Source organism: Parus major, chromosome 2 (genome assembly GCF_001522545.3).
Source record: "Parus major isolate Abel chromosome 2, Parus_major1.1, whole genome shotgun sequence".
Classification (NCBI taxonomy): Eukaryota; Metazoa; Chordata; class Aves; order Passeriformes; family Paridae; genus Parus; species Parus major.
This window is the reverse complement of record NC_031769.1, coordinates 43,698,808-43,770,896: the sequence shown is the minus strand read 5'-3', so window position 1 is coordinate 43,770,896 and position 72,089 is coordinate 43,698,808. Positions and strand designations below refer to the sequence as shown.

General features: G+C 42.5%; 1 protein-coding gene across 1 annotated transcript; it reads left to right on the top strand.

Annotated features, from left to right (window-relative positions):
* Positions 1-36,915: 36,915 nt before the first annotated feature.
* Positions 36,916-67,481, top strand: TMC2 (transmembrane channel like 2). The gene is made up of 20 exons (XM_015617627.2): positions 36,916-36,961; positions 37,273-37,320; positions 39,241-39,580; positions 40,319-40,471; positions 42,700-42,790; positions 43,706-43,787; positions 44,074-44,180; positions 46,040-46,138; positions 49,258-49,400; positions 50,845-50,992; positions 51,420-51,608; positions 53,094-53,273; positions 54,089-54,241; positions 55,592-55,720; positions 57,855-57,922; positions 58,380-58,619; positions 60,503-60,628; positions 64,818-64,896; positions 65,988-66,108; positions 67,224-67,481. Exons 1-20 carry the CDS (start codon positions 36,916-36,918, stop codon positions 67,478-67,480), a joined length of 2,799 nt encoding a protein of 932 aa, XP_015473113.1. The 3' UTR covers position 67,481.
* The last annotated feature ends 4,608 nt before the right edge of the window (positions 67,482-72,089 follow it).

Sequence of the window (72,089 nt, the reverse complement as noted above, 5' to 3'; positions counted from 1 at the left end):
GAAAGAAGATGGAACAGCTACTGCCCCATTGTGCTGGAGAGTTCCTGAAACACTCATGCAGCAAAATAGTTCTGCTGCAGGCCAAATAGAAATACAAAGCTTGTAGCACAACTTGGCTGGTGCTTCAGCACAGATGATCACAAGAATAAAAGAATTGAAATGAGGCCTCAGTGAAGACCATGTTTGAAAATATGTTGGAGCTATTTGAATTTGGAGGTACTGGAATTGTGATACAAGAAGAGCCCTTGTCTGACATGTCATCTTGACCCCTACAGAGACTCCAGAAAAAACATGTTTCCACACAGTGTGTCATTGATGTGAAGCTCTCCAGCTGTACTCATTGCACTGTATGGTGTCACTTGATAAGCACAGAAAAGACATTTCAAATATCTCAAGAGCAAACTAGATTTTATTGAGGAAAGGGAAGAAATAAAGGATGTAGAGCCTTGCTGTTTAAATGAGATTCCTTCTGGCAACATTTATTAAAGTATAGTCCTGTACTTTGGAAATGTCTTCATTTTATTGTGAAGAATATTTTGATCCATTGCATCAGAGATAGTGAATTGCAAGACTATTATACTTCAGGGAGTCAAACCCAGACCCAATGAATCCTGTTTTGTAATTTATCACTCAGAGGACTGCAGTTCCTGAGGCATTTTACAACCAGTCCTTTTATTAATTATTTGCATTGCAGCAATGAGGGATCAAGAGAGAATAAAGCGGGACAAACTGACCCAGACATTGTATATTTCAAATTTATAAGAAGAAATAATTCTTGCCCCAAATATCTCAAAGCTCTGCAAACCTATGCAGAGGGTTTCCTGGGAAATTGTGTTAAATAAAAGAAAATATGATTCCTGCAGCAAAATTGTCATTGCAACCCAGATCAATTGGTCCATGCAAAATAAGCAAGGAAGCAGCCCAGTATCTGGCAGGGCTTTTACTTCATGCCCCAGGGGAAGTTCTCCAGCTCAACTCTCCTCTCAGTGCTGCAATTCTGCATTGCACCCAAGAATGCAGAAACCTGTGGTAAATCTGATCCTGTCGGAGAGAATACTGATTGTCCACCCACACGGTGGTTTTGGCCAAGAGTGGAGTGTCATCCATTTAGTCCTGTCACCTGCATCCATCAGTGCAGTGAATTTCTTCCCAGTCCTTTAATCTATATTAAAGAATAAAACCACTCTAACAAGGAGCCAATTCAGCTGAGATAATGATTCCTACATGGCACAGTTTAGTATTTAATAGACATACCACCATCTGTTCTAGCTTTAAACAATAAAACCTGAGACAACGGAACCAGAAGCTGCATTCATTAAAAAAAACCCCAAAACCAAATAAAACAGCCAGAGGCAGAGGAAGGAGGTGAGTGAATACATGCAGTACATGCATAGAAAATGATTGCAGGAGAAACTTTCTCAAGGTACTCTGCAAGAGAGGCCTTATTGCTGCCTTCTGTATTCTGCACAGCATGTATCTATATTTCGTCTTATGTTTTAGAAGCAAACCAGTGGGGGACAGAAGGGAATAGAGAGCTACCCTGAAACAGTGAATCCCCATCAGTGCCAATTTCTTCACAGCAAATGGGGATTTACAGGTCTTTTTCTTATACTGGAGAGATGACTAGACGAAATGCAGTGGGGAAGTCAACATTTTTCTCTCTGGGCTGCAGACAGGTCCGAGCTGGACCTAGGGTTTATTTCCTGCTAAATCCAGGGTCTACATTTTCTACAAGATATGTTGTTGCCAGCATTGCAGCACCAAGGGGCAGTGATGTTTCTGGAACCAAGAACAATACATTGAACAGGTGCAAGACTATGTTCCTTCTCTGCATCTTTTCTAGACACTTCTGCCAGTGAGCTAAAGCAACAATTTGACTATTTTCACCAACCCTCATCCAGAATGTGTCTTGTCAGATAGCTTTAAGTAGATATTGAGTAGTGCTTGAAAAGGTAAAATTACATTTCACGCTATTTTTTCTATGGAAAAATTTAAAGCAGAATAAAAATCAACCAAATATCAATGTTCATGAGTGTGAATAAGAATATGACTGCAAAAAATTCTGTAAGGATATGAAGCAGAAGAACAAAGACTTTGGATCTGATTTTAAGCTTGTGTCATCTCTTTATGTTACTCCAAGGACATGTGTCAAAATCAAGAACATAGCTACCATCAGGAGAGTTGAACCCATGCTATAAAAACACAGCTGGAATCCGTCCCAGCGTCTTGATGTCTCACACATTCAGTGTACTCCTATATAAAAACAAACAAAAAAATCCTGCTCTGAACATAAATCTTTGCCAAGGGTTTCAGAAGAATACCATGAGAGTAACACGAGAAAAAGGATATCAAGATCCCCTCTTGTGTTTACAAGGAGCTGTGAACAATATTTGGTGAAATACCTTGGAAAGAAAAGCAATGAGCCATCTGAACAGCTGCCCTTTTTATGCACTACACCAAGAAATACAGTGCAAATAAATAGCTACTATACAGCCCTCAATACAGTGCAGAGACTTTGTAATAAAGTCTTATTCTACAGTTAAATCAGTCTAGCAATACTGAAAGCCCTGCAGCCAAGCCTGTTTGTATTACTTTAAGAACAGCTGAGTGTCAACCTTCATTTTATTAATAAATCAATCTAAAACAATAGTGAAATTTCAGTTGAAGATTCTCTCGACTTGGCTCTCAAAGAGTCACCTTAAGGATTTTTCTAAATCCCTCTGCACTTTCTCCTGGCAGTCCTCCCTGCCTCCTTGCTTGAAACCTGTTTTAGTGAAGAGTGTCTTGGGTCACCCCACTTGCCTAGAAGAGGTGATCATAAATCATATCCTATGACTACATCACAGAGAAATTTGAAGACCAGAAAAGATGAGTGAATACTTGCCCTGTGCTGTCACTGTAAGATATCTAGTGCAAAGACAGGTGCCCAAATCATATTCTGACAAGATGGTCCAGACATATATTTTACTTGCCTGCCAAACACTTTCTCCAATGAAGCTGTAAATTTTTTTTCACTATGTCTCTTATCTTGAAGCTTTGTCTAAATTCTTTGTTTGGTGTTCTTTGGAAACCTGAAGGGGAAGCCTCCAGCTGGAGTCAGCTTCAGTAAAATATGCTGTGGGACTCTGTAACTGACAGGATTGTGTGGAAACAGCTGAGCAACAAAATTAATTAGGGTATGAGCAATATAATGTAAAAAAACTATGCAAGAGGAGCTAATGTACCAAAACCTACATTTAAGGATGGCAAATTTTGGAAAAATTAATATAAAGTTAGAGCTGTGGCTTTTAAGATGGCAAAAGCTCAGCTGGACAAATTTATTTCACTGTTTCAACATAGTTTTTGTAGACTGAATAACCTTTCCCTGTGAAGAGCTTGTCTAAGACGGATGCCAAGCTAAAACTTGGATAGCACAGTACTGGTTTTGTTTGGACATCTGCTGCTACTGCTCCTATTTACGTGTTTTTGGTGAAGGTTTGACTTGCTTGCAATAAACATGATTGTTACTGAAGGTCTGAAGCATATGCGTCATGTCTGTGGAACTAAGTGGTGAAGACCTTCAAGCTTGTTGGGTATACTTTCAATGAAATCAGCTCTTTCAATTCTGGATACTGCCAAAAATATTATTTCAGTGAAATAATATGTAGTCTTTTCAGGCCTTTTCAGGCACAAAAGAATAATCAGTGTATATAAACTATTTTCATTTGCTTGTTTCCTTTATGCGGTTTTAACAGGACAGATGGAAGACTTGCACTGATTAACCAAGATAAAGCCATTGATATGCTCCTGGAGGGACTTGTTATTCTGTCACGTGGAAAAGAAAATATGCCTCTGAAGCATGTTTCCTTGCCTTGTGTTGTGAAATCATTAATAAATTCTTGCCATTAATACTGACTAGATCAAGACAGTCTGGTATTTAAATAGCCTTAAAATGCCACACTAGATAAATCTTATTCTGGTATTTAAATAATAACATAAATTTAGAAAGAAAATCTCTCCTCTGAGCTGCACTTGACTTGGGACAGTACTGGCAGACGTGTGAGGACTATGAATGGTAGAGGAAAGATATCCCACCCTGTGAATGGGAATGTCTGTGGAACCAGACACTGAAGAACTGCCACCCCACGGCACAGAGAATGAGCAGAGTACATCCAGCATCCCAGTTCAACAACAGGTACCAGCACCAGCTCCTCTGTGCCACAGCTAACACCTAGCAGGACATAGGGAAGCATCAATGCTGACAGAAAGGAGCAGCACCTCCCCCAGGACTATCTAACCTACCCAGGCTGACATGCCTGACACGCACAAAGAGCAGACAAACCCTCTGCCTAACTACTCTTGTCTTAGGCTAAACTGTGAGTAAACATGTGAGGAGTTATCTCATCTGCCTGGGGACATCCACAAAAATTGGCAAGGTTAATAATAACCTTTAATATTTCAAGGGGAGGGAGCCTCTGTGGCTCCCTCTCTGCCCTGGTCAGTGAAGGAAGAGGAGCTCCTTCCCAAAATGGGACCAAGTCCTTCTGTTGACCTTCATGTACAGTTCCAATAAACTTTTAAGGAATGATCCTCTCATGAGGAGAAAACCACTTTTCACAATCTTTAAAAGAAGAAAAGAAAAACAACCTGTGTACTTGATGAAAAACCTTAACTACTCTTCATAAGGGGTCAAGAAAGAATAAATGCAATATATGTAATGCACACTGAGTACAAACAAATTATATCAAATTATGTGCTGAATAATGAATCAAATGCAATGAACCCAGAAGCTTCACTTAACAGTCTGTAGACAGCTGGGGTTGTGTACAGAAGAGAACCTGCATGTGCACCAATGAAAAAGATATGAAAACTTCACCCTCTAGTGGGGCTGTTCTTTTATCTGTGCTCCTGTGCTCGTTTTACCAGGGGTAGACTTAATTTTCTTCACAGCAGCCATTACGAGGCTGTGTGTTGGATCTGTGCTGAACACAGGGTTGATAATGTAGAGACATTTTTGCTGTTGCTGAGCAGGGCTTACACAGAGCCCAGGCCTTTTCTGCTTTCCACACTGCCTGGGAAGTTGGGGGTGCATGGGGGGTTGGGAGGAGACACAGCCAGGACAGGTGACCCAAACTGACCAAAGGGACATTCCAGACCATGGCATCATGCCCAGTGCATAATAAAGTGGGAGGAAAAAGGAGGAAAAGGGGATGTTTGGAGTGATGGCATTTGTCTTCCCAAGTCATCGTTGTGTGTGATGGGGTCCTGCTTTCCTGGAGATGGCTGAACAGCTGCCGGCCCATGGGAAGTGGTGAATCCATCCCTTGTTTTGCTTTGTTTGCATGGACAGCTTTTGCTTTCTCTATTAAACTGACTTGATCTCAGCCCATGAGTTTCCTGGGTTTTGCTCTCCTGATTCTTCCCCCAGTCCTGCTGGTGAGGGAGTAAGTGAGTGGCTGTGTGACACTTGGCTGCTGGCTGGGGTTAAACCATGACACCTTCTAAAATAAAGCTACTCTATCACATATAAAGAAGCCTACCTGTTTGGTTATTTGTGATCAGGCTCATTTCAGCTGCCCATGTTTCTAGGAAATCTCTGGCTCAGTCTGTTGGTTCTGTGTTGCCCTTATTGTATTTTGCTATGACCTCAGTTTGGCTCTCTAATGTCAAGGTAAGACCAATGTGGTCTGTACATTCATCACGCAGACTGATAAATGTATTTCTCAAAAAAGTGTGACTGTATTTGAACTCTGCTGTTGCATAAAAGGGCTAGAGGCTGGTCTGTAATACACTGACTTGCCCTCTGAAGAACCCTCTTCTACTGCCATGACTCTATCAAAGGCCAGAAATGGAAACAAAGACAAGTTCACACAGATACATCAAAGCTGTACATAGATAAACTCAGAGGATACAAACTCTGTCTACAATGTCCTGCAACTGCCTTACAGTACCTGTCACACACTGAGGTAAACTGAGTCACCTGCTCATGGCTCAGTCACTGGAGGGGTGGGTAAACTTATTCCTGATATGCAGAGATTCTCTTTGACTAGTACATAAAATACATAAAACTTCAGTGTCAAATCAAAAATGTATGCATCATGAACTAGAAAAGTTTGTCATTAAGAATGCAATTACTTATTCTAAGCTGATCCTCAGTGAAGGTCAAATAGCTAAAAAACCCCCACAGACACAGAAGCCTTCAAGAAGCAGTGCTAGATTCTGCCAAGTAACGTGGTGTCAGTAGCTGGAATTTCAGAGCATAAATTTGACAAGTGGGAATAAAACTGAGAACTCAGGGCTCAGAGATTCAATAAAGCATTGTATCTGCAGGCAAAAATAAGAAGTGGAGAAGTGTTCATAACAGTAAGTGAACCTGGAAAGCAGAAGTGAAGATAATTTAAAACTAATAACTTCATGATGAATAGCCTGATCAAAAAGTGCAAAGCAGATAAAGACTGGCTCTCCAAGACTGACTTGGAGATATGTCAAAAAGTGATACTTGAACAACTTCCAAAATGCTTTTATGGTCGTAAAAGGCATGGTATCAGGAGAAACAAACAAACCGAAATTAAATCTGTAAACTTGAAAAAATACTCCAGGAACCTGTGAGGAAATATTTGGCAATCTTTGAGGAAAAACAAGAAGTGCAAAGCAAGAGTGATAGAACTTTTCAGCAAAGCATAAGTGAAAGCTAATAAGGGATTTCCTCGATCACAGAATCATTAAGGTTGGAAAAGACCTTAGACCTGAGTCCAACCTTAGATCACCATCTTGTCAACTGGACCACAGCTTTAAGTGCCATATCAGTTGTTTCTCTAACACCTTCAGGGACAGTAGTGGTGTTCCACCTCCTCCTTGGAGAGTCTGTTCCAATGCCTGACCACTCTTCCAGTGAAGAAATTCCTCCTAGTGTCCAACCTGAACCTCCCCCAGCACAGCTTGAGACTATGTCCTCTTGTCATGTCTCTGGCTGCCTGGGAGAAGAGGTTGACCTCCATCTGGCTGCAATCTCTTTTTCAGGTGGTTGTAGAGAGTGATGAAGTCACCCCCAAACCTCATTTTCTCCAGGCTAAACACTCCGAGCTCCCTCAGTTGCTCCTTACAGGATTTATTCTGCAGACCCTTCTCCAGCTCCACTGCCCTCTCTGGACACACTCAGCACCTCAATGTCTTTTTTTTGCTGTGAGGGGCCCAGAAGTGGACACAGCACTTGAGGTGTGGCCTCACCAGTACAGGGGGACAATCACTGCCCTGCTCCTGCTGGCCACACTACCGCTTGACACAGGCCAGGATGCCATGGGCTTTCTTGGCCTCCTGGACACTCCCTGGCTCATGCTCAGCAGCTGTCAACCAGCTGGTCTTTTTCCACTGTTCAGATTTCCTGACACTCTTCCCCCAGCCCATAGTGCTACTTTGGGTTGTTGTGGTTGAAGAGCAGGACCTGGCACCTGCCCTTCATGAGCCTCTTGCAATTTGCTTCAGCCCATTGATCCAGATAATGGAAGGTAATATATGTCTTCACTTGTGTTAAGGAGAGACTGAAACACTTCCTCCCTTGGTAAATGACTTTATAAGACAGACAGCACAAACATCCAGCATTTTGCCGCCTCTTAGTGACTCTACTGGAAGGAGAGAAAACACAATAAAATTTGACACCAGAGAACAGTTAGCAATAAACCTTTAAGAAGACAGAAAAACCTGGAAAGACATGGGAAACTATCTTTTTGTATGAGCTATCCCTACTAAGAGAGCATGGACAAGGAGCTACCATGCAGGGGCACAGACATAGGAGGGAAGCTGCTGGGGAATAGTGATTTGAAACAGTTTTTACTTCTGCAATAGTCACATATAAAATGGGGGCACTGCAGCAAGAGAAAATACTGCTGGCAACAGCTCTGCCAGAAGAGAGGAGTGGATAGTCTCAAGTCAAATACAGCCATATTCTCCCATTCCTGGGGAAGGAAGGATGGAGTGGAGGAGATGAAGCTGCCTGTTGCTAACCCTACCCAAGTGCTCACACAATTTCACCTCAGAGGAGTCTGTGCCCACTCTCTCACAGTGCTGGATTCCCATCACTCTCGCCTCACAGCACTCCAGACAGGAGCTGCTCTCCAGGAGGCAGAAAAACATCTGCTTAAATTGCCAGCGTTTTACTGAGCTTGTAACACAGCAGGCAGGAGTGCAAGGGGAGGTGGCGTTTCAGTCAGAGGATTTGCCGGTTGCTGGGACACGGCTTGGCAGGGAGCACACACGCACCTTGCTGAGGAAGAGATGGGGCAGGAAGGACACATGTCCAGGCACCAGGCTGTCCTGTGCCAGGGGGATGCAGCAAAATCATTGTGGGTGCTACAGTGGGGCACATCTGGCAGATATCAAACACGGACCTGAAATACTCTGAAACTAGGATTTAAGGCTATTTGATCATCTTTTCCAGCAGAAACTTTTGCTTTTGTATGAGTATAAAAATACTCCTAAGAGAAATTGCAACCCAGAGGCATCAATTTTGATCTGAATTTCTCAGTGTTGAAGTGAGCCCAGATTTTGTGTTCATTATAAAATTCTTGCATTTTCTTGTGTTTGCCTCCATAAGTTCAGTGAAACAAATTTCATCTTATGAAGAAAAGCAAATAGGACACAGAACAGAACACTAGAAGTAATTAATAATTTTGTATACCTCCAATTTGCAGGTACCAAACTCTGAAATATCTTAAAAGGTAAATGAATGATTTTAAGAGGCAGTTTTAGTGTGTCCTTTCAAGAAATTAGATTTCTTCACAGGTTTTGAAAATTAGAATCAAAAAATCATTCAAAGTTCTTTAAATTCTCGTTTTTAATGTCATCTCTGTGAAGAATAACCTCAGTTAGCAGGTCTTTGAAACTGCAGTTTCAGCCAAAGCAAAAATTATTTTTTTTTCACACTTCTGGATATTCAGTTACACTGATGTCACAAAAACTCTGTCCTGCAGACAAAAGGACTAGATCCAGGGCTGTAACCCAGGCTCCCACAGATATGTAGACAACTTTCCTGTGACTGAACTGATGACAAACTCTATCTACAGTGATGGAACTGAGGATACCTGAGCCAAACCCACAGATTTTAGGGACCAACAGGTGCCCAAATGATGAAGTTTTTGTCTGAAGACTTCATGCAGCTTTCAGAAACCAGTGTCACTACTTTGAAAACAAAGATTAGACCAGCAGTAGTGGAATAGCAGACTTGGGGCAATTACAAGAGGTTGCTGATCTGGAGTAGTTCTAAAAAGCATTCAAACAGGAATGTAATGCAAGCTGCCTTTGTGCAAAATTTTATTTCAAGGGAACATAATGCTTTTGCTTCATAGCATCCTGCAGTCATACGCCCTTTCAAGCCAAGAGGCATTGGCTTTGTTTTCAGGAGACTCCAGAGGGAAAAAAAGAGGGAAAAAAAGCTTTTAAGCCTTCAATTTCACATTTTCTCCTTTATGCATTGCATTTCATTTTGACACAGCATCACCAATGACAAGGGACTGGCTCTCACTCTTGCTGCATGCCCAGTTCTCTACACAGTGATGACAGTAAATATTCTGGGCTATCCCTCCCTTCCTCCAGCAGCCCAGAACTCTGAGATCAAGAGAAAATCTGTTTCCCAAACAGTGATGAGAAATGCTTTTCAATAAGGTTGCTATCCCTGAAGAAAATCCATCTCTGACAGCATCATGCAGCATTTCAAACAGAATGGGAACTAAAGTTGCTGTCAAGAGTAACCCAAAAATGGCTCTGCCTGAACCAAAATGAGAATGAGAAATGGGGCAGGAGCCAGTCTCTAGACATGGTCAACACACCCCATCCAAATTCCAAACAATCAAATTCCAAGCTCAGCAGCCCTGGATAGCCAGCATCAAGTTGGCCAGTTATCTGTCAGTTTAGGAGCTTAGGGTCGGTTTAATTTGACTTTACAGTTCACACATGGGCATGTCCCCATGACCAGAAGGGCCAGGCATTTGACAAGTGTTAATGTCATCCAAAGAAGAACAGAGGATCTTTCATTAGTTATCAGCAATCCCCCATCCCAATAAAAGTCCTGTGAGTAGTAACCCATGAACAGTTCATGGGTAGAAACCCATGAACTGGTCATGGAAACACTTAAAAAATGCAGCCAGCATATCAGAATTTTCAAATCAGGGGTGAAAATAACAGCCCCTTTTCTCTAAAGGCCTGTGAATTTAGGCTAGGGATATGCAAAACAAGAGATTCCATTGCAATACAGGATTAAATAAATACATGAAGTTCAATGTTCCAAGACAAAACTACAGTGAATGAAAATAGAATCACATCACCAAATTGCCCTAATCTGACAAATTCAACAAGTCATGCAGGCCTCAGTTAATGCTATTGCCTCTCCAAAATTAGCACGATGATATTTCACAACTCCAGAAGCCTCAAGTTAGTCTAACCACTGTTGTTACTGAGCTCCAGGAGCCTTGTCAAAAAAGCTGCGACCTTTTGTTTACTCATCACTATTGACGTGATTGATGTCATCACAGAATTGATCTCATTTCCTGCCCTCAACATGAAATGCTTGGCTCTGTACACCTGGCATGGAAAACAACCAGCTACATGCAGTGCTTCACGATAACTCCAGCTGACATAATTGCCAGGTAGTTAGAGTGACACCTTCTGCCAAGGAACTGGAGCACCTGTGAAGATCAAGTCCTGCTGTTAGGCTGGGCATGACAGTGAAGACTGTGCTTTGTGCACGACTCCCCTCGGAGGTGGGTGTCTGAATGTGAGAGCTGACAGACAGCAGAAGACGTGGGCACTGAGCCAGCAAGAGCTGATGCTCTTTTCAAGTTGGGTTTGGCACCTAATGAAGGGTTTGCAAAAGATCCACTTGAAGGAAGCAGTCTGGGATGGAGAAATCCAGAGCTGTTTCTCTTTAAAGAATCCAACAGAGAGATGGGAGTCTCTTACAAAGGCACGTGTGGAAAAATAAGATCTTCTGGAAATGCAAGTCCACTGGACTGAAAAGCTTGGAGCCTTTGGAATGCTAAAGGATTTCCCTATATCCAAGGGAAAAAGAAGTGCTCTTTGAAGTTTCCACATGAAGCCAGGGAAGAAGCCTGTGAGAAAGCATTCCCAGAGGGAAGGAAGGCAGATCATTTGGCCTGCTAAAACCAAGGATGGGATACGATGGGATAGGATTTAGAGGCTGAAAACATTAAGGAATTCCATCCAAAATCTAAGTTGAGATGGTTTTGTCCTTTTCCAGATAATAATGTTGAAGAGGCAAAGGCAGCAAAGTGACCTCCCTCGCTGGGATTTGGGCAGCAATAAGTGGGAGGAGAGCAAACACAGTTTTGATTTTTTTAAGAAAGAGATGAACAGAACTTTGAGAGCATCCTTGAGGTATAACAATCTGGTCTCACCAGCAAGTGTTCAGAAGAAAGCAGAGAAGAAAAGAGTCATTAAAGATAAAAAAGGGGGTAACATTTAGTATATATTTAGCAATTCCAGTTATGTCAGACTAGATTTTTGTTTTTCTTTGATGGAAAAGACTTATTTTCTAGATGAAAGAAAATGTGGTAAATTGCATTCATTGGAACTTTGTTAAACCTCTAGGGAGTATTATGAGCTAACACAGGAAATTTCAAGTGATTAAAGTGACTGCAACCAGCTGGGCTGGAGAAAGGTTTCATCAGGCCAGAGGAAGATTATAAACAGAATTCATTACTGATCAATCTTTTCAATTTTTTTTCTATTCATATTCATTAGTGTTTTCATTGCTTACTTTGTGCAATCAGCACATTTCTTACTAAGATTTCAAAGTGAGAACTCATAGTTAGTAAAGATGACAATTTGAAAATTGTCTAAGAAAAACTAGAGAACCCTGGAGGGAGAAACAATGGAAATTTAATTATAAAAAGTACTGGATTGTGCACTTAAATGCCATAGTGAATCAGATACTTCTCAGCTGGATGCTGAGAAGAGTAGGGAAGAGGATGCTGGTTTACAATTGCCATCTAAAGCTTGGTTTGTTCTGTTCTAGCTGTAAGACAGGACAGAGTGGACACACAGCTGCCCTCTGTAAAGAGGGGTTGGAAGCACAGAGCTTAGTGTAACAACACACGAGTATAAACTGACCAGGAATAAATGTAACTTGGGGACTAGAGCATTCTGGAATTAAAGCAGCAGCCAAAATTAGTAAAATAAGCCAAATTATGTGGACTACCATATTTTCAAATTTACAGCTTTTACATGATCTATGAATATTCTACAAATCAGCAGCTGTGGGGGCTGCAACCATGCCCAGCTTGGAGTAGAGCACTGTAGTCATCTGCACCCTCTGATTTCCCCTTTGAGTTGTTGGAGTTTTCCTCTGGAATTTACTGTATCTTTGCACAAGTAATCCAAACTGCCTGAAAAACAATACTGCTCTAAAGTGGATATGGATTCATTGATAGTGGGAATTATTCAATGTGGTAGTTTGCAGCAGTAAAGGCTCAGGCCTGTGGCTGTAGAGATCTGTTTTACATGCTAACTCAGTCTGCCAGTGGTTGTCCCCACATCTGTAGGTCAGGAAATGAAAGGAAAGACATAGGAATGGCTGTGCAGGGTGGGGCCAAAGTTGACCCAGCTCATCCCAGAGGGTTTTTGCTATAAGAAGTGCCCAAGGCAGAGTGCAGAAATAGGGCAAGTCCATGGAAATGCTTCACTGCACGCTCTCCTGGGAAGCAGGGACTGAGGCAGTCTGTAAAGGTGATAAGACATGAAAGATTATCACTTTATAGAAGGTGATAATATCCTGCCCTCACTGGAGTCACTGCCTTGTCTATCAACTAAGCTGAAAAAATGCTATTACACACATTCTGTGTGTTAGAAAAGAGCAAATACATTTGTGACTTATAGTCACAGGATGTTGCACCGTGACTTCCCACATAATTTATTTCTCCTGCCCCTGAGGCTTTTTCCTCACAGATGCTGTTAGTAGAAATTAGAGAAACTCGTACCCTAAAACTGTGCTACTACATGGTATATAGTCACTTGAATTTCTCCATATTATTTTTTTGTAAGAAAAATATGAATAAGAGAAAACCAGTAGACTTCCTTGATGGGATACTATCAGCTTTGCCCGACCCCTGATTTTGTTAAAAATGCAAAGGGTATTTTAGATTTCAGACAGCCCTAAATACGTAATTGTATTGGGTTTGAGTAGCAAGGCCTTGGTGGTGGGAGGCTTCTGAATGACTTGTGTGGGAAGCCACTAGAAGTTTCTCAATGCCCAGTAGAGCCAGTGGCAGATGTCTGAAAGATGGACATGCCACTGCCCTTATCTCAACCCACAAGACTTTTGGTATGTTTTCTCTCCCCTGTCCAGTGGAGGAGGGGAGCAATAGAGTAGATCTGATGTGCACCTGGCATCCAGCCACAGTCAACCCACCACAAAGACAAATTCACATAGTTCTGCATTAAGGTCCCATGCAGATATGAAGGAATGAGCCCTTTGCACCCTGAGCGTATTTCTTTTTCACACTGTAGGACTGCAGTGGAGCAAACTACTGCAGACCATTCTGAAAACACATAATTCTATTTCCATAGTGATAAATGCTGCACTATGCAAATCTGAAGCATATATCCAGTGCTATTATTCTATCAGGTATGTTGGTGTTGTTCTGTAATAAAGGGGGTTATTTGAAGTGCTGGCTTCCCAGGCCAACACACCCCCAGTATCCTTGACTGTCCTGCCTGGTTCACTTGTTGTTATCTTTGCTCCATTCCCTGAAGAAATTTAGATGGCAATTTCTCTAATTCACAGCAATGAAGTGGCAAGCTCAGTAGCAGCTTCTGTCAGTAGCAGGGATAGAAATCATATTGATTTAGACACAGATTTTAGATTTATAACACAGCTTTCCAGCGTGCAGGCAGCAGGAATGCAGCATGTAAGAGGAAAATCAAAGCTGATGGCCCCCAGGAATGATGCCTGCTCCAGCAACTGGCTCTTTGCCAACCATCAAGACAAAGCAGAGGGGAGATCTTCAGTAAAATAAAGTATAAGGGAAGCTGCAAAAGTGTATTAGAGCAAGCCAGGCCCATATTCATCATGTACACAGTAAACAGGCTCAATAACAGGAATTTCTATGAATTTCAAGTAGGTGCAAAGGTTCATCAGTGAATGACTGGAGTAACAGGGTTCATCCATCAAAGCCTCAATTACTCCCAGTTATCTGGGAGGGGGTATGGCTTAAATACAGACCAGCTTCACATCAGCTTTATGCCTTCTGTGTCAGAGGGTTTGTTTTTCTGGCAAACTTGACATCTCCTGTAACATCAGAAAAAGATGCTCTCCAAATAGTGTAGATGGGGGACATGTCAGTGAGGCTGTTCTGTGGCCTGAGTCAAGGTCAGCACATCAGGAAGACCTGAGGACGCTCAGAGGAAGCTGGAAACAAGCACATGTCCATAAAAAAAAAAACCCAACAAACAAAGAAATAAACAAGCCAAACAAAAAAAACCCAAAACCAATACAAAAAATAAAAAAACAACAATAAAACAAAAAAAGAAAACTACTCTTGATGGAAAACTAAATAAATAAATCTGAAAAATATCTGAATATATCTGAATATTCCTAGATGTGCTTTCAGAATTGGAGGGGGGGAGGGAGGGAGGAATTTTTAAATCTCTCTATCCTGTCCCTTCTAGTTTTGCAACACAGGGAGACATCTCTATCCATGTTGTTGAGGGATCCCTGTACTCTGGAGGAGAATAAGTACAATAAAACAGCTTAGTACACAGTTGTGAGACAGGATCAGACTGAGTCTGCTAAAGTCCCTTCAGTGGGATGTTTATCCTTGTCCTGTTCCTCAGAAAGAGAACAGCAAGATCTCCAGGAGATACTCAGCCCAGGTAGACACAGGGAACTGGAAGAAGGTGGAGATCTGCCTTTAAAGAACTCCATCTTCTTCCAGACTGGTGGTGGTGTATTTTCTAAAATGACAAAAATTATCGTGACTCATGATTTTCATGGCTGGTACATCCTAATTACAGATGCCTGTTCATTTTGTATGCTCATTATACTGAATTACATCTTAGATGGAAAGTTACCATTTAATTTGCAAAAAAAAAAACCCAAAAAAACCCAAACAAAACCCCAAATTTTTTATTTTTATTTTTAAAAATCAATTCGTTTTCCACATGTTTGAAACCCCTCAATGGTCCCTTTCTGGAAATTAAAGTAATTGTTGAAAAACAGTCTAAATCACTAAGAGCAACTGGAGATATTTCAGCTTGCAGCCCTGCTAGATGAAGGTAGATAATGAATGTGAACACCTGACTATGAAACCAGATGTTGGAAGGGTCACCAGAGTTCTGCCCCTACAAGAAAGAAAGTGCAGGCAGAATACATTTCCCTTCAGTGAGACTGGGATGATGAATCAGCAGGAATATCCATCTTCCTTATTAAATAATCCCACTAATAAAGATAGTAAGCTAAAAACCCCCAAAATATAACCCCACCATAAAAGGGCTTCTGCTTCTAGTCACTCATCTAGAAAAAACAGATTTTTAGAGTAGTTTTGCCAGCCCAAATAAAATAGACAATTTAAAGTCATTGCTGACTTCATAAGGCTTCTAAAGATTCTCCTGATACAGATTTTCACCAGCTCAGGTATTGTTGGCTCATGCCATGTGAAAGCTTATCTCACAGAGTTCCATCAGCCTTCAGCAGGCTGTGCAGCAGAGGAGGCCAGAGCTGTCTCTGAGACACATTAATTACTTAAAACTATGACTAAAAAAGCCAGCTTGAATTTAAACTCCAATTTGCAGGCTTTGCCATTTTGTGAACTGTGTGAATTCCCCCCAACCCTGACAAATAATTGGAGAGCAGTATATGTGATACTATACCAAATATCTCTATCACCTGCACAGTCTAAGGCCATTTTTATGGCCTTAATGTTTTGAAGATAACAAACAAACAATTTGTCAAATGTACAAAGCTTATGTTTGAGCCTAACAAATTTCACAAGTTGGAAACTAACCCTCGATAGATTCACTGCCAGCCTCGTACAATTGTAGATGCCATATAAACAGTCAGACCAATCTGCAGTAAATTTGTAGAGTAAAGACCATGACTAAGACACTGAGCAGCAGCTCATACAAGGTGTGTATGCATGCCCAGGGAAAGCCTTGGGAAAACAACCAGTTGTAAAATGTGTGATGATCCCATATGCTGCCATTTCCAGTGGTCTTCCTATCATAACACCTGCATCTGCACTGATACAATGATCAAATCATGTCTGCTTGGGACTCCAAGCCTTGATATCTGCCTTCCTCAAACTCCCTGTGGACAAAATAATATAGAAACAATAAAATCCATTCTCACTTTGAAAAAAAAAATATGTTGAGAGTGTAAATGACCCCTGTGTGATATTGCCATCTGACAAAAAACAAAACCAAACAAAACAACCAGTATAAACAAGTTGATTATGATGGGAAGGGAAAGAAATCACTTTTTTTTTCTGAGTATTTTGGTGTTTGTTCTCAGGTTGTTGATATATTTTGTAAACTGCAGAGATTAAATAGATCCCTGGGGTTCCCAGGTGTGAAAGATCAGCACTACTGAAAGTAGCTGAGGGAGGGAATGTTCACTAACTGTATCCTGTCATCATTAAATCATTTTGCTGAATACATCAAAATGCTAAACACAAATATTTACATATAAATCAATTCATCTATCTATTCATGTTGCTAGCACAAATATGCAAAACATATGCAGAAATTTAACAGGTCCCTCCAAGGGCTTTTCCCCCCCAAAAAAAATAATAAAAAAGGAAATTCACAATGAGAAAAAGCTACCTCATAACCTGAGCTGTCACACCAGCAGCTTGAGTTTGTAAACAAGCAAACCCAGCAGTTCAGAGCAGCATGAATCACCTCTGCTCATCTCAGTGGGGCATTAGTGTTGTTCCCAGTAACGAGCCTCTAACGCAGTAACACCGGGAATTATTTCACTGCTGCCCAAAGCGTGCAATGGGTGGGAGCAAAAAAGAAACCTGCATGATGTGCTTGGAGCAATACCTTATTTTGGCACCATGGTGATGGAGAAGTGCCAGCTCCAGGCACATGAAGGAGCCACGTCCACAGCTCTGGGGAGTTGTGCCAGGGAAGAGCCTGGCTCAGCTATTCCCAAACAGAATTTCCTTTCTCTATAGGGAGGGATTCAGAACTTCAGAATTGTAGGTAATTATCATAACCACCTGGCTCAAACTCAGAAACCCCTACAATATTTACATTGTGGTCTGTCTACACAGTCTTTACTGCTGCCAGCAATCTTGACCAGTTCTGGTAACCTTGCTGGAATTTTGGTTACCATTCCTTGCAGCACAGACTTTTCTCCCCTCAAATAAAGGCAAGGGTTACAGAATTAGGCCTTGAGCATGGCAGGATAAAGGGTCCATCTATTTAAATTAAGGTATGGCATTAATTCATCCCCACACAGGGTCCAAGGCGGGCAGGAAACAACACAGAGCAGCCACAGAGATTTTGTTTTCTTGCAGAACCCATCATGTCCCCTCTTGTAAAACCTACATGACAAAAGGGGACCAAACTCCAAACACAGAGTGAAGGTTTTAGGCAATTATTGATTTTGCTATTCAAGTAGAAAGAGCAGTTCCCATGGCAACGAGCCCATCACTCCCTACCTATGGCATCGCTTCCTCTCATAATTCAAGCTCTTTATTTAAAGAAATATGTATGTTCACAGAGCTGCCCCTCAGAGACTGATTTCCTTTCATTTCACCCTGGAATAAGTGATGAACCACTCTGTGTCTGGCTGCTTGAAACCACACTGCCAGCTCTTCCCACATTCCACAGTTCCCACAGGGAGAGCAATGGTTACAGCCTGGGGGTGACCACCCAGAGGAGCTGGGGCTGATGCTGCTCCAAAACACTTCCAGGTGAGCTGTGTCAGGGAGCATCCCCTTGTGCTGCTGAGTGGGTGCACAGTGAAACCCTGCTCCTTTTGCATCAACACCAAGCAAGGACAGAGGTGCAGCCCAAATTTCTCTTAGTTGAGTCACAGTGAACCTGGCATTGGTGGGAAGAAGATTTACCTTCACTGTATTTCTTCAACAAAATAAAACAAGTAAATAAGTTAATTAATTAAAAGAGATATCACATCGTGACAGAAAATTATGGCAATTCTGATTAGGAAAAGTCAAGCACTTTTGATGCTTTCATCATTTAAAATAATGCACCAGCAGGACAGGCTGGCTCCTTGGGAGGTGCAAATCAGCACAGCTACCTGCAGTTTTAAAAGCAGTCAGGTGGCACAGGCTGATGAGCAGGCTCCACGTCACAGAAAGAGAAACACTCAGAAAGAGGGGACACAGCAGGCCATCTTGGGGTGGTTGGCACGGCAGCACTTGGGGAAAGCAGGTCACACCACAACCCCATGGCTCATAGCAGGGCTTTATGTTCATAACATGGCCCTCTCTGTGCTGGGAAATGGGAGGAAAAGGTCCCACATGCATCTGTGGGCAGCACCATGGCTGGGCATGCTGCCCCATGCAGCCACCAGGGAAAGCATTTGGGCTCAAACAAGAAATGTGAGAAGCAGCAGTGGCACTGTTTCACCTGGAAAGTTAAAGGCAAAGTCTAGTCCAGATGAAAGATTTGCTTTCTAAAAATTAGCCATTGAAAGAGAGGAAGTGGAGATTGACAGGTTTGAGAAAAGCTGTGGCCGGGATGAAAAAGCAGCTCACTTTGCTTCTGATTACACATGGGAGGAAAACACTGACAGACCCAGAAACTTGTGAGCAGGGTCTTTCAGGTGAAGTCCAATCTCCTGGCAAAATTTTATGAAACTTAAGCTATTCCCAAACTCTTTTCTCACACATACCCAGGGCCCTTAACTGCATAACTGAGCATCCTGGCTAGAGCTACCAGTGCCTATGTGAGCAGGATGCTGGCCCTGGCTGCATTTCCAGATTGTGGTACCTAAGAGATTTGCAGCAAGATGCCTTGGTGGCTTTGCAGAGGAAGATCAAGCCCAGCCACTCACCTGAGCTACAGACAGTGGGGTGGCATTGCAAGAGGTGCCAGGAGCCTGGACAGGGGGACCCCAAAACAGGCACAGAGGAAAGAGGTGATCACCCGTTTTGGAAGGTGATAGGGGAAATCATGCAGAGAATTACAGTGAGAATTACAGTGAGCCAGACAAGTCTTGGCTTGGAAGAAGCAAAGGCGTTAGATCTGAAAAAACAGTGGCTAGACTGAGCAGAAGAATAAATACTAAAAACAACAGCTGAAGGATATAGATCAACTGGAATAGCTGGAAGTGAAAAGGTACAAGAACATCAGATGTATTATAGTGCAGATCCTCTAGAAATACAACAAAGATTGATGAGACATTAATGGATTTTAAAAAAAAAATTAAAAAGTCCCCAAGAGATGATGGATACAAGAAAAGATGATGTAAGGAATTTTTTTTTGCTTTTCTATGCTAGTGTCCAGGTCTGTAAAATTCCACTCAATGCAAGGGAACATCTATTTCACAGATACAACTGGTTCAAGAGCATTAGCAAGCATGAAGTAAACCAAAGGGTGATAGAGGGTAGGACTTGTACTTTATCAGCCCAGTAATTCAGCAAACAAAGAAAAAACTGGTTTTCCACTACTAATTTTCATTTTAGTCAGTTAATACAGCTGAAAATACAGTCCTAGGATATGATAGAATGATTAAAAATAAGACAGGAAAGAAAGTCACTGATGTCTTATATCATACACTGCTTATCTAATGCCACTGATTAATAGCAAAACTGCTTGTTTACCCTCAAGGCATAGAAGCTTAAGATTCTTGCTATTTTGCTTCCTTTCCTCTTTCCAATTTTCCACTGATTTTCATGGTATTGAAGGCACTGTATCACATCTAAGGATCAGCCTATAGAGAGGCATTAAAAACGGATGAGGGAATTATTTCCTTTTTTACAGCGGGATGCTTTTATAGGAATTATCAAATCTTCTTCAGTATTCGTTTTTGCACCTGCATAGAATGGCTGATGAGGAATCAGAAAGAAATTCTCTGGGAGTAACTGTGGGCATCAAGGTATTCCATACAGAGCCCCATGGCAGCACAGCCAGCTGTTGCCTACTGTAATGGAAAGGGAGCTGTGCAAGACAGATATCCATCTACATGAGAATTGCCATCAATTTGATGCAGACAGTGTAGGAATAACAGAAGGCTTCTCCCTGCAAATATGATTGCTGCACTATTCACAGCAGAAAAAGCTGTGGCATGAGGGTTTGTCTTTTTTACTTCATTGCTGAGCAAGCCTGGGATAGAAAAGAAAAGATGACCTTGACATCTCTTACAAAGGCACATAAACAATAATAAGCCTCTTCTTGATGTCCATTGCCTTATTCATGCCTTTATAGTGCAGAATTGAGAAAGACTTCTTTACGTATAAAGATGAGTAAATACATCTGTTTCACAATCACAGCCATTAGGATAGAAAGAAAAGGATTAAAAAGTAGACTTTCCTGATATTTAATCTTAGGAGAATGGATGGCTCTTTTTCTGTCCACGTTGCATTATTCCATGAATTAGTCATGATGGTTCAATTATGTTCAAATATGTAAAGCACAACCTTCTAAGTAGACTAATTTACGAGCTTGCTTCATAGCCTCTGCTTCAATTTACCACTTAGTCCTAGATTAAAGGACAATTTACCTTGGTGAGGTGGCATGGAGGATGTGACAGCAGTAATATTTGACTCTCTCCTCCTGTGAGAGCAGGGTGCTCCTTTCGTGTGTCATGGGATCAGAAAACTTGACTGCTTTTTCCATAGCACAGGTCAAAAAGAACACAATTGTCTCCTGTGTTGTCAGAGAATGAGAGAGACATGGCAGGGGGTTAAAATTTGCAAGTTTTCATCTTCTGCAAAGCTGCTCTGAGTTTAACCCATTGTTGAACAGCAGCCCCAAGCATCAGTACCCTGTGGGGCTGTTACAATTCATGTGGTGGGCAGTTTGGTCACCTAGAGGTACCCACCTGAACCAGGTCATGGTTTTAGCAAAAGCACTGCAGGGTTTATGTTCAAAGGTAAACCCAAGGCTAAATGCACAGGCACTTGCAAGGACCAGGGAACTGTGGAGCCATAAAGTGCTCTTGTGCTGGAGCTTCCCCAGGATGTTTCAGTGCCTCAAAGCCCAGCTCAGGCTGCCACAGCCACAGAACCTTCCCTGCACTGCACCTTGTGCAGGGGGGGACTCCCATGCTCCTTTCCATCACAAAGCACCCGACTTGAAGGGGCCAGCAAAGTTGTGAAGAAGGTGGGAAATAATGCACTTAAAAAGACAGCAAAGGCATGTCTGGGACAGGAAAGAAGGAACACCCCAAGCTGAAATAAGCTGCAAACATTTCTATAAGTACCAATGAAGGAGGCTGTAAAACAGGATGCTTCTGGATGTATTTAACAGGATGCTGCTTCTGCACACATTTGAAATATGTTTTTGTTAATTGGCAAAAGCTCAGAAAATAATAATTTTTGAACTATCAATTAGTACCTTAAATCTTTTGATGAATGCAGTTCAATTTAGAACTTTATCTGCACCTGATTTAGTAAGAATCCACTTGGACTTACAAAGAAAAACACACATACATTTACAGATGAACCCAAACCATCAGGTAATTGAAATAAATATATTCATGACAACAAGATTCATCCCAAGTAAAGTCTAAAAAGAAGGTGGAAGTTTTTTCTACAATGATTGATGGAATAAGGTGGCTTGAAATGTGCTGGATCTTAGCTGTGCAAAGTCTTTAGCTTTTCAGGAAAGAAATACTTTAATCCAGCTAAAAATCTAGGCATTCACTAATAAGTAAAATGAAATTACTTGACCCATGTGACAGGGAAATCCAGATTGAAGGTTCATGATTATTTGCCCAGCATTTTACTGGATTGATGCCTGTCTTGCTGATAGTCAGGATTAGTACCTCTGCCAGAAAAAATCCTTCACGAATGGGAGGTCCTCAGGCTCTAGCTGCAGTGGAAAACCCCCTAAATAGGGCTACAATAGGATTTTAGATTTCTTAGCACCTTCCCATTCACAGACATTAATTTACAGCATCACAATTGTAAAAACTTGTTCCCCCTTAATCATCTGGGAGCTACCTAAAATCAGGATTTCTACCGTTCCCACAGGCACTACTTCTAAAAGCCTTCCTTTGATAGGTTTATGCAGGTTTCTACAGAAACATAAAATTCTTTTTCAGTCCATATGTAAGTCTTCCTTTTGGAGTAGGAAGCCAGATAGAAACTGATTAATAGATATTAACTATTTCAAAGACAAGTAATGAAAATGAAGCCAGGTGTCTGTACTGTGAATGCCCCAATAAATGAACTTTTAACCATTGATCAGAAAATAAGACACCTTCTGAGACCTTCCCTAAGGCAGAGGTCAGACTACAAGGAGCAACACAGAAATTCCAAGACTGAAGAGCAGTTTCTGACACAAACTGCGAAAGCAAGAGGATGATGGGGATGGACACGCCCCTCTGGGCTCTTTGGTTCCTTTGGGATATTTGATACTGCACTTCAGAACTAAGCAATAGATTGCCACAAAGGTGCAGAAGTACAGCCCAAGACAAATTAACAGATGTTCTCTCCTTTTTCTGAGTCCCTTGGGGCAGGCAACTTTGGATTTAACTGCTGAAAACACACTTAACCATGATCTGTTGCCAGATGTTTTAGAATTGAGTGGGATTCTCGGGAAAGGGTTCCCACGGAGGACAATCAGCACACAGCTTTGTGAGTGATGTGCCAGTCAGCAGGGTAGCAGCCTCCTCCTGGGATACACAAATTGAAGGTGGTGGGGCAGGAAGGAGGAGGCTTCTGCTAACTTCAATCAAGAACGTTGATTAAAAAGGGAAAAAAAACAAATCAACACAATAAGTAAAAGCATTGCTTCCTTTACATTGCAAAACACACGACAACAGCACAGAGGGGCGGTAAGAGGAACAAAAAAAATCATCTACAACTGGAAGTCAGGAGGCCAGCCAAAAACATGGTTTGTGTTTGCAGAGCTTCTTTAAATCCACGAGTCTTCCCATATTTTAAATCCGCAGGGATTTTCCCTTCCCAGGGAGCTAATTAAACTACACAGCATGTTTTGTTAGCTAACAAGGAGCTTAGATCCTTTATGGGACTATGAAAAACACCAAGAAAGTCAAGCCATCACAAGCAATCACTGCACACAGAGCACAGATGTTGCCAGTGCTGTGTAATGCCAAACACGCCAGCATTTCTCAAACACTTTTCAGGCTTTCAGAGTTGTCTTTTTTCCACTATTTCCCGGTTTCTATCCATTTCCACCTGATGCTGACTTTTTAATTTTCCACCCAGATGACCAGTTACAGACATAGCCAATATTGCTCCACACACGAGGGATGTTGCCACTTCAGGAGTAATTACGCAAAAACCAAGAGAAATAATTATGGATGTCATCTGCTTAAATGCAGGTAGAACCAGAGGAGGTGGGTCTGAAGTTTGGGAGTAAGAAAAATTCAGAGGGACTTCTGTCTGCCTCCTTCACTTGGAGAAAATGATGCAGTCTTGTTCCAGCAGCATCACGTGCCCGGTCCCTTGAGCTGGGCGAGCTCCCTGCAGACCATCACTCTCCAACGCCAGGAGATAACACTTAATTCACACTATTGTTTTCCTTGGCAATTTTGTCCCTCTGCATGGTCAGTGTTGCATTTCAAAATCTGCACCACTTGCTTTGCTGTGCATGACCTTGGATGTTTCATCACAAGCAGCCCACATCTTGGCCCTGAGCTCAGCGTCCAGACAAAGACCAGGATACAGGCAGTGCCCATGGGAAATCTGTGTGTTACAGAAGAGCAGCCTGAAATCTTTCCTCTATGTCCCTGCAGCCATGGGGCAGATCCTGCCCTCGTGAACCTCAGCCTGAACCGATGGCAGCAGTGGAGGCTTCACAGAGATGTTTAGATCAGACTATGCAGTCTGTATGGCTGAGATAAGGGTGAAGTGGGATTTTTAAGAAATCTAGTCTTTCCAAGGTGTAGTGAAGGACCAATATACATGGAACAGAAAAATAGCTGGTGGCTGAAAGAAGTCTTGGCTTAGGTTAATTTTGTTTCTCAGAAATCTTGTCTCTCATTTTGACCATTCTCTCTAATTAGAGATCAGAGGGCCTGGACATTAAGAGTGGTAGTAATTTTTCAAACACTGGGGAAGAGAAAGAAAGAAAACCAGCATGCAGAAGGAGTCTTTTCAATAATTTCATCTTTTCTTTTTCTAACCCTCAAGTTCCACATAGAAACTTCTTCTGAGAAAGAGATGTGCCTGCATTAAATGCGCTGAACTATGATCAGAGGTTTGTTTTTTCTCTATTGAGAATAAGGAAGTGCCTCACAAGCCATTCTAGACAGCATGTATTTTGAAATACTGGATACTGTAATTATTTCTATCCCATTTTAAGAATAACACATCAATAGTCAAGCAGCAAATACTCCCTCCACAGTAAACTGAAGGAAGAGCCAGATAGCTTGTTTAAAATTCAACACATCAGCCAGAAAAAAGTGCAGCCAGAGAAAAAACCTTGTGTGCATTTCTGCTGTCTTGAAAGAAGACAGAAGTCAGACACAGGCCACATCAGAGGTGACAGCAGTGACCCAGAGTGAATTCTGCCCAGCCAGCTTGCAGAATCCCACATCCTCACTGCCATGGCCCAGCCTGCCTGCACCTCATCCTGTACCCACAGTGCAGTTAAGGCAGCAAACAAATACATCATCAGCTTTCCTTTCTCCTGCCAATGAAGGGAATTCCCTGCTTCACATGGTGCTGGGAAATTCATTTATTGATACTTGTAAGTGTACAAGTACTGCAGCAGTGCTTAGAAAGAGAACTAACACCTCCACTTTTCCAGACCATGTCCAGAGCTGATTCTTTTTGTGTTACCCCATATTTAAATTCCATGGGAATGGGAAGCTTGACCATAGCTTTCCCTAATGCTGACAAAATGGCCTAGCTGAACTATGGACTTGAACATATGACAGTGATTCATTAATGACATCTAAAAACACTAACTGCACTCAAACCAGCATTTACTCTAGCCCTGCTTTGGCCAGCACTTCTAAACTAGACATGTCTGGGGAAGTGCACAGCTAACAGAGGCAGCAGGGGTGTCTTTGGATACAGATCTGGCCAGGCTTCTAACACTGAGTGATAATGATCTTCTGCTCTTCAGTACAGCAAGATGATTTCTACTTTCTGAACCTCTAGGCATCACTAAGGTCCTCATCCTTACATATGAATCACAACCTTATTCCCACATGAATGAAATATCTATATATATATATGTATACACACACACACAGACACACATATATATGTATATATTCACAGAGCAAGGAATCTGCAAGAACTCAGAAGAATAACCTTTCTGTTTTGCAGTTCTGAGATTCTTGAGAAGAATTTCCAAAGCATTTCACATCACAGCAAGTTGGTTGAACATGTACCAGAACTCATGATAAGAAGCTCAGGAAGAAATAAATTCAGATAAAAAGACAATGTGTCCCACCACTATGAAACCCAAAATTTAAAATGCCCAGAGGTTTCTGGCCAGCCCACAGGACATCCTTGCATCCCTAGTACTGTACATGTCCCTGTTAATGTTCATACTTCACACTGCAGATTTCTGAGCGCTTTGTGCTCACTGTTCACTGCAGCACTCCCTGTGATGATGCACTTTCCCTGACTGCTTTCACTCCAGCATAACATTTTAATTGAGAGCAAATGAACAAAACAATACTCCAGAATATCCTTATTTCCTCCAGGTAGTACTGAGAAGTCAATAGGTGCCCCAGCATATTCTTGCCTGTACTCCAATACAGCAGCATGATGCATGGGCTTTTGTAGCATGGGGATTGTAAATTGTAATTGGTTATTGATGGATTTGCTCATGATCAAAAAGTGCCATTGACTGCTAGGGGGTGGTTCTTCATCTTCAATGACCTAGCATATACTAGCCTTTTTCTGCTTCAGAAATACATCAAAATTCTGGCTTGTGTTAGGCAATGTAAGAATATACATATATGCCATTTGCCTTCTATTAAAACATGATGGCTTACAAATTCCTAAAGTCAAGATTCCTATTTCCTCAAGGCAATCTTCTCTTCATCCTGCCCTGCATCTTTCAAAAAACTGACATTTAGAAACAGATTATTTTCAAAATTTCCTTTCACAGATCATCTACAAGAGCTTGTTCTGATTTCACACAGGATCCCTATAGTGTATTTCAACTTCTGCTACCAATTTCCACACTTGCAATTTTTGTTTGTGAAATCACATTGGTAAAACCATGCACAAACAATGCTTGTGTGCCTCAAAACTGAGAGATGTATAAAAAAAATAAAAAAATCCAGCAAGTTAAACTTGTAAGAAACTCAGAGAGTGAAGAAGAGCAGCCTGAATTCCATCCTGACAGCTGCTGGTGGTGATAAACCCAGCAAGGAATTTTGCTATGTGAAGAAAAGATTGGATTTTATCAGCAGGGACCCGGGAGGGCCCTTTTGACAGGCAGACCAAGATGCTTTTTAAGGTGTGAATCTATTCAAGCAACTTTGGAGAGGCCTGAAAATTTGAAAACAAATATCTTCCTTTTATCTGGCAAATATCACAGTTTATCTTCCTTTTATCTTGTCTGAAAACTTACTCGTCTGTTAATGATACCCTAATTTTCCTTTAAAAATGCCTTGGCTGTTTGACTTCTATAGATTGATCACTACATAAGTCTGCTGCTGTAATCATTCTCTCTCCTCTGCATTTATAGCCTTGCATCCATTAGATTTGCATATATATATATTCAAATAGGCACTTGAATCTCTGAGTTTCTTGACAGAGCAATCTAATTTTTATAATTTATATATTTTATTATAATAGCAACATCTCATTCCCAGTAAATTACCAAGTTGTTTTCAGTGAGTGCAGCAACACAACACTATTTCTCTGAGAAAGCAGTAAGAATCCTCCCAATGTAACAAAACCCACTTGAGACAGCATCAATTTGCAGCATCTGGGAGAGGCAGGGGTCCAAAGTGAAACCCCAGTGAAGTGGTACACTGCCATCAATGATAAGCATTTCTCAGATCCATACATCATAGTCAATATCATCTTCATTATAGCAGAATAAATTGGCTCAAATAAGCACACAGAATTAGGTTTTGCTTCATCTAGGTCTGTCTTGGTTGAAAAGGCAGTAGCTTGCCCTCCTGGGTCACTAAGCTGTGGAAATCATCAAATATCTCTTGTGCCCAAGGACAGAGAGGCTGTTGCTCCTCTGCCCCTGCACTCAGCCCACCCAGGATACAGTCAGGAGTGACAACATGCCCCAGGCATTGGCATTTTTAGTTCACTCTACCATAACATCTCCTTTTGGTCAGCACTGTTCTCACAGAAGATGCTGCCCCTCAAAAAAGGTTCTGGGAGCCAGTGGAGCTCCTGGCCCCAAGATGATGCTTCCACATCCACTTTTCCAGATGCCTCTATGGCCACGGTCAGATACTGATAATATTGTGTTTCCAAATGAAATTTTTGCTCTACCTGGTTTGCATTCTCACCCCTGGTAACTCAGCAGGGAAATGTCTTAATCATGGTTTTAGGAATTGAATTTTAATAAAAACAGGAATTAGGTCCTACTTGGAAATCTCTAGCAGGAGGAACAGATGTTTGCATCACAAAGGTGAGATACAAAACCTGCAAGTAAATGTGGGTAAAAGACAAATCTGGGAATTAGAAGACCAAAGTTGAAGACCTTCATTAATGTTCTGGAATTCACAGTTTAACACCCTTCAGGCTCAGTTCCCTATAGCAAAACAAGAATTAAGCTAGATTTTTCCTGGAGCAAATTTTACTGATATTTTTCTATAGAAATACAAAATATATGAGCAGCAGTATTCTGGTAATTTTAAATGCCACACACTGAAAATTATTTCAGCATAACTTAACAGGATAAAGATTCGAGTCTTAGGCAAACCCCAGAAGGACTGTGAGTTTTGCGGGTCAAAAATGAAGGCCTGTAACATCTTTTTCATATTCATAAAGGCATGAGGTTTAGACAAAACTCTTCAAATTCCTATAAAGCCAAGAAAACAAACAGTCTGGTGTTCTGGGGAAACAGGAATACGTTTCAGGCTGGAAGCAGCTGGTGTAATCAGGATTTCTCTCTGTCACTCAGACAGAACCCTAGCATCCTTTTTGCAAGGAAAAGGAGGGATTAAGAACTCTAGCCCAAAGTAAAGGTTTAGATTAAACAATCTAGATTAGCAGCCTTCCCTATGCCCTACAGGGCAGTTCCCATTAGCTCACAAGTGCATGATATTTTAAAGTAAGATCATTCAGGCTGAAAGGACACCTCAGGATATCCCAAGTTCAACCCCTTGCTCAAAAAGGAGCTCAGACTAGGTTTCTTAGGACTTTGTCCATTTGGTCTTGATAGATAGTTTGATCTCTCTCTTCAATGGCTAGAGCAAGTTAATACAGATTTTGACAAGAGTCCTGCAGTCATAGCAAGCAGCCACAAACCAGAAGGCAGGTTATTAAGGGAAAAGCATGGCTGTGTAGTGACACTGTAAATGAGCACTTGCTAGCAAATTGCCTCAGCAGCAGGCCAATGCAGTAAAAGCAAAAACAAAAACCAAAATCCAATCTGCACTCCACACAAGGGATTCATAGTTTAATCAAAAGGGTTTTGTCTTGTTTAAATAACCTATCTTTCAAATCCACTCATTTGCATCTTCATGGCAATGTAGTTCACCTGATCTCAATCTCACTCAAGGGTGACTTAACAAATAAAATAATAAAAGTCTCTGATCAGAGAAGCACCAAAAAAACTGAGCCAGTGACTATGTACTTGATAAAATTTAAAGCATCAGGCTAAATTTCCCTTTGTTACGCTACCACAGGAGCCAAGTTTAGCAGCAGTGGATCAGCAGTAACATTTAGGCTGATCTGCCCAGGGAACAACAAAATATTTCTTAGGAGTTTGCCAGAAAATCTTTTCTCAGCCTGTTTCATCTTTCAGAAGATCATGAACTGCCCCAAATGGTAACACAGACCAAGATGATGGAAAAAGTTGCTTGTACACACCTGCATTCAATATTTATTTTAAAGCGTCACAAAAAAACCAGTTTCATTGTGAGTCTGGAAGCCTCGGCCACACCAGCTCAGTTTTAGTTTTAACATTTGACTTATACAACTCAAAACCTGAATCCTCCAGAAGGTAAAGGCAATGTATATATTTGTAAGCTCAAAAGAATATGAACAGGAAGCCATGACCATACAGTAGGAGAGGCATGCAGATGTGTTTTAGATTATACATTATATTAATTACTATATACACTTTATTAATGATAGCCATGAAGTTTCAGTGCATAAACACACTCAAAAACACACGATCACAAATATATAGGACCACACACATTATTAATAATAGTAACAAATTACCCTCTTCTTACTTCTCTAAACAAAGGGAGCTAATCTGAGCATAATCTGCTACACACTCCAAGATAGCAAAGCACAGTCCTTAATCATTACATTTTTCTTAGTCACTATTTAATAATACACATTTTTAATAATAAGTATGGAAATAGTTAACATTTAAAAATCTTGTAACTTGTTGGTGATTGCTACTTATTAGAAATTTACGTTGTTCATGAGACCAAACAACAAGTGTTTCTACTGAATTTAAGAAATATTTTTCTATGAATGAGAATCAAGATATTTCTAAAGACATTCCAGCCTGTTGCCTTAAGATTTGATACTCAAAATGTATATTTAAAATGTACATTTAAATGTACTTTAAAAAGTACATTTAAAAATGAGACATCATAAAAGCAAATTGGAATAATTCAGAGAGACAGCCCAGAATTTTTCTTTAACAAGGGCTTCAGGTACCTCTAAAAAAGATTTTCCAGCATCACTAGAATTACACCAGAAATCAGAAGGGTGTCATTCTGGCCTTGTGTGCCATCAGAGACTCGGACTGGCCAAGTTTGTGAAACCATGCCTAACATAAAATATTTACATGGCAGGGCTGTATTCAGGTGAATTACTTAGCTTTTTACAGACTTGCACAGCCTTACCCCCATATCTAAATGCTTTTCTATGACTGTGCTGAATTACTGACCTCAGATCCCAGGCTCAGCCCTCCTTTGTAGGCTTGCTGAGCTCAGCTGTGATGGATGCCTCGTCAAAACACCCTGCTGGGAAATAACAAGTTTATTTTTTTCCAGCCCCGCCCCCAGTAGTTTGGGGCTCTTCTTAAAGATAGTTGTGATAAATATTTTGAAAACTCTTTGGGCTAATAGTCCTAAGAGACTTTTCTGATCTGCTTTTGTTAACAAAGTGGGAATTCCAACACCACCTCTGTTCTGTTAACTACAGGAAACACAAATTCATAAAAACGGAGAAAAAAAGAAAACAGATCCTTCAATAGCAAGATATTTAGTAATAGTAGTTAAAAGTAAAAAACTAAGAAAAAAGTTAGAATAGATAGAATATAAAAAGTCTTCTATTAAGGACTTACACAATATGAAATTAATATTACAAATGGCCTGGCATGTCAGTCATGTGGGATAAATGAAAGTTCAAGCCCCCAGATCTCTCTTGCTTTCTTTACTTCTTTTCTGCTTTTTGGGGCTGTAGCTCCAATTCTGCCTGAGAGAGCAGAAGACAGCCAGTTCCGATTTTAATCACGATGAGGCTGATGTAGGAAATCCTTTGGCTGTTAGTACGCTAGGAAAAAGAAGAAATACCATTTTCACACGGGGATAGCCCCCATTCGTTTATCAAGCGTCCTGCCTCTGCCAGAAGAGGTGGAAAACCAGCTGAAACGGGGGATTTGCCGTGCAAAGGGGCTGCCACAAGAGGGAGGTCCCATTGCGCCCAGCTGGGCTCGCTCACCTCAGCTGCTTGGAGCATCACCCAGCCGGCCGGGAGAGCCACCCGCTCCTCTTCCTCCTGCTTTTCTCCAGCCCATCCCCCTGAAATGCGCTCCCTTCCCTTGAGACCTCACCTCGCCTCTCCCTGCCTGTGCAGAAGCCGTCCGTGGGCTGAAACTCGTCTTGGCTGCACATCCCTCCCGGGTGGGAATACACCGGGAATACACCGGGAGCATGTTGCAGGCAAGCAATGCTGCTTTCACAGGGGCAGGGGAAGGATGCACTTCTTGTGGGCAATATCTGCTCATCACAACTGTTCATCGCTGTGGCACAGAGGGAAAGGAGGATGCAGGTTACTGTAGCATGATGTAAATGTACTAAAAGAATCCCTTGGAATGCCAAATCATTGCAGTCCTCTTCCTCAAACTAACCGGTCCTCGTTTCGCTCAGCTAGCTCTCATGTTATATGACTTCTGTCCTCCACCATGATGCTGCAATTTATTATTTTTAAAAAACTGATCTGGAAAATCTAATAAAAATAAATTAATAAAACACGTTTCATTAATATGGCTTTGCATTTTCAACAATGGCACAAAAGCTTATGGGTTTGGACCTTTTTATCCAGGACAAATCAACCATGTATAGGGCCTTGATATCATTTGAACAGAGATACTGGTTCTGACTTCCAGTCACCCTGTTACCTCTTCTTTTCTGACACAAGCAGTATTCTTCACAGGGACCATCTGACTCTGAAAGAGCATTATGTGGAGACCCCTCAAGATCCTGTGCATCTCTGAGCGTACAGTCCAGCAGAAGTCCTAGGGCTTCTGCACCACAAACCCGTGGCTGGTGTCAAATCCTCATGAAAATCACAAAAGCTTTAAGAGTTTGTAGCAGCAGAGGGTCTGGCAAATGAAAGCAGAGCTTCTCTGGGAGGCTTTAGGAAGAGGTTAAAGCACATAAAATCCTCTGGTGCAAGATCCATGAGCAGATTGTCAGGCAGCTTTCCCTCTGATTTCTAAATAAAAGAAAAAGAAACAAGTTGCTTTTCAGGCAAAGAGGTTCTAGGAAAAATGAGATTTTTTTTCCCCACAGAAATCCTCTCAGACCCAGAACAAAAGAAAGGGAAATCCAGCAGCAGCAACCCTTCTGTGTCTGGAGGGACTGGACAGGAGTTAACAAAAATGCTCAACTCCTGTGAAGGGTGTTCTTCTCCTGATCTCACACAGTGACCTTCATTTACGCCCTTTCAGGGACCTCCTTCAAAGCTGAGGGGACCATGCTGAAATTTTCCTCCAGAAGAGCAGGAGTTTAAGGCAGAAAAGGAGCCCAGCAAAATTGTTCCTCAAAAAAAACCCTCCTACCTCAGAATCTGTGCAAAAAACATGCTCTTTTCTGGTTTTGCATATATGTTCTCTAAACCACACATCTTTTCATATAAATCCTATATGACATTTTGGATTTTATTTACTCTGCATTAATGGAGTAATTGCTTGGCAAAAATGTTGTGTTGCCTCCATTCCCTAAAAGGAGTGTGGGAGATGGATGGGGGGCGTCTATTTGTGTTTGTGTTTGGAAGTGATCTCTCACTTTTAAAAGTCTCTCTCAGATACATTGTTAAAGGTGGCTCCAGCAATTCACATGTTTTAGGTCCTCATCAAAATATCCACACACAGGTCAGGTATTATTATTATTATTATTACTACTCAAAAACCCTCTCAAGTAAAGATTACTTATAGATGAGATGAATGTTGAATAAATGTAATCCATGGATTAATTAGCTAAAGCCCTATGTTAATCAGAAAGCAAGAAAGGAAGAAACACTAGCTCATTAAGCATTTACAAGTATGTTGTATGTGCTTCCAGGATTCAGTTACCCTCTCTCCATAACACAACTGTTTTTTATTTAACACTTGGATGTGTGTGAGACACCCAATGTCCTCGTATGCTAAAACTCAAAACTGTCAAATTATATAGTGTTAGTCATCGCCAATCTGAGGAGAAAAATAATAAACTACACAGTAAAAAATATTTGCGCTACAGCTCCATAAATTGCATACACATAATATTTACATAAGTAATAGCTAGATTTGTGGCTGTGCATTACTTATTCACACCTTGTGCGGAATAACTCAAGAGGTAAAAGACTCATCCATTAATCTCCTCCCCCCAATCTATAATCCTAAGAAATCCTAAGCCCTGCAAGACACTTGATCCTCTTAGGAAAATCAGGCTCATGAGCTGAGGATGGTGGTGTGCTTGGTGCTGTAGCATTGCTGATGAGCTCCCCATCGTACGGCTGTGCAAGCTCTGGTGGGCCCTGCACAGGTCTGCAGTCAGATGGACACACACAGACATGGAAAGTCCTCATGTGCCACCTCTCTGGCAGCCCAGGAGGCACCTTGCTGCTCTCCCAGGCCTGCCGTGCTGACATCTCATTGCAATTTTTGTGTGTATTTCTCCCTTAATGGAGCACCTTCTACCATCAAAGACGGGTGTCAAAAGGACGTCAAGCTCACTTTTCTTACTTCACACACAGCATTTTGTATAATATCCCACCATAAGGTTTTTTCTCCATGGATGATTCCATGTTGCAATATCTTTTTTTCCTTTAAACTTTTTTTGGGTATTTGTTGGTTTTTGTTTTTTTTTACCAATGCTATTCAGTGTCCACAAACTACAAGCAGACTATCACACAGCCCAGAGGTATGGCAAGACCTCCACCAGCCTGATTCTGGCGGGGGAATTACAGATCTCTCTGCACTTACCACAAAACAGGGCAAGCAAGCCTGGCAAGACAATTTAAGCATTTTGCACTTTTTCTTGGACTCATCTTACATGACACCACTTTGTTGCACTGAATCCCACTCTTCTCCTCCCCAGGCTCTGCTGCCCAGCCTTCCTCTGTATCACAACCTCTAGCACTGCCTGGTCCACCCCAAAAGTGACAGTGGCTCCGCAAGTCTGCCACATGCTGCCCTAAGGACATGTTCCTCAAAGAATCAAGATTCCAAGGTTTCTCATCATGCTTGTGTGGCTGCACATCACAGCCTCAGGGGGACCATCATTTCCAGAGGAGTCAGACAGCATCAGATGGAGGAGGTTATTCATTTCTCTTGAGACTCTAAGGCAAAGGGAGCAGCATGTCATATGCAAAGGGTCTGTTGCACCAGAGGCTGAGTTGGAAAGCTAATGTAGGGATTTCTCCTTAGGGGTAAGTTCTTGGGCAGACACTTTAATAACTCTCCATTAGGAAGTAATTGCCAGGCATTATGCAACTCCCCTCTCCATGGGAGGGAGTCCAGTGAAGTCAGAAGTGTGAAAGATAAAGGTCCCTACCTACTCAAGAGTGAAATGCTGCCACCCAGCCATTAACAATACAGTTTTATCATGGCCAGTCCTACCACCTTAGGCCATGTAGGTACAGGGGAGCAAAGCAACAGCCAAGAAGAGCTTATTGTAAATACGTTGATCCATACTGAGGTGTTGCTTCATGGGAATGATGTAAAACAGCCCCCTTTCCTGCTCTGTCCCATACACTGGCACCCCTCAGCTGTCACCCCCACTGTGAGGGGAGAGCAGTGTCTTATCCCCCCATGTGGCCAGGGGTGCCCAGGGCCTGTGTGACTGCCTGGAAACTCCACACCCTGCCCCCACTGCTGCAAAAATCAAAGAGCAGGTGTTTCATCTGAGGGCAGAAGACAGGTATTACCTGGCCACAGATTTTGGTAGTAAAATGAACTTGCAGTCCCCATCACTTTTCAAAATCACGTACTTGGTAGCTCTGGGCATGCCAAGTGGCACAAGCAGCTTTGGAGCCTGCGGCTGTCCCAGCTCCAGTGCAGATCATGAGTGAATCACCAACTCTCTGGTGGAGTAGAAACCAGGACACTCAACTCTGCCAATGAGATGCTCACTTAAACAGACCTTGAACATACAAAAAGCATCTGAGCGTGCCTTGGTGGGAAAGAAGGGGTAAGGCCCATGAAAGGACAAGGGGTAATTGATTTAAACTAAAAGAGGGTCAATTTAGATTAGGTACAAAGAAGTCTTTTGGCAATGAGGATGGTAAAACAGTGGCATGAGCTGCCTAGAGAGGTGGTGGATATCTCATTCCCAGAAACATTCAAGGTCAGTTTGGACAGAGCTATGAGCAACCTGGTCTACATGCAGATGTGGCTGCTCAGTGCAGTGGAGCTGGAACAGATGGCCTTTAGAGGTCAGTTCTTGCCCAAAGCATTCTGTGATTCCATGAGGCAGAAGCAGTGCTATCACTGAGAACAGTACTGGGAGGGGAGAAGGGTGGGGTGTGATGAGCATCCACAACCCTTTTGCCTCCTGCCACATGATTCTTCAGAAACTTGGTCTTCATTTAACTAGAAGGTTTCTAGATCCTCTATTTGGGAAAGAGATGCTTGGGACTGAGGAGACTGAAATATCTTGTAGAAGATCTGTTCCAGCAGCCTCCAGCAGCTGGAATTTCTCCTTTTCTTTTCCTGGAGCAGTATTAATGCAATGACCTAGCGATCATATTGGAAACAAACTGCATCAACATATAGAGTTACAGGTGAAACTCATTCGCTGGGAGTACCTTCAAAAGGCATTATCATTGTCTTCAGACCCAGTCAAGCCCACCAGTGTGGGGAACACACAGTGAAAATGCCCTGTGCAATGAACTTGTAGGGCTAGAGCTGTTAATAATGCATGGGCATATACCATACATTATGTATTAAGCTCAGGAGAGCTGAGCTAAAGTCAAACATAGATCAAACAATCCATGGGATTGGACTTAAAGTACTTGAAAGATGCCCCTGGACCCAAATTCAATGGGAAAAAGTAGCAGAGAGAGGTTCAGGCTGGCATCTCCTCAGTCACTACACCTGATCCAAAGCAGTAGTCATCAGCACGTGTCAATGGTGGCAACAGCCTCAAGCTGATCTCCAGAACAGCCCTCTCTTTTGGGAGGGAAGGAAGGAATTTATGTTAATCTTCGTAAAAAAGTCTTTATGCCAGGTCCCTGAGGGACAGCTGTGCAAGCCAGGGGTCTGCAGTATGTTTCATAGATGGTGTCAGGGTAAGCTTTCCTTTTGGGAAGCCAAGAGAAAGCCTGCACCAGGAATGAAGCCTTGGGTGCTCTCTGCAGGAGCTACAGCTGAGGCAGATGGTGCAGGTTTTGCTCTGGACATCACTCAGACAAACCTATTCTTGGCCCACTGAAAACTGCAAGCTGCAGAATGCAATACAATACTTTGTGGTTCTAAAGGACCTTCCAAATGAGGGTCTCGCATTAATTAATTAAGCCTCAGAGCACCTAGAAGGAAAATCTATCCTATTTTACCAGCAAGTGCAATGAGTATGCAAAGGTCACACAGAATAGAGGAGCAAAGGAAAGAGAGATCCTGGTATCCTGACTCCTGACTCCTTGCTGCATCTATTAGCTCATGAGTCCCCTCCAAGGGACACGCATGGAGGACAAAAGGTGACCCACAGCTGTGTCCCAAGGGGCGCTGGCTGAGAGATTTAATAAGATGCAGGAGAATGACTAACGGGGTTACACAGATTGTCAAAGGTCAGTAAAGAATATGGCATTAAGAAAATTGATCCTTTGAAAGCCTCCAGCCACATGCTTATGTCAGAACCAGACGTGACTTGTGTCTGTGTTTCATACGACACCACCAAGTACCCACCAAAGGGCTTTCCTTCATGTTTAAATAATGAAATGCAATGTAATGCCAACAGGTGCTTTTTTCACAGGGAGAAGGGAGAAGAAGGGAAAGTGTTTGGGTCGGCTGAGGCAGAGCCCAGGTTTTCCCTGCCTCTCTCACCCCTCCCTGTCCTCATGGCTCATGAGCAAGAGGTCACTGAAGGCTGGACGTGCCCACCTGCCTGCAATGCCAAGGAGACAAGCACATGGGCACTGGCAGAGGGAGTAACCCGCGTATGACTGGGGCGTGTGTGCAGCGTAGCAGCCATGGTGTCTGGGCAGTAGACGGGAGGCTGCCATGGGGAAGAAAAAGAAAAGTGCTCTACAGGTCATCCTGGAAGATGGTTGGTATCACTGTGAAATCATTCCACTTCACATGCTGCCAAACTTGGCTAAACCTCTCGGGGCTTCCTCAGCACACCATTTGGCATCACCCAAAGATCATACAATTTTAGTTTGCTTGAGAAGGGGACTGCTGTCTGTCTGCCAGACTAAAGTAAATATTAAGAGCATCGCTGTAGGGAAAGAATATAATGTACAATCAATAAGGGATATGCTGCCAAGCTCAGCTGGAACTTAAAGGTCAGCTGTGTAAAGCATCACATGTGTAAATTCCAGTAACAAATGCAATTATTCTTTGTTCTTTGTTTTGCAGCTGGAATAGAGTTTGATGGAGCAGTGGAAACTGACACAGAGAGTGAAGGTAATGTAGAGATTAAGAAATGTGGTCTTGTTTGAAATACAAGAGGTGATGCCTTTTCTTTTTCTCTCTGACTTATGACTTGCTCTACAACACGAACCCTTTCATGAGCTACTTGCAAGCAAGCAGATTTTTCCCTTGAGGTTTGACTTTTAACTTGCAATATGTAAACACCGTTCTTAAGCAGTCCATCCTCTTTTATCCATGTTCCCAGAGCTGGAGGCTATCAGAGCCCACATTCCTAGGGAGTCAGCCCCCAGTAAATCAGGTGCTGCAGTAAAGCACAACCCTGTGCAGGGCAGGGGCTGCTTTGCACTAAGCTGAAGTCGTGCTTGCCCTCCCTGTAATGCTTGCTTAGACCATAATACTCTGAGATCTTCATTAATCATGGTCACAAGAAGATGAAATGGACTGAAGGGAGACTTATGACTGTGAGGGAAATCAGGAAAAGCATGTGATGGGACTAAACCCACCTTAAACTCTGCATGTATAGTATATCTAAGGTGAGAGAGAGAAGAGGTAAGATCATAACAGCGCTGGATAGGTGATACAAGTGTAGCTGTTACTGCAACAACAGTTCACAACTGTGTCTGTATCACTCACAGAATACGAGAAAGTAGACAGCAAACTACTGGTACTTTTCTTTTTTTTTTTTTTTAAAATCATATCAACCTTTTCCATATAGGCAAAAGAGGCAGTAAGATAAAGATAACTAATTAATGCTTCATATTTAACCTAATACTTGAGAGGTTGCAAATAAAAAAACCCCAAACCCTAGATTTTTGGCTGTCCAAAATGAACATTTTCCCAAAGAGAGCGGTGGTCCTTTGATCTAGATGATTGACCAAAATTCAGTTTAGATGGACCATTACAGCATAATGGCTCCTGAGATATTAGTTGGAAGCTCCTTCTCATTCTCAGTGTCAAATGTGACAACAACCACTGCCTACTAATTTTTTACCGCTACAAACCAGGAACTATTTGCTTGTCATTAATTTCTAGATTTTCACCAAACCAAAAATGTAAATACTTGAATTCTTTTTTGCTTCTATTTTTCTCACTATTTTGGCTCCTCATTTTATACTCATATGCTTCTATCACAATTTCCTTCTTCCATTACAATACCTCCAACTCTTTGTTTTCATCAGCCAGAAATTTTGGAAAATAAGAAGCCAGAATACTCTGGAAAACTTACTGTTAATTTTAATAGACTTGATAGAGAAAGAGATGGAGAGACTTGGGGGTTTTTGATAATTTTTCCCCCTTTCCATAAAATTCTTCAATTAAATCATGCTCCACTTCAATCCTTTAAGCTTTTCTGACTTCTGGAAAGAGAAGGCTTTTAGTTTGCAATGCCAGTAAGAATGAAATGTGCCTCAGAGACTATCTGGTCTTTTTCTTCCCTGAATATACACCATCCAGTATAAAAGAAAACTCAGAGAAAGAAAAACCAAATACTGCCTGTGCTGTGCCTTTTCTCTCTATAAATAGAAGAACTCCATTCCCAGCCTTGAAAAGTAAACATCTTTCAAGGACATCACATCAACAAGCAAACTACACATTGTGTAACAGACTGCAATTTCTGTTTCCTTTGTTCTGCTGTGTTTACAGGTCAGGGAGATATCTGTCTGTGCTGCCTGATGGATGGGCTTTTGCATTTGTAACTAATTTCCAATTTTCTTATGGTCACATATAAGTCACTGGTGTGCTAAATCGCACTGTCTTAAATGGGAGTTGCACAACCAAAGAGTTACACCTGGTTCTTGGGCAGGGCATAACACAAGGCCCATCGAGATCAACAGGCACCTGCTTTTTGAATTTGCCAGGGTTTGCATCAGGTGTCCTGGCTGCCCATGTTCTTCTGATTAATCTTTATTCTGCTGGCAAGAATTTCCTAATGTAATTGTTTTTTATCGCTTGCAGAAGATGAAGTAAAAGACAAGAAAACTAACAAACAACCCCTCAGGGAAACTGGCAGAACAAGCAGACTTCAAAGCAAAAGGCAAGAGAAAGACAAAGAAGAAAAAGAAGACAAAGAAGAAGATGAGAGCAAAGAGGAAGACAATGGCAGCCAGCAAAACAGAGCTTCTAGAAGAAAAAATTACCAAAGGAAAAATAGAGATGGAAAAAAGGCAAGAGAGGAAGAAAGCCAGAAGAAAGACAGAGGCAAAACGGCTCCTACCAAAGATCAAAAGGATTCAGAAAACAAAGAAAAGAAAACAACCAAGAGAGGGAAGGAGGGGAAGAAAGACAGGAAAAACAGGTAATTAAACAATCCCTGACTATGGCCCCCTTGTTCAGACTGGCAGCAATATTGACATGCCAGTGGCATATGGATCAGAATGGCAAAACCAATAGACTGCAAATAAGTTCCTGCTCTCCTAAAAGAGACACAGTAGAAAACAGCATAAAATGCCACAAAACCAAAAAACTGTTTCCAAGTCAGTATAATTTCTCAGCCAGGATCAGGTCTATGCATTTAGTGGAGTCTTAGCACCTATACCCAGGGGTAGAAAAGCACCCCTAAAGAAGGTACCTTGAGAAATTTGGGCTTGGAGACCTTTTTTCGGTTGGTCTATGGAAACATTCCAGTTAAAGTGGATCCATTGTGTTTTCAAGTCTCTTCCTCTTCCAAATCTTCCTTGTTCCAACCTTTGACTTCTCCCCCTTTCTCCCATTTTGTTATGAAGACATGAACACCATTTCTCCAGAGCCAGCTGTAGCTCTGGTAGCTGTAGGCTATAGCTGAAATGTGGCCCAAAACATGACATGGAGTGAACTGCAGTGGGGCACATTTGCCTCCTCACTATCCTGTCTGGAAACAGCCCTGCCCTGAGCGCCATGGGCACTGGCATCGCACTGAGCCAGGGGATGCTGAGGCACTGTGCCCACATCAGAGTGGAATCCCCACGCCCAGCAGCAGTCTGCCTACCCCAAACAAGGCCTTCCCTCTCTTATCCCAGTGAGTTTCTCTGTGTTCTTTATTTTGTGTGTCTTCCAGTACTTCTTCGGCTTCCTCCAACTCATCTGATGAGGAGTCACTGTCAGAGGAGGAGCTTGCTATGCTGAAGGAGCAGGTGGAGCAAAAGAAAAAACTGATTTCCACCATGAGGAACAAACCCTGGAGGATGGTGAAGAAGCTGTCGGTGCTCAGGTACCCATAAAAATGGGAACCCCCCACCCCTGTAGTCTCTGCTGACTGTTGCCAGATGCACTCTGTCTTTCCTTGAAATTACATATTTGCTGCTGCTGTAGCATCATAGTACCAGAAAAAGTGACCAGCAGAACCTGGCCAGCCTGTCTCAGTTCAAATGATCAGAGTTAAAATGTGCAATCTGATTTTCAGCCTCTGTAACCAAAGAACAGACAAAGTGCAAATCTGTTCAACTGATACCCATAGCCAGGTCATTCTACCCTCGTGTTTAAAACCAAATGCCTCACTACAGTCAGGCTACTTGTTAAAGCAAACTCTGTACCCTGGCTTGCTTATTCATGTCTTTTGTCAGACAGAAATCAGAGCAGCACACTACCATGTTAGTGCACAGTCCTGAGATGGGGCTGATTGGAAAAAATGCTGTATTTTGAGAGGATTATGGAGCAAAGATAAATCTGCCACCCAGCCCCTGATGAAGGTGGGAACAACTCAGGCAGCAGCAGAGACCCCTTAGTGCTGGGCAAAGGGGGACAGGGGACAGAGCAGACCAGGCAAATCAAAACACATGGGTTGATAGGGAATGGCTCATAACAAACCATTCCCTTGTCAGGGCAATGATTCAACTCCCAGCTCTACTGCTTAAGGAACCTCTGAAACCCCTTTCTACCAGGAAAGATTTCAAAATAGCATTGCAAAGCACACATACATTTTCCTTTTAACTAAAAACCAAGCTATGTTAAACCATGACACAGCCCCACAGGGAGTGGTGATGCCCCTGCTCTGTGTTTGCTGAGAGGCTGCTCAGAGATGCAGGGGCTGTGCTGTGAAAGCTGACAGTCACCATGTGTCTCTGCTTCTCTCTTTTATGTCCTGAAGGCCAAGACCTGTTCCATCTTCCAATAAAATCAGGAATTGTGAACTCTGCCAATTACTTCTGAAAATCTGGATAAAGGTCTATAACAGGGAACTGTGTTAAAGTAGCTTTTCCACCTCAGATGTACTATGAGCCTGAGGTCATAACAAATAAATTCTTATGGCCCTAAAATTCCAAATTTTTGTAAGAAAAGAAAAAAGAGCAAAGCAGAGTTATTTCTGATGCATTTTTCCACTGTGGTGTAGGATCCTGACTAAAATTCTACTTAGGATTATGTTTGACAATGTACTTCCATACTGCCATCTTATTTCTGAGCTACAGCAATCAACACTACCTACTAAATAATCTAAACAAAACTGCTGTATTGCTTGTACAGGGGTCTCCAGAAAGGCTCTCAGCACACTGCACATTCATTAGAGATTTTTGGTTGCATAAACTCAACACTGAGAGAAGAAATTATTAGCCTCATTGCAGAGATGAGAGGTGTAAAACACAAAGAGAGCAAAACAATATGTTCAAGACTTAGAAATCTTACTTTAGGTTTGCAAATGAAGTCACAGGTGATTTTCCCAAGGTTACAGTCTTGTTACCTAGCCAACTATTTACTCCAAGTGGAAGTCCATCTTTTACACAGGCTTGGGATGGCAAAAAACCTCACAGCTCCTGAAATTTAATCTCTTCTCATTGGCAATGCCAATATATGCAATATTATTTTATTCACAAGCTGAGCATACTCAGCATAACAGCATCTACCTAGACTATTTTCTCTGTATTTCTCTTAGATATCCTAGTGTAAAACTAATTTCATTTTGCAGCTTGATTTTACTCCTGACTACATGAATGAGGGCATACACTCATTCCTCTGGTACTGAGATTATCCCCTTGGGCCATTTGCACATCTCTCTTATTTTTCCTGGGAGGTGTTCATAAAAGAAAACTCTGCACCCTCTTGGAGTTTATTTCACTAGGCAATGTTATTTTCTTCCTGACCAATGCATCAAGAGAGAGAAATTATAACAGGCATGCAGAGAGCTTGCAGTGAGAGGAACAGGCAGACTAAGTTTTTGCCCAGGGAGAAGTGTGACACAAGATTTGGGGCACTTAACAATACTTTAAGCTAATATAAAACATCTCTACATGAATGTGAGTGCTGTGGGGACCCAATAGCTAGTCTTGGGTGGGTGTCTGAGCTCGACATGGCACAGGAACTAACCAGCAGAGAGAAGCTGGGGGGAGACACCAAGTCCCCACCTTCCTACAAAGCACAGTTGCTTATCCCACTGGTGCAGGCAGGGGTGAAAAGCTAAAAACGCCTTTGCTGTTATAATAAACTTCTTGTTTATTTTACAATTAGGGAAGCACAAGATTTTGTAGAGAAGTTTGAAGGAGCTCTGGGAAAAGGAAAGGGCAAGAAGTTGTATGCATATAAGATGATGATGGCTAAGGTAAGTGCTACAGTGATGCCAGGGAAAGACTCGGATACTCAGTTATGTATTCAGAACATTTTTAGATTTACTGACCTCCATTTATATCTATGTGAAAGAGGCACAAGGAAGTCAAAATAAAGCTTTTTTCCCCACTTTCAAAAAAACACTAGCTGGCTTCAAATCTATGACAATCGTAGAAAGAACAGGGGGAAATGTACCCTAACCTGGACCTCATTGTGACCTTTCCTGAAGCAAGGGAGGGTTCACAGGAACAGGGAAAACCATGGCTTTCTGGCTGCAATCTCCAAAACCTTGATATGTGAGAAAAGATATCCCTAAAGGGGAAAGAGGCCCTGCCAAATTCTTGTACTATCCCTACTCCTGTAAAATTTCACCTTCTCCAGTGATGAGGAGATAACAGGGAGAACGATGGCTGTGTTTTGAGACTGAAGTTGGTAGCCAAGTTGCATGTTGTCATGGAGATTATATTGAGAAGTGCAAAACAGAGCCAGACTAGAGATTATAAAATCAATGGGAGTTTAGCTGCTGGCCTGAGGAGGCAAGATTCAAGCTCAGTGTTTTATCAAATAAAATTTTGTTTTAAATAGAGTTGGTTCTGAACAAATTCTTTCAATCCAGAGCCAGATCTGAATTTTCTACCCCTATATAATCTGATCAATCCATAGCACAGCTGCAGCTGTCCAAATGCCTGGAAAGGTTAAAACTCTTAAAACTCAAATCATAAATGTGAACACTTGGGAGTGGGGGGGATTTTTGGTTGAAGGGAGTTTCTGAAATAGTCCAAAACATAATACCCAGACCAGAGCTCCTGCTTTGGACCATGCTACCAAACTCTGATATTAGAAAGCCCTGCTTCAGAGCAGGCCCCCCTCTTCACACCTCTCTGCTCACTGCAATATTGTCTTGTTTCAGAAATGGGTGAAATTTAAGAGAGACTTTGAAAATTTTAAAACTCAGTGCATACCCTGGGAGATGAAGATAAAGGAAGTGGAGAGTAAGTTGAAATTGTTGTGTGGTGGCGGTGGGACATTTTCTAAAAGAGCTTTGTCCTCATACAAACAATGTTCCAGCTTCCTGGTCCACAGTCTCCACTCGGCCTGGGCATCAGTGCCAAAAAGGAGCACACATCCCTGGCAGCTCCAGGTGCTGCTCTGTCCAGCAGTTGTGGGGACTGTTGGGAGGCTCATAGGAAATGTGCTGGGGAGACCTGAGGGCAGAGGGTTGCTGAGGACAGTTTAACCCTCCTAAACTCCTGACCATGAAATGTCTTCTTCTTTAAGGTCACTTTGGCTCCTCTGTTGCCTCCTACTTCATATTTCTGCGGTGGATGTATGGAGTAAACCTTGTCCTTTTTGCATTAATATTTGGGCTGGTTATAATTCCAGAGGTGAGTGCTTAATTCTCCTCTCAAATATCTTGCCCTTTGCTTGACACAAACCTGACATTGACAGGACAAATGCCTTATAACTGACATTGTTTTAGAAAAATGAAATGCCTGAGGACAATTATTTACAAAGACTTACTGACACAGGATCAGAAGTCAGATTGATGCCAGGAGACATAAAATGCTATCAAAGATCCTGCCCATCCAGCAGCTGAAACAGAGGCTCAACAATCTATCTAATTCAAAGCTAATTTTACATTTTGACTAAAGTGTAGAATGTGTCATTCCAATCCTAGGCACAAAATCTTGTCTGCAAGAGCAATAAGAAATGGATTGTGCTCTGAAAATAATGAAATACCCTCACTTTTTGGCCATGGGGCAACAGCCATGGCACAGCCCTCAGGGAATGGACAATTTCCCAGCACTTTGCTAACTAACACTTGCTTGGGAAATAACCCCTTTTTGTACTCCCAATTCATATGATTCACAAGCAATTGTTTTATTTTAGGTTTTTTTAATATCTCATTCTTCTTGGAGAATTAGAAGAATCTCATAGCCAACTTTATATGACCGTTTATTGAAGAATTTTTTAATGTAGCCATTACAGCTCTGGCTAAATTACTCAGTGCAGTATTTAAAGGCTGTGCAATCCACAGACAGTGGCATCTGTTCTGTTCAATGCAGATTTTTATGGAGCAAAAATGCACTGCAGAATGTCTCCTGAGGACCGTGTTTTTATTCTCCTTAATGTGCTTGCTCACACTATGGAAAGGGAAAGCTCAGTTTCCTCCCAGGACGAGGAGACATAACCATTAGCACTGAACAATACAAATGTGTTTGGTTAGGAACTATGCATATGGCAGGAGCTTTCGTCTCTGAAGTGTGCACACTCTTACTCACTGCCTACTGAGCTGTTACGATACGGAGGGTTGCTGGGCAATAAACATTTAATCATAAATTATTTTGAGTGTAATTAGATAGCCCTAAAAAATTAGTGATAGATGATATGCTAGAACCTTTCTAGGCTATGAATGCTAATGAGATATTTTGGTATAGGCACCAGTCAGCTTGTAAATATAATAATTCTCCATAGCCCTTGGCATTCTCTGTCTGGACTTCTACTGCTGCTCCAGCTGCAAGATCTGCTTTGCATGGTGCCATCAGGACAGGCTGTGCCATGAAGATTATTCTTTGCATCTTTTAGTATTTTTTTTTTTTTTTTCAAAACCTAATTGCCCTTTACCTCACCTTGAGAACATCTTTTGATTCAGGACTGAAAAATACAAATTATATTGCAAGCTTGACCCAGTGCTCTTGACTTCTCTCAGAGGAGGAGCTCTGCATAAATAGATGAAGCTAATCTCTTTACTGCATTAGACCCATGAAATTCAAGCAAAGAACTCCTTGCTAAAGTAAGGACATTTCAACTGCAGCTGTTCATTGAAAGATACAGTTTCTCAAAAAAATATTTCCTGTGCAATGTGTGTGCCATGGGAAAGGGAAGTCCTCTGGTTATTTGTGTGAAATTAATACTAAATATTAACAAGAAATTTAATTCTGTATATTAATATTAATATATAATATATTAATATATATAATTTATTAATATATATTAATAAATATACTTCATGCTAAATATTAATACGTATAAGTAATACTAAATAATTATAAATTAAGTAATGCTAGGAAGTTTTTAAAGACTGCTGCTCTAGCATTAAGAAATAAAATATATATCAAAATCAACAGAAAAGGAAAACCAGCCAAAAGCATTAAGTTTTTTCTCATTAAAAAAAAAACCAAACTGTTAAAATCTCTTTGGTGTTTTATAGTATATATGCATCACTGCTATTAATGCTCTCCAGGTCCTGATGGGAATGCCATATGGGAGTTTGCCAAGGAAAACTGTACCCCGAGCTGAACAAGAAACAGCTATGGATTTTTCTGTTCTTTGGGATTTTGAGGTAAGCACACAAGTGTTAATCATAAATGATCAGTTGAATTCCTTTTCAAACCCCTCAGAAGTTCGTGGTGCTACAAGGATTAATTTCTTCCAAGATAAACCAGCAGAGCATGGATTCCTTCCAGGAGAAGTCTGGAAAGCCTTTTGTTGAAACAAAATCTTTATGGATGCTGAGACTTCTGGCCAGAACAGCATGTCCACATGCAGACACCTGGATATGGATTTGAACCCCTTCCATTATACCAGTGTGCTGCCTGGTGTACATCACATGTGTATGTAGACACAAAAGCCATTTTGCTTCCAACTGGAAAGGCAGCAAGCACCCAGGTAAAAGGCTGGAGCTGCTCCAAACCAGGCAGCCAGACAGAGACTTCAAGCTGCAGACCCCCTTCACAGGCAGGGAGCACCTTTCCAGACCACTGAAAGTGACTGGGATGGGGATTGCTCCCCATGTGCCTGCCCTCCCTGTTCCCCTGAAATATTTACATGAGACTGAAGTGGGAACCAAAGTTTAGGACTTGCACACAAAGGAAAATCCCAAGTTTTCAGCCATCTCTGGGTGCTTGCCTGCCATAGCAATTCACCTCCCACCCCAGTTACTTTGAAGATTTAAGGCATTAAGTATTTTTGGGTGGCAACCAAAGACAAGGTATATGTGCAGGGGGTGAAGGCTTTTGGATGTAACTTGTGCCTTGGAAAACCCCTTTGCAATTTCCTTAGCTAAAAAAAGAAAAAAGACTAAACCAACCAAAAAGCTATTTTATTCCAGACCAGATTATTTAAACTAAGTTATTAATAAGGCTTTAATACTGGTGTCCAGAAACCTACCAGGGCCAGGCCTCCTTTTACCCCACATAGTCCGCTGAGGATGCTTTCTACTCTTCCTCTCCCAGCTCTTTCCCACACTTCCAGAATCTAGAATTCAGACATGAATTAAGGACATTTTTAATAGCAGTGTAAGGAATGAAAAGCTCATTTGAGCGGTGTACTGTAAAAATACAAGAAGTAGCATTTAAATTCGTTAAGCCAGGAGATAAAAAAACCAACAAAATAAAACTCCAAAATGAACAAACAAAAAAATCTGAGGGAGTGTTGATTAAATGCAGGTACTGATTTTCCCTGGGAGACCATAAGTAATAGAGCAATCAGTAAGGAAACTTTTCTCTGGATGAGGCTGTGTGCTTCCAGGAAATGCCTACTCCCATGACCTGCCAGTCTCCTGCCTCTGGCTTGGTGCACGCATCTACATTCCCCTGGTGTCACTGAGGTGTTGGTCCTCTGAGCCCCTCTGCTGTACAGGGTACATCCAGTACCCATCCCCTTCCTGTCTGACATCAGGGAGTGATCATTCAAGCTCAAGAAGCACCTCCAGCTACCAGGCTCCACTGTACACCAACACCCTCTGCAGCCAGGAGATGTCAAATGAAGCCCTGTGCAGAGGTTTGCCCTTAGCAAATGAAGAGAAGCTTACTCCATCCAGCATGCTCCATGGGAGAGGTGCAGAGGGAAATATCTATCAGAGTAGGCATAAATGAAGAGTCAATACCATTACCCTGAGAAATACCTTTCAGGAGAGAGGAGCTGGGGAAATGCATGCTTTGGCAGCAAGGAGGTCACATCACGGATTTCTAGAGGAGTAGAAAGGCATAAATCTCACTTGGACACCAGACACCATGTCTCACAAATGGAGCTTAAAGAACATACTGGATGATGTGAGCAGAGAAACTCATTTTTCAGTCCTTGGCATCTGATGAATCAACAAGACAAAGGTTTGGAATTACAACCTGAGAAGCAAACTTGGCTAGCTCCTTCCAGGGACAGTATATTTTACAAGGCTTTCTTCCACCACACTTCCCCAGCAGACACTGTGTGTGACAGGCTACGAGCCCCAGGCAGCCGTGCTGTGGTGTGCCAGCCCCAGGTTTGCTGCACTGGTAGAAACACACACAGAATGGTCCTGGACCTGTGGCACAGCGCTTTGTGTAGGGAAAAAATGCAGCTTCCGTGGCACCCCAGAGTACCAAAGCTTTTTATTAAGTTAGGAATAAAAAGCCTAGAGTTTTGGGGGAGCTTAGTTTAATTAATCAAGTGACGGTGGTCAAATACTGGAAGAAAGGCCCAGAAATGTCATGGAAGCTCCGTCCTTGGGGATTTTCAGTGCTCAGCTGGATATAGCCTCGAGCCACAACACTTCCTTTTGCAATTGGCTCTGCTTTGAGCAGGGGGCTTGGCTAGACTGCTTCCAGAAGCCCCTTTACATGCAAACCCTTCAATGTCTCTAGAAAAGATCATTACACAGGCTCGGATATGAGCTTCAGATTATGTCTTTCCAAAGGCTTGATCAGAGGGGAGCTTGCTCAGCTGTCATGGCCAGACTAAGTAAGTACACTTCACTTAAGAGATGAAAAACAAGGGGCAAAAAATCGAGAAGCACAATGTGCAGTGATACACATAAACTTGGATGAGATATGACAGGAAAACAGGGAGAGATTGCGAATGTGGATTAGGTGATCTGCACGCTCCTTGAATGCCTAACAGATTGCACAGCAAAAAATAGATCTACTTGAGACAACATGGTTGATATTGTGTCTGAGCTCTGCTTTACACAGGCAAGTAATGCTTTGATTTCTCTCTTTAGTTATATTTGCTCTGCAGGTGGCAGCCTGTAAATGGAACTAAATCTGCAAGGCACTGAGCATCAGCTGCCTCCTACCTGAAAGTAAAAGTTTCATATCATGGTGGGAAGAACCTTTGCTACAGCTTTTCTACAATATCTGAGTGTTTCACTATTGGCTTAGAGAAGCAGGTGGGCTACAGCCACAAAGAGCAATAAGGATTTTTTTCTGGGAAGGATGAAAGCGTGATGGATCAAAACTATATTTTAGCTTTAAGCCACCGTCCTCTGACATGTTCTCCCTCATCTTCCCTCTCTTAGGAAGATAAACTCTTAAGAAGATGGCTCTCAAAGGTGCTAGGGCAGCAAACAGACAAGAATAAGGCCCTAAAAACTTTTCCATGATGATTTTCCTTGTTTTAAATCTTCAGTTTTCTCTAGAAACTCCTTTACTGCAGAAGAATATCTGCACAGCTTACACAGGATTGCTTTTGCTTTACCTCCAGGGCTACATCAAATACTCAGCACTCTTTTATGGCTACTACAACAACCAGAGGACAATTGGTTGGTTGAAATACAGGCTGCCAATGGCATATTTCATGGTTGGGATCAGCGTATTCGGCTACAGCCTGATGGTTGTTATAAGATCGTAAGTGCAGCTGACATCCCCCCCCTGGCATAGCTGACATTGCAAAATCCACCAGATGTGTCTCACAGCTGGGCTCCCCCTCCATGGGCACCCAGACTTGGTCCAGTTCCCCATGGTTGGGGAAATGTGGGGAAATGAGTGCCTGCTGTTTTCATGCACTTGGCCTCCCCATCCACCCCACTGGCTCTGGTGGGACCTGGGCACTCCACTGCTTCATCCCTGTACTCATGTGCACTATTCTGAACCCTTCCTACTCCAGCTTCTCCTTCCTACTCCTTCTTCCTCCTCTACAGATCTCTTTAACCCTTCCTCCAACATTACTACAGGGCCATCAAGCAGCTAGATTTTGTACATGAAGGAGGATTTTACTTGTGGTAAATTTCAAAGGTTCCTCTTGCATCCTTTCATTGCAAAATCAACATTCTTGAACACCAGCATGGGTCCCACAGATGATGGAAGGGTTGCAGAAAAGAGACAAATTCTGCCAGACTGTATTTGTTGATTCCCTAAATGAATCACTGTAGTTTAAAAGCACCTCTTGTGCACTGTCCCCAAACACCAGTGAGGCTCCCACAGCATCTTCAGGGCACTCAGGATGCAGCCAAAGCACTTGTCAGTCCTTTGTGGTCTCTGCACAGTTGAAAATAAAAAAATAAGCCCCTCTATCTCTGCCTGAAGGACACACCGTGAAAAGGTGCCTTCTTTGGAAGAAAGAATAAGCCCATGGATTTGTACTGCTTGCTGAAACAGGCCATATTGCTGCACAGCAGAAAGAGCCTCTTGAGCCCTTGGCTGGAGTGGGACATGGGGATTTGCTGTACATTTGCCATGAAATTGCAGCATCTCTTGTCTTGCCTTCCTCGAGGGACTAGTGCTAGGAATTCAAGGGGGCCTTACAGAAGGATTTCAGGGATCAAGTAATAGAGAGGAAACAGCAGAAGCCATATCTACTCCTATGCTGATTAACAAGAATAATCCTTTTTCTCTCTCTGCATGACTTGCTGCAAGCTCTTTGGCTCCAGCACTGTGCAGCAAGACAAGTCTCACTAAAATTTTGTGCTGCAGTGGGCGGATTGGACAGGACATGGGGGTTTTGACTTAATTTAACTAACTAAAGGTAGCCATACCATATACTGCAACCTAGGACCCAGAAGCACCATCAATAGACTTTCTTCATCAGCTGGATGAAGCAATCCTTAACCTCCTTAATCACCTATGCTATCACAGTTTTAATCTGTTTCACTATTTTTAATAGAAGACCTGTGTGGCCCTAACAGTTACAGTTCAGTTCTCTTTAGACCTAAAGTCCAGTGGCACATTTTAGTCATTTCCAAACCCCAAGAATGCTCCACTCCATCTTACCCAAGCTTTGCAGAGCTGAAGGATATGTGGTGGCTCTGTGGAACAGCTTTCTGACCTTGTCACTGCACACATCCTTACACAGGATGGCACGCAATGCCAACGAAAGCACAGCAGACGGGGATGATAACAACTTCATTTTCAGCTGGAAAATGTTCACCAGCTGGGACTACCTCATTGGCAATCCAGAGACAGCAGACAACAAGTTTGCATCCATCACCACCAGCTTCAAGGTAAACCTGTCCTCTGCCTGCCCCTGGAGATGCTCCCAGCACCTTAAATGGCAGAGATTTAAGGGGAAATCTGGATACCCACTCAGCATCTCCCCATCATGAACAGGGCATGGTGCTGATCCAAGGCAGCTCCAGCCTCTGTGACCTGCTTCCCCTAACTCTCTTTTTTTGGCATTTAAAAGAATTTGTATTAATTTAGAGTGCAGCTCCCCTGGGATAGGTCAGGCTCTTTGCCATGTGATGTCTTTCAGCCAAACCAGGATGCCTCTATGAAGCTTAGTTTTAATTTAACCAAAACTAACAAGTTGGATACAGCCAGAATAGTAGAATATTGCATCTCATAGGCTGAAAAGCCTTATGGTGTGTTTTATGCTTGGTGCTGCAAGACATCCATTCCAATTTCTTGAGCACCCCTGCTTTTTTTCAGGAGTCGATTGTAGATGAGCAAGAAAGCAACAAGGATGAGAATATCCACCTGAGGAGGTTCCTGCGAGTTTTGGCCAATGTCCTCATCATATGCTGCTTGTGTGGGAGTGGCTACCTCATTTATTTTGTGGTGAAACGCTCCCAGACATTTTCCAAAATGCAAAATGTTGGGTGGTATGAAAGAAATGAGGTAAGGAAATTTTTTCTTCCAGTTATCTGCTGGGATAATTCACTTTGGACGTCAGCAAATTAATTGTCATAGGTTGAGGACAGAATCCAAGGCAGGGGGATTCCCTACCAGGGCCCAGGAGTCCTATTCAGTACCTTTGCATTTGTTGTAGCTGCCATGAACACTGATCTCACTGAAAGTTTTCTAGGGAAAAATAACAACTCCTGCAGAGAAGGGAAAATGCTCTTATAATAAATCACTAGAAAAGTCAATGGCTTTTCAGCACTTTCAACACCAATCACCATCATAAGAATCAAGATGCATTATAACACTTACAAACTCTGTTGCACTAGAAAGCTCTCTGGGTGATAGAAATGTCCATAATCAGGCATAACTCTAAAATCAAACCATTTTCATTCACCCTGAATAATAGGAATAAAATTTTAGAACCTGCAAAAAAATTTAAATTGTCAAAGTTTTCCTGTGTCTGATTTTCAAATGAGAAGCTCTTCACACACAGCAAAAAATATTTCAACCTATGGAAAGGTTTGATTTCAGCATCTACTACATTTCATGTATTTATATATCAAAGCCAAATTAAAGTCAAAGCCATGCATTTTCAAAATTTCATTCAGAAAACTTTAGAAACACAGCACTTGCTTACAAAATGCTTTGATTTATCTCTACTGACTTTTTTCCCAAAGAAAAAAATCTAATTAAAAAAAACCAAAAGGTTTAATGTCTGACCCTTTTCCTGGTGATAATGTGAGATCTGAATAAATATAGTGCTGAGTACTGTTGGAAAAGAAAAGCAGAAAGAGAATTCAGAGATTGCCTGCACCTGTATAGATACTGGCCATGGGCCTGTAGGAATATAAAAAAATTTAAAGCCTGTAAGTCATGCCTGAGCTAACCTTGACTGGCCAATGACCTCATTGACCACAGTACAACTAAGTATCTGGCATGATAAAGAGGAACAAAGATATCACTGGGTCATATTTTCTTGAGCTGCAAAACTGAGATCTTGATGTGTTTCCATTCAAGTCTGTAAATACCTTCTGCAAAAGCAAAGGTGCTGAACGTGGAAAATAAACATTAGCATTGATTAATTATCTTTATGCACACAAGCCAAGTCTTACGCTCCCTCTGAAACTAAAATAAAAACCTTGGAGCTGATGCAAGCAGTACTGCAAGGTACTTGAGGAACCTGAATATTCATGAGTCTGGACTGACAGGGAGCAAATTCTTTGGAGCTCATCCCTTTGAGATAAGAGCAAAAGTGCTCCTGCAAGAGCTAGTCATGCAACCCAGCCCTGAAGTCTGACACTGTGCTGCCTGAACGCTAACTAAGCAAAGCCAGAAGCTGAGTTTGCTTTGACTCCCTCCCCTTTATAAATCCTTCAGAAATACACAACCAGTTGCCGCTCTGCAGCTCCCGCTCTGCTCAAAGTAAGATAGTCACTGCTGTTACTATTAGCAGTTATCTCTTTTTTCCTCATGTGGCAGGTTGAAATTGTGATGTCCTTGCTGGGCATGTTTTGCCCTCCGCTGTTTGAAACCATCGCTGCACTAGAAAATTACCATCCCCGCATTGGGCTGAAATGGCAGCTGGGGCGGATCTTCGCACTCTTCCTGGGGAACCTCTACACGTTTTTGTTGGCCTTGATGGATGATGTCAATGAAAAAGTAAGAGTAGAGCCAAAAAGCCAGAGTCAAATAGCATTTCCCAGAGTTGAGGGTGAACACAGCCTATCCCCACAGCCAGCAGGGCAACCAGCCCCTTTGCAGCGGGTGCTTGCTCTGTCCCCAGTGCGCTTGAGCAGTGCCCCAGGGAGACTCACCAAGCAGATTCTCTGGCTTCTCGCTACAGCCCTGAAAAGAGCATAGTTATTGTCTTCCTATAACCACAGCATGTTAGGCTAATTCTATTTTTTTCTCCATCTGACACTGTTTGCAATTTCTATTACTGCAGACCCTGAGGATACAGTTTATAATCCTCTTCCCCTGCCTCCCCTCTTTAACATTATCCTGGTAGCGTGTTGTGGGCAGATAACTGCAGGAAAGGATAAACGTCTAACTTATCCACAGAAAAAAAATTACTCTGTTTTAAACTGAGAAGAATTAGAGGAATCTAGGTGCTTTGCTCTGCCCTGAAAAATTATGAATAATGCGAAGGAGGAGGACTGGGTGGAGGCCACATCTGCATACAGGAGTCTTGAAGGAGGTCTGACTCCTCCATGTACAGGGAACACGTTGCTTGCTCCCAAAAACTCACAGGGTCCTGACCCGCTTTCAGCTGCTGCTCCCCTGCTCCTGGCAAAAGAGGATTTTCTGTGCTATTGCCTGCACTGTAACTCTGTTGTGGACAAATGTTTATACAAGGGGTGGTAACTTGTAAGGAGGAGGGAGGAACTCAGTGCCTTGGATTTCTTCATACACCTCTATGTTTTCTATTTTCTGATGGTTTTGTCGGGGGGGTGGGGGGGGTCTCCTCATTGCAGCTGGCAGAAGAGGATGTGGTAAAAAACATCACGCACTGGACACTGCTTGGTCACCACAACTCGTCTGCAGGGAATGCCAGCACTGTCACCCCACCTCCCCTTGACCCTGCAGATGTGCCCAGGGGACCCTGCTGGGAGACAACTGTTGGCATCGTAAGAAATTCATTATGTAGCAAGTCTCTGTGTTGGTTTGGCATGGTCCATTTTTGTTTTCCTCACTGATGTCTTCAACATTTCCAGGCCTGAAATTTCCCTCACTCTCATACAGCATCACCAAGGCAATACAAGCCCTTTGCCATGTTTCTCAAGCCATGGTGGTGAAGTCCTCAGCTGGAAGCAGCCAGGGCATGCACAGCTCTGAGGCAGTGGCTGTGAAGGGCACGAAAGGCCAGGCAGTCTGCAGCCACGCCTGCACCATGCTCTTGTTCAGATCACAGCTGTGCCTTTGAAGCAAACCTCTCTTCTCCATTCAATGTTGCACTTGTTCCAGAGAGGCTTAGGTGCAGGCATGAGGGCATGCCTCAAAGGAACTCCTGGCATGTCCCAATCTATAATGCAGCATGAGGCCATGGGATGGAAGCAGAATTAGGCAAAAGCAACTCCCTTGAAAAGCAGGCAGGATGGCCTTCAGGCCCCCAGTTTCACCACACAAATCCTCTCTGAAACATTTACATTGCACTAAGAATATCTGCAGCCAGACTATATACAACTTAAAAACTAAAAGCAGATGTTTACTGGCTGACAGAGATAGTTAGGGCTTGCCAAACTACAAGGCTATGCATTACTATGCACACTCAAGGCATCTTCAAAAGCCAGGTGGTTCTCAGTCATGTGGGGAAAAAAACAGCCACTGTCACCTCTCAGAAGGAGCTGATCCTTGGTGCAGCTGAGCTGCCATACAACAGACCTTTGGTTTTTATCCCTCATACTTTAAAAACCTTTCTCGTAAGGTGACAAGGTTCTTGTAACCTTTCCTTTTGAATCTTTGAGCCACTGGTTATTTCCACCCTCTGAGTCTTCCTTCTGCCTGCAATTTTTTCTTCCTTGTCTCTGCACATGTTCTTTCTCTACACTTACACACAGCTCCTGTTTACAACTGAACTATTTTCTTAGGAATCCACATAAAAGTTACGGAGCTGAGCCGTACCAGAGCTACGCAGAACCGGAACAACTGAGGGCATTCATATATTTTATACCAGCACTGCTGCAGCATTAGCATTCTGCTCCCACTTTCTGTGCTGCCACAGCATGCAGTACAGTCAATAATGCCAGCAGCAGCAGCTATCAGGTCTAACAGCTATAACAGAGCTCGTAGCTCCCAAGCACAGAGGTAATGCTTAGGCACTGCACAGTGCTTGAAAACAGGCAGGGAGTTCGATCATGGCATGCTTTTGTGAAGATTACTGTCATATAAAGACAAATGGCTTAATAAAAAATACAGTCCTGAATGTGCTACTGAAATTATAGGAGTTAAATGGGGTTTTCTCCTTCTTTTTAATGCAGGAGTTTGTGAGGCTCACTGTGTCTGATATCCTGGTGACCTACATAACCATTTTGGTGGGAGATTTCATCCGAGCTTGCTTTGTCAGATTTGTGAATTACTGTTGGTGCTGGGACCTAGAGGCTGGATTTGTAAGTATCTTGTAACCAAGTCAGTACCTTATAGCCAAGAAGATAAAAGCAATTTAGGGCCATTTGGTCAAACTACAAATGAATTTGTGTTGAATGATTCCAGTGGCGGTCTGTTCTTGCTGGATAATTGGTATCCATAGTCTGTGCATCACTTTTCTGGGTCAATCAGCTCCATCCCAGTAAGAGATCTACAAAAATGCAGTTCTCCTCCCCATCTCGGAACTTTAAAACATGAAGCTGATTTTAAAAAGAAATAATCCCGTGTTCATTCAGTTGGTATAACCGCAAAACCTTGGGCCCTTCTATATCCCTTTTCAAAGCCCCAGACCTTTCAGTTCATTGCCCACCCTGGAGGCAGGAACCTGCTTTTCTCACCACAGTGTCTTCTGATTGCTCCTGGAAGCTGGAACTTCTTCTGCTGCAGTGGAACAAGGAGCATTTCCTTCCCCTCTCATGTGTGTGTAACACACAGCAGCACTGGACTCTTCCATATTCATAAAGGTTACATTACCAAAGCAGTCAGCACTGGAGCTTCACAAAACACAAAATAAAACAATGCAGGAGTGGAGGGAAGTCCATTGATTCACTTGAAAGGAAATAAAACCAAATGGATTCAGCCAGAGATGAAAACACCTTACAAGATTACGAGCACCTCAGCGCAGCCCCTGCCTTGGGAGGGTTCACAGGAGTGGTTTGGAGAAGAGCAAAGAGGAGGGCTTTTGTCAAGGAAGAGCAGGTGGAACACAACAGACATTTTGCTGCTTGTGGAGCTCTTTGTGTTTCTTCTGAGGGAGACACTGGACCTTCCCCAGGGTGGCTAGGGAGGTCCAAGCACCATGAAATTGCTTCAATTGCTTGTGTAAAGATGGTTTGCTGACAGCCATCTAACCCAGCCTAACCAGGGACATCAGTACAATTTTATATATATCTGCATTTTTCAAATGCAGATAGCGAATAAGCTTCTTGTTTAACCCAGCCTTCTCAAATAGGAATGCTCAAGGCAGAGGACAGCAGACACTGAAAGTTGTCTTTATTTTCATCTGAAAAAGAAGCCAATAGTAACTTCTAGCTAAAGATTTAAAGTAGAAATGTACCAGAATCAAAAGAACAAACAGTGTTTGCACCCATCCCTTCCCAAAGCAGTGCACAGTCAGCTAAGCAAGACTCTGACTAGGCTCCCCTTGAGTTTTCAACATAAAGCACAAACATCTTAGACTTCAACTTTATGAATTGCTGACAATATTAAGTAAATGCAAACGGTATGAAAAACAGACATACCACATAGGGTATTCCAAAGATATAGGAGCGTCACTTACCATTTCTTAGAATTCAGTTTTCTGCATTGCAGTTAAAAAAAAAAAGTAGGGTTTTTTTCAAGAAAACATAACATGAAAATCTTTACACTAAGTTTTGTCTGCCAAAAATCACCTGAGTTCTGTGCACACAAAATTAGATGTCTATAGAAGAAATAGCTTCATCACAGACAAATCTAACAAAATAAGAATTTATAAATCAACAAATACTGCCAGTAGATGAGATCAGATCAGACTGTTCTGGACCTGCCACCATTAGTATCCACATCAGATAGCTAAAATACAGCTTTATATGGAGCAATAGATCAGCTAGCACAGAGTAAAATGTCACCTAATATCCATCAGGTCATATATTCCCTCATATTTCTCCCCCTTTGCCCTGTGTTTCTGTTCTTCAGCAGCTTGGACCCAGGGACACGGACATAATCCAGCACAGCATTTGTCTTCCAGCTCATAATTATCACTGCTTCAAGATTCAATATTTTGCCAGGGTAGAACTGCAAGTCCCTAGCCAGGCACCAGCTGGAGTTTAAACGTAATCCCGTGCCATGCTCACAGCTGGTGTCATATTAGGGAGAGAGAAACACAGAGCAGCTCTAAGCACCTCCATACATCTTTCCAGTTTTCAGGAAGCCAAGAGAGAAGCAGCAGCTCCAGTTCTGCATTCCCCACACTGCTGCTGGTCATTCAAGCAGTGTGCATGCAGCAGGAACCCTCCCAGGAATCCCTGCTTGCCAGCTCTAAATAAGCATCATGCACCCAGCAGAAAACAACAGCAGGTACCTCTAGCAACAACACACTTTTCTTTCTTTCCCATCCAGCCGTCCTATGCAGAGTTTGACATTAGCGGCAACGTTTTGGGTTTGGTTTTCAACCAGGGAATGATTTGGTAAGATATTTCCTTTTTTTAAAAATTTTTTCACATTATTTGGAAAAGCTCTTAGTGGAGTTAGAAAGCTTCCAAGACAGTTAGATAAACCTCTGGGTTCTGTCTTTCCTGACTGGTTTGCTTTCTGTGCTTAACTATAAAAGTGGGTCTCTCTCTCTCCTGGTTATATTCACCTCACATTTTCCAAGCCATCTCCAAGAAATTTTTGTCACAACCTGAAAAACTTTCTTTGCAATCCGTGAGATGTCTGAGGCCTTGCTGGTCCTCAGTGAGGGGGGCCATACCATGGGTGCAGGTGGCTTCTCCTGCGGGAGCTGAGGGGTAGCACCTAGCAGCCTGCTCATACTTGGTTTGTGACCAAACTTGTCACCACACAAACACCTCCTTTTGTGTTCTTGAAAAGAGCAAACCTTCCAAGTCTGTCAAAAAACAGTGCCTGTCCTCTTTTCCTTTTCAGGATGGGATCCTTCTATGCGCCAGGGCTCGTGGGTATAAACGTGCTGCGCTTATTAACCTCCATGTATTTTCAGTGCTGGGCTGTTATGAGTAGCAATGTCCCTCATGCAAGAGTCTTCAAAGCATCCAAGTCTAACAATTTTTACATGGGATTGCTGCTGCTGATCCTCTTCCTCAGCCTCCTGCCTGTGGCTTACACCATCATGTCCCTGCCTCCCTCCTTTGACTGTGGACCTTTCAGGTACTAACAAGACACCAAAAAGGATATTTTTTGTTCTCTGGTACACGAGAACAAAATTTTCATTTTGTTTTGAGAACAAAATTTTCGTATTTTCATGAAGTTAGAAGGACTGGACCCCAGCAGAGATGGTAAAGTGTTTAAATCCTTAGCAATGTGAGGCAAAGGGTCACGTCCAGCTATGGGGTGTAAACAGTCAGCTGGCAGCACTGGACCTGCTCCTGTCTGCTGCTCTCCTCTGCTACTTGATTCCCAGTGCTTTCCCAACACACACTGAAGAAAGCACCAGAGAACAGCAGGGGTGGGACAGCAAAGTGCATCCACCAGTAAAAAAAAGCCAAAAAAACTTAACTGAAGGATCCTAAAGGCTCTTTGGAACATTGAGGAAACAAAATTAATCCAAAGGATGTATTTTACATGTTGACTTTAGCTGGCAAATAGCAGGAAATGCATAGGGGTGAGCCTATAAAATTGCTGGGTTTTGTTTTTGGTTGGGTTTTTTTGTTAGTTTGTTTTTGTTTTGGGGTGTGTGTTTGTTTTTTTGGTTTTTGGGGGGGTTGTTGTTTGTTTTTTTGTTGTTGATATTTTTTGGGGTGGTTTCTTTTCCTTGGTGTTTGGGGTATTTTTTTTTATGTAGCGGGGCTTTTTTTCTCTTTTAATTAGGACAGAATCAGCACTGCACAAAGCATTCAGTGGACTGGATTAAGATGCCAATAAAGTCTAATTTGATTGAATAACGCCATTTCCTGGGCCTGCTGAATCTGACTCAGCAAGGAGCCAGCTTGGAACAAATTGTTCTTGTAGATGCACTGTTTTGGGTTATCTGCTTGCTGACGGAGAATGACATCAGAAAGCTAAAAGACTCGGGGGAAAGGCAAGAGACCAAAATACCCTCAGCTCTATAACAAGGACAGGTGTCAACGAGTAATGTCAGAAGATCTGACAAGTAACTTGTTGCACGCACACTATCATTTGGAGATGACTAATCTGCAATGTGAAAGAGTTATTTCAATTCCCAATCAACCCTTCAAAAGCCACTCAGCCTGATTCAGACCCTTGGCAGCTCAACTGAAAGCTCAGCTCTCCTGAGCTCCTGGCAGTTGATGAGGTTGGGATACTGTTTATCTAAGTTTTTTTATTGACTCTCATCATCAAGACAGAGTCCAACACCCTCCTGACCAGAATCCTGCAAGCTCCCAGGAGACACCAAGCCTAAATGAAAGGAATAGCACTGACAGGGTTGAATTCCCAGACCCAGAGATGCTAGGGAGAGAAGAAGGTCAATTACATAATCCAGCCCTTTACAGATTTGTTCTTCTTTCATACAGAATACTCTCATCTGCTTTATCAATCCCATTTGAAATTGCTCTTTCACTGAGTCTCCTATTAAGCAATAATCACAGCTTGCTATTTTTGTCATTACTTAGCAGCTCTTCAAGCTGGCTCATTATTTCAGAAAGCTGGAATTTGCATATGGAAAGTCATCTCTACCATGAAAAGGCCATACGTAACAAGTTATTCATCAGAAAAATGTAGTTACTGCAGCCTGTAGGGTTTTATCTATTTCAGAGGGGTAAATAGTCAGGACTTACAAAGGAGTCAAGTATGGAAATAAACATATTGACTCCAGGAGCAAGTTGGCCTAGCAAAGATTATTTGTATAATCAATGAGGGGTGAGAGGGAGAGAATGGATGAACCAATAGATAAAATAAAGTTAAACTTGAAACTAAAAAAAAATTAAAGTTTTAAACTCCCTGGTGGCCAGCAGCAAGCTGATGTTCATTGAAAGAGAGGTGAAACATGCTGCTTAGCACCATGAGACTAGGAGGAATTGTGTCCCTCCAGAAGATATCTACACTCCTTAACTGGGCGTTTGTCTTTCCAGTGGAAAGAAAAGGATGTATGATGTCATTCAAGAGACCATCGAGCTTGATTTTCCACTGTTTGTTGCCAAGATCTTCAGCTATGTGGCAAATCCAGGGCTGATCATACCTGCAATTCTGCTCATGGTGTAAGTTTTCCTTGCAGTATTACATGCCTGGCTTGGGGGAGAAGGTTGGGAAAAAAACACTCTGGGATATTAGTCGGGTCTAAATACAGCTTCTGCTGAGAAAACAGCATGGATTAGAGCAGACACATGCTCCCTACTCCCCTTACCTTTGCCTAACCCAATTTCCCAAAGTTTAATTACCTGACCCAATTAAACACAACTTTGTGGATGAAATACATTGCTGACTGAGGCCTTGTAGATATCAAAGCTGTCACAGCTTCCATATGAAAAATTTTCTGTAGCCAGCAGGAAATAAATGGACAGTCTCAGCCTGGTGCCTTTTGGAGAAGCAATTTCTGTCACAGCTGGTGGTATTTAGAGCACAGCCAAGACAGGGCATTCAAAAATTACTTGTTCCAAAAATATGAAGAGTTGTGAGCTTTGTTTGGGTTTGGGGTTTTTTCATTTTCCAAATAATACATCTGGTATTTGTTTTAGTGCCGTTCTATCATTTCAGCTTTGAAATCAGACTTAAATCCCAGCACCTTCAGCAGTACTACAATTAGTTCTCCGTTTCTTTTTGGTTTTTTTTTTTTCTTTTTTAAAGATACTTTTGGCATTGTTCTTTAGGTTTTCCAAATCTATCAAAATGAGTAGAAGGTGCTTGATTAGTCTGAGGTGCAAATTCTTGCACTTCGGACTAATCAATGGGAGATGGGGAGAGATCTGGGCAGCCTGTTACACACAGAGCTTCCTGTTCGGACTCTTTCTGGAGTATCCACATGCACTGGAGATGAGCCTCTGGGCTGATCCTGTACAGCTGCCCTTGGGCACTGTGGTGCTTCATCCTGCCATAGCTACACCAAAGGTAATGCCAATAAATTATATCAAATACCAGTTCCATACAAAGCTGCTTGTACAAACAACCTGAGGAAAATCCTAATTAAACTGAAAATGACATGTCACTCCTCTGCTTGCTCATTTTAACCTAAAAAGGGTGATCAGGTACTGTAACTTGTGCAGGCAGATCCTACACCTGTATGAACCAGATCAGGTCTGTGCAGTAGACAAGAAGTCTCACACCACATTCCTAGCATGGCCAAGCATATTATAGAATTATAAACTCTGCTCCTGTGGGCTTCACAGCAGCACTGGCAGAAGCCATTGCAAACACAAAATAAAGACTGCAAAACACCCCAAGTGGGGCACCTTTATGAAAGAGCTGCAGGCCAAGTTTGTGAGGCTTTGATACAACCCTCAAAAAAGCTGATGGGAGAGAGTAATGCCTTTAAAAATGTTTTTTTTTTTTCCCAGTGACAATCTCCTGCCCTTTCCTCCACTGACAGCTGGGAAAAGTAACAGCACAAATTCATTTTATTTGTTGAAGAGACACCTTTTATCACACCTTTCCAGTGTTGGCTATTCTCACTCTACTGACTTATCATCAGTTCCATCACTCAAAAAAAAAAAAATACACTGCCTGTATATATTAAATACTTGTGATTTCCAGCTGTTCAGCTCCCAAGAGAGTCACAGCTCTAAAGAAGTGGCTTCCCCCATGGTGCCTGGACCTGTCAGACATACAGCCCCTGAGCAGTAGCTCTCACATGCCCTGAGAGCATTGGGTGTCTTGCAGAGGCACTGCTTGCTATCTACATACTCACCTTGCCTGTGAAAATCCCAGACAAAATCACAACAACCAAGCAAGGTTGTTTCTTAAGGCTTTTGGCCCTTTTCTCTTCTCCTTTTTCAGCCAAGTGCCCAGTTTCCTGCCTTGTCTCTGAAAATCTTCAACTTCTGCTGTGGTGCTGAGAGGCAGACAGGGTTAAGCTGGAGTTAGTCCTTATGATGAACCCATCCAGTTTTCCAAGAGGTTGAAACCAGGGAAATGCAAAAGCCTCATTTAGTCCTGATGAGCAGAGAGCCAGAAGCTCTCAAAGCAGCAGGCAAAGCAACCTACAATCCAGCCTAACTAAAAATAGCCTCTACAAAAAGCAACAGGTGGATCGTAAATGGATGGTCTGTTGATTTTGATTGCAGACTCTCAAAAAATGTGTTTTCCACTTTTGTGGACTGAATTAAGTAATTTTCTCTAGCCATGACAACCCCTTCTCTTTTATCCAGGTGCAATCCAAAATGCATCTTCTATTTATTTTGGTTCTTAGCTCCTGGTTCCAAACAATGATGGGGTCCAGCGAGTGGCATGGGCGTCAAGCTTACTGTCCTGCTTTTAACCACCCAAGGACAAGGGAAATAGGAAATACAGAGAAAAAAGAATGACAGATATTGTGCCCATGGGCACATAATCTAATTCCACTCAGGATGAGAGTAGGATTTCAAGCTGTGGCCTGCAGAGCTTCCTGGCAGAAGACAGGAGCATTTCACTGTATCAAGAAGGGGGAAAAGCTAAAATTCCTATGCAGGCTAGAAATGGACAGTGACCCACACTCTCCCCAGAACTGGGGAAGCAATACATCAGAGAAGAGGGGTGCCAGGGTGTCATGGTTTAAACCCACATGGAAATTAGGCACTACCCAGCTACATTCACAGCCTCTTCTCTCACCCCAATCCTGGTGGAATGAGGAGGACAATCAAAGAAAAACTTTTAGGTGGAGATAAGAACAGTTTAATAATCAAAATCAAAGTGAAATATAGTAAAAATAGCAAATTATAAATAATAATAAAAAGGGAAAAACAACTGTCATACAATGCAGTTGCTCACTACCCATTGGCTGATGCGAGACTCCCTTCCCAAAACCAGATTGGCCCCTGTTAAAGGTAACTCCCTGTTTATACACCAGGCATGACAGTCTATGCTGTGGAATATCCCTTTGGTGCGTTCAGATCACCTGTCCCACCTATGCCCCCTCCCAGTTTCCTCCTCACTGGCAGAGCTTGAGACAAAAACAAAGGTCCTTGCTCAACCTAGGATAAACAAGAATCAGCAAAACAAAAACAGCAGTGTGAAAACAACACCATTCTTATTCACAGCCCTGATTACAAGATAGTGTTTTTTAAACAGTGAGCTTGATAACATCGAAGAAATAAAACTATCACACCTTTACAGAAGAACAAAAAACAAAAACAATTTCCAAGAGGATTTGCAGGACAGAGAGCCCAGATCACCAAGACTGAGTTTTGGGTTAATGCTAGGCAAAAGGAAACAAATGTATTTCCTCTAGACAGACCCCTGTAAAAACCTCAGGAAAGGCAATCCTAAGCACCACTTCCTGATCTTCCACCTGGAAACCCACATGCCAGCACATGGTGCCTTGCTGGGCCAGGGTCAGGCACTCAGTTGATGAAATCCTATAGCAGTGAACCAAACAGCTGGTACTTCGGTACTTTTCCTGGGAATGGCTTGGAGTCACTGAGCAGATGATGGTTATAATTTAGAGAAATAAAGGCACTCCACAAAAGCAGGAGGAGACATTTTTTACTACGGCAATATTACTGGCTGGTGAGTGTCAGAGGTGGTGAGACAGACACAGACTCCTGGACATGTTTTAAAGCACAGCCTCCCTGTGTGCCAGAGGCTGGCAGCCAGCATGCCTTCTTCCCATCCCCATTTGCTTTTCAGCTCCCCCCAGCTTGGCTCAGTTTTCTGCTGGCTTTGGTGTGCCCTTTTTGGAGAAGACAGGATCGAAACAAAAGCCCACGGCTCTGCTCCAACCTGGCTTCTGCTTGCCCTCAGTTTCTGTCTCTGCTCTCTCTCAAGGGCCCTGTCCAGGGATACAGGATGCAGCTGGTCCTGGAAAAGGGGGAAGGAGGACTGTTCTTCGAGCACTGCTTTTCAGGAGAGGCATCAAGGCCCTGTTCTACCACTATTTCCCTGGTTTCCCAGTTTTTACTAAGGTCCCTGTGTTACCTGGTGGCAGTTCCATCTCAAGGCTGGTGCCTGGTTTCCCCAAGGTTGGTGCAAAGGACGTGGAGAGAGTCCAAGGCCAGCCAAGGTGGAAGCAAAAGGGCAGGCTGGACACTGTTCTTCAGTTTGAGCACAACTGAGCCCTGGATAGGCTTAGCCTGTCTCAGCTAACTATGCCACAGGAAGCCCAAATTTTTCCTAAACCCTTCTAAAAGCTTCTAAAAGAAGTTTGGAGGCAGCTGGTGGGAAAATTAGGTATTAGAAGGTAAGCAAAAAACTAAATGTTCCCTCCTTGTGAAACTTTCTCTTTCCCCTCATCCCATCACTACATGTTTTCTTTTCTAGCCTCACCATCTATTATCTGAATGCTGTGTCTAAAGCGTATCAGCGCGCCAATGCAGAGCTGAAGAAGAAAATGCAAATGGTAGGTATTGATCTGTCAAAGCCACCTTTGAAATACCATGCACTTCAATTTTGATGCATAGTGTATGTTTTTAAATCACTCTGCACTTTGGTGACACAATAAGATGACATATTTTATGCTTGTTCTGTCCCCTCTGATGGTATTTAATGTCTAGCTGTGCAGAGTGGTCACATCTCATAATAGCCTATATTTCGTACATCAGAACTCCAGCTTTCTCATGAACTGTGCTTTTCAGCTACAGAAGTTAGTTACCTCAAAGTTCAGATCATGTTTTTGTGTCTGAGATTTCCTGGGAACAATGATAAGTCCATGAAAACCACAGCCATTTTACTGGCATAGGACAGGATCCAAGTCAAGGAAGAAGTGCCACATAAAGAAAAACATCACATCAAGTGGAGATCGGTGCAACATTAAAAGTGAGGGTGTGAGCACTGAGAAATGGGACTTCATAAATTACATTCAAATGCTCAAATTCAGAATTCATCACTTGGCCTAATGGAAGTGTCTTGGTGCAAAGGGCATCCTCGAGTAGTGCAAGAGTTGAACATGTGCTACAGCATGTTCAGATTTTGGGACACTCTATTTCATGGTGCACAGCCTGGCTGAGATCAGGGCTAAAGGAAGGGACTCAACACTATCCAAAAGTACAGATTCCCTCTACCATCCAGAAGAAAATCTTTTGCAGCCCTAAATGTATGCAAGTAAAGCCAAAGACAGCCCTACAGCCCATGCCTGTGCTGCCATACCCTCTTTCTCTTCCTCTGGATAAAGCCTGACAGCCTCTCTCACTAGAGGTTCACATTTAAAAGTAACCAATACAGCAGAGAGGGCAGATTGGTAGCTGCAGCAACTCCAGCCATATTATCAGCAAGTGCTTTGCCCTAACAGGAGCAGAGCCACTGTTCTCCAGTCCTGCCTGGGAAATACTTTCTTTCCTGGAAACAATTGATCACCAGACCAGGATTCAGCATCTTGGCAAAGAGATTCATTCATACCAACAAACACCTAGTCAGACAACCACAACACCAGTCCACCATTTCCCAGATTACATCTGCAGTTTTTAACTAAACCAAACGTTTTTTTTGATGCAGCAACGCGAAGAGGAGAAAAACAAGAGAAACAACAAAGCCAGTACCAACCCTATGCTGCAGGATCTGGAGGATTTACTTACACCGAGTATGAAGACTGAAAGTCCCCCCAAACCAGCAGAAGGTAAAAATTATACAATCTGCCCACAACACTTCTGAAAAGGCTCATTCAGACAACAAAGTGACTGGTAGCATTGAGAAACTGGAGGGATACACCTTAGCAAGGGATTGGATGGCTATAATTAGCACAGATTTTGTCCTGTTGCAGAATTCCACCTGCCAATGGACACCGAGGAAGGGCACATTTTTAGACTGGATTATGTCTCACACATGCTTGTCACAGTGGGAATTGTAATCCAAAATTGTTGTTCATGATTCACATCCCAGCTATTAACCATGCTGCTCATGAAACCAGCTATTTATTCTGGGAAAACTGTTTAAACTCAGTGCTGTTTCAGGGTTGATGAGTTGAGCAGACCTTTTCTTCCTGAGCTGAGGTTTTCATTGGAAAATTAAGCATGAATGAGGCAGAAACTTTTCACAGGATTGCATTGAGTCTTAGGGTAAATAAATGCATGCTCTCAGCTCTGCTGTGGGGGGTCCATGGCTGGGCAGAAAGAAACAGGAGGAGGCATTAGCACCATGATCAGGTATTTTTAAAAGAAAATGGATCCTCCAGGCTCAAACTCAACCAGCCACTTCCTGGCTTCCAGAGCCTCTGGCTCTCATTTCTGAAAATCACTTGAAAGATTTTGACTTTTTCCTGGTACAGGTGAGAAAAGCAGACTAGTGCCACCATAACCCCTTTGAATTTGATGGGCTGAAGCAAACTGGAAGGTTCAGAGCAACCCAATACAGATCTTCTCCAAAGCAGGCTCAAGGCATTCATTTAAATGGAAATAGCACTGGCAGTGTTTTGAGTGCACTGAAAAGAAAGACTAAAATCAGGAATTACCCATGACCCCCCATGCCTAGAGGTGTATCAGCATGGCTGGTAGGATTCTCATGTCTTATAAATGCATCAGTAAGAACCTGAAAAGAGAGGCTGGGCAGCAGAGATGTACTGGCTGTTGAGTTGTGGGGGGGAACATTTTTATTCCTGTTTTTTTCACTCAAATGCTCAAACACAAGTCCCTAGACACTCTAGTTCTTGCACAGAGAAGAAACAGCAGCCACTGGGGAGAGGACAGGACGCAGTGTTTGCTCCCAAGAAAATAACATCCATAATCTTTGCTCTAGACAAGAAAACAGAGTCTCTGAATGGAAGCAGCCCTGTCAGGAAGCCTGGCAGAGGAGAAGTCCTGGCTGGCAGCCCCATGGCCGGTGGGAGAGGAGCAGCCTTCATCCCGCCACCGCAAGTGTTTGTCACACAGCCACGGACACTGGGCGTCCGGGCACCCTACCCTGGCCAGCCCAGGCCATGGGGACACCCTCTGGGACCAGTCCCTGGAAGAGGGAGAGGACAGCCATGCTACCCACCATGGGCTGCTCGGTAACATCAGCAAAGTTTCTCCTGTTTGACATTAAAACAGAGAGAGGTGCTGCATGCACTGTTGTAGTTTTGGTAGGAAATGGTTGCTGCATGCTGGACACCCACCTGTGGTGCTCTGTATCTATCCAACACCCTCTAACACAGATTTGTTTAGACACTTAGTAGTATTTCCAAGTTGTAACCCCCAGAAGCTGTGCTGATCTTTATCCCAAGGGAAGTGGGAGGTGGTCAGAACAAAAATCAGCCATGACATTGCTGAACTGCTTCACACAGAACACAGCCCTGTGGCCATCAACAGTAGTGAACTTGCTCTGTGGAGCAAGTGCTTGCCAGTACTTTCAAAGGCTTATTTAATTAATAAAAGTGGTGTGACTTAACCTGTCATTTAAACATTTAAGTTGTTGTGGATTTTTTTCTGCTGTTCCTCTGCCTGAAGAATTTAGAAAAAAATCGAGTATCCCTGCTCAGCCACAGGCACCTGCTACTAGAGGATACCTACCAGAGGAGGTTTTGTCTCTTGTGATAGCTTTCCTACAGTCTACCTCTTCCAAACTTCCATCTTTTTGTTTCAACCTCATCACCCCTTTCTCTAGGTTCCCACTCTACTCCTCTTTTCACAGTCTGTTGACAGCACCATTATTTCAATCCCTGGATATGATTCCTTGTCTAGCAACACCACCCAGCACAACTGAGAGACTAACAGTGCCTTGGCCTAGTTTCTGATTGCAACCAGCTAGAAATTCCTGGTGCAATTTAAGAACAGTATCATCCAGATTTACAGGACTTCCCAGGACTCCCTGACAGACCTTCTAGGGGTTGACCTGCTCTCTAACACCTACAGTTTCTTCCCGTTGTTGACACTAACCCACCCTGATCAGCTTAGATCTGGTGTTCACACGGGTGTTGTTCTTCAAAAAAATGTCTAGTAAAAAAAATTCTTCAATAAATCTAATCCATAGATTTATTAGATTTCTACAAAATTCCATTTAACTTGTGATGTTTAGGACAGAAAACTCAACAACTTATTTGTCCTCTATGTCTTAAGAGAGCACAGAGCATTTGACCTTCAGCCTGGGAATGCCCACCTTTCAGAAGCTGGGAAAAGGAGCCCAGCTAGGTCAAACTGGGAAAAGGATTCAGTCTTTCAGGTCTAATACAACTAAATATTTTAGACATCTGCTTTTTCACAGAAATTATGAGCTTAAATATTGTGCTGTACTTATCTGTAGAGCTTATTGAGACCTAGCTTGTTTGTTGATGTCTGTGTTTGAGAGAGACCAGAGCCCTAGAGAAGTACTTGCAGGAGATGCAAGCAAGAGACAAATAAAAGGAGACTTCAGAATTTCTTCAAAAATTAAATCATTGCATTTTTCTTTCAAATACAGAAAAGTCAACGGATTGTTTCTAGAAATAGCTGCTCCTGGTGCACAGCTCAAAGTCGGTTTGGCTGTTCCCAGGACACTGCTGTGGGTAGGGTTGGTCATTCTCCCATGGAGCCTCCATGTGAGAAGCTGCTCATCAGATTTATTTCCTGAGCTTGGAAGGACATTTTTCTGATCTGGGTCCCACAGATAAGATCTTGTCTCGGCTCTTTATTGTGAGAGCTGCTGATGCAGTGCAGCTGTGGTGAACTCTCTGCAGAAACACCCGTTCACTGAACTGGAGAGAAGTCAGATGAGAAGGCCTTTTCCAGGAGTGCTCATACTGGTCAGAAAGTGCTGGGGAGAGGTGTCCCCAGCCTGCTAACCCAGAAGGACGTCACAGAAACAACACAGTGCCCTGATTTCAGCACATCCTGTCTGCCCTGCAGAGTCTGGCATCTTAGGCACTGGTTACATGTCAAGGAAGAACACTCTCCTCTTCACTCCTCAGCTCACCCTGAAACACAATTTGGAAAGGGGAGAATGTGGCTTCAGATCTCACTCACCTGTGCTAGAAACAGGGGCTGTAAGTGTGTGTGGGAATACATTATCAAGAAGCCATTAAGAAATCCAGACAAGTTTTGAAAACCAGAGCAGCAGAGGCAGACTTAGACCAGATGAGTAACAATTACAGGATTTGGAAACTCTCTGAACCAGGCCCCTGAATCAGACCAGTAATAATGTGGAGCGTTCCAAAGCACTGTGTCATCTCTGGAGCACACAACGGCCCATTAGCTAATTACTCCTTCAAGGCTTGTTTATCTCTAATTATAATACATTAGGTTCACCCATTGATCAATGTCTTTTGCAAGCTCAGAGACTCCAGGATACTAGAGTGATATTATCAGCCAGACAATTCCTGCAGACAGACAGTGGCAAATCTCTTCCCTGCCTCCAATCCACAGTGGGGTCCTCTGTTAGAGCACAAGAGTTGTGAAAGGTGTAAAAATGCCAACCCTCAGTCCTCATACTGACTGAAATGATTATTGGTCTCTTGGAGTTTTGAGTCCATTTACCAGTTATTCACATGCAACTGAAGGCTAAACTCCAAAAACTCACTGGAATATTCAGTAGTGTTTGGTTTCATACCTATTTTTCTATTGTTAGAAACAGCAAAAAACACTTATCTGAGCATTGGTTTCCACCCCCTTAATATTTGTTGAAAGACTGTGTCCATCTCAATCTTCCTCCAGGGCTCAGTCAAACTTCAAGGGGAAAGAAAAAAAAAAAAAAAAGTGAAAAGCTCAATGGTGACTACTGGGAGCCTCCTAGTAACATCTCTCACAGCTTGCACTCACAGATGACTGGAAGAGCCCTCTGCATGGCAAATTTTTCACATCTTGTCCAGCCACTAGCTCAAATGCTGCAGCCAAGAGGTTTTGGTAAAAAACCAAGGAAATATCTAAGCTTAATTGTTTTATTATTCTTCTCATCAGAGGTTTGTTTTTAAACAGGCAGCTCTCATGGGCATCAGTTTTTAGTTTGCATGGCCAGGCAAAGCATCTGCTCAGTGTTACTAATGAACAGGAACCTCAGCAAAATAAAAAAAATTTAAAGGGCAATTTTGCAAAACACATTGCTAAACATGAGCTGTGAAGGGGATTACAATGTGTACTCTTCTCTTTTAGAGTCCAAAACATAACTGAGATATTTCTATCATAATGTGCTCAGAGGTATACAAGACAAGCTGCTTTCTGTACTCTCAATGAACAAAAAATAGTAGTCACTGTTTAGCAGGTTTGCTCATAAACCCAGAAAAGAATGCAAAGAATACACTGATTTTGTATTTGGTACCAAGGCACCTTGGCTTCTCCAAAGCAGAAAAATTAGCTTTTTGCTGCAGAAGAACAGTAATTTATTTTTAAAAGGGAACCTTGAAATACCTGAACTTGTATTTTCAGGTAGTTTATATGAAGCTTTTCAAGGAGAGAAAGGGAAACAAGCACTAGATGCCACCACTACTGACAGCATTCTTTTTCCTGATAACCTCATGTATTCTAAACAAGCAGTCAAGATCATATTGAGCTTTTATCCTCTTCTCCTACAGCTGACCCTGCACTATGACAAAGCCATTTATCACTGAATGGTGGTTATTCTGAACCTCCACAGAAATGGAATTGTCACCTTGCTTGAAAATGTGAGCTGCAGAGGTCTTGTGTGTCATCCACCTCTGTTCTTTGGAATCTTTCTCTGCTCATGGATAAGGGAGAGGGTTTCCTCATACCACCTAACAAACCAGAGCTCTGGGGATGGATTTTTAATTTCTTTTAGGGTGCTGAGGAGGGTTTTCAGCTGCACATCTAAGCTATAGAAACCTGTCACCTACAAACAGGCTCCAGACATCACAAGAGCCATTGTAGGGACAAGGGCCCCAACCTGCACTGGCACCAGCCCCAGTTTCCAGACCTACCCTAAGAAACTTCCTCTGTCAAATCCAGGCAAGAAAGACAACCAAAAACCACTTCCCAGAGAAAATTCCTGATGATGGAGACTGGGATTTTATCAGTTTATCCTGCCCCACAAACTTGAGGAGCCCTACAAGCTCCTGTCCAGCTGGGCAGGAGCTCTTCCAGCACCAGACTGGGAATGTCCACCTTCAAGGAACTGAGCAAAGGACACTGGTTAGATCACACATAAGGCAAATTCAAAAAAGACTCTGCTTTAAAGGTCTAACCCAAGAAAAAACACTTAAGTATATGTTTCCTCACATTAGGAATTTAGAGTTTAAATACTGTCTTGTACTCATTTGTAGAGGCCTAACTCTTTTCTTGATATCTTTGGCTTAAAGAAGAGACCAGAACCTTAAAAAAGAACTCCAAGGAAACACAAGCAAGAGACAGATAAAAAGGAACTTCAGAATTTCTTCAAAAATGAGGTGTAGAGTTTTGCTTTCAAATACAGAAAAACCAAGTGGTTATTTCTAGAAATTGCTGCACCACTCAAAGGAGGACATTCACAGACTGGCACTGGCAGGCGCCATGCCTGGCTAGGCTTCTGGTCAGGAGCACCAGAGCAGCTTCTACACTGGTGAAGATGCACTAAGAATTAATGTCATGTCTTGTGGGCCCTTGCCTTGACCCCAGCAGGCTGTGGGTACAGCAGGTCTCCCACCTTTCCTGCATGTTCAGACCCCTCTCTGCAACCACATATCAGTGCTTTCACTGGCACTGAAGCAGGTCAGACAGGGAACCT

What these genes read in the sequence shown, in the direction of transcription:
- TMC2 (XM_015617627.2), top strand. Translation starts at nt 36,916, where the DNA reads ATGGGGAAGAAAAAGAAAAGTGCTCTACAGGTCATCCTGGAAGATG. An exon ending in ATAAGATGATGATGGCTAAG is followed by an intron (nt 42,791 to 43,705) that starts GTAAGTGCTACA and finishes GTCTTGTTTCAG; the next exon opens with AAATGGGTGAAATTTAAGAG. An exon ending in TGAAGAAGAAAATGCAAATG is followed by an intron (nt 64,897 to 65,987) that starts GTAGGTATTGAT and finishes TTTTTGATGCAG; the next exon opens with CAACGCGAAGAGGAGAAAAA.